Here is a 67,481-nt window from a genome sequence, read left to right on the forward strand (position 1 = left end):
CAAACTGTCATGATGACCAACTTAACGTGTATAAAACTTTGGATCATTCTATAAGGCTTTTCACTTGCAGCGCAGCAGATCCACAATTCAACGTACAACCCAATTTTACTTTGATTTCTTGGCTTATATATTGATCTGAGGAAAAATGGTGGACGCTAATCATCCAAAAGTAGTGTGCGTCACCGGAGCTGCTGGCTTTATCGGCTCCTGGTTGGTCATGACACTCCTCCAACGAGGCTACCATGTTCACGCCACCGTTCGAGATCCTGGTACCATTTTATTTTACCCTACCTATTCACTCTCACAATATAATTAAATTTAGCCCCCATGACCAACTCAACTGGTCACAATGATGAAATTTAACAATCATTATTGTGTGAATTATGGTCCACACAGTTATATAGACATACTATCAAATAATGTAGATTTAGTATGAAAATAATGTATTTTTAGTATATTAAAAATGTATATTGTATTCAGGGAATGTACATTATTTGTGTACTGAATGTACATTATATCGTATAATGTACATTCAATACACAAATAATGTACATTTAACATATTACAAATGTACTTTTTATTATGGTCCATACAATACTATGTGGACCATGGTTCACACAATAATTTGCCAAGTTTGAGAGCAAAGATCGGAGATGGAGTCTCATCAGTGGCAATGTGGGTAACTTCTCAGAAGCTTTGTGCAGCTGGAGCTTGGGGCACTTGGGGTTGGAAAAAATATATATAATTAAATCTAGCTTAAAACAAAACGTGCATAGTTTTCTCAATTTAATTTAATTTTCAAGCAAGGATCATATATATGTCTCGTTTAAATGTAGGGAACACAAAAAAGGTGAAACATCTGCTTGAACTACCGAAAGCCGACACGAATTTGACAGTATGGAAGGGAGTAATGGAGGAAGAAGGAAGCTTTGATGAAGCCATTGCAGGGTGTGAAGGTGTGTTTCATGTGGCCACCCCTATGGATTTCGATTCCAAGGATCCCGAGGTAACTAAGTAGTTTTCTTGATTTGAGCGGATCAGCTATGAGTAAATTAAGCTGACTTTTCAGAACTAAATCATAGTAGTTTTATTTGTGGCTTTTGGCCATCCACTTGATAAATTAAATTGTTAGATATATTATAACATATATGTGTGTGTAAATTGTGGTAGAATGAAGTGATAAAACCAACCATCAATGGAGTGCTCAACATTATAAACTCTTGCGTGAAAGCCAAAACCGTGAAGAGGCTGGTTTTCACTTCCTCTGCCGGGACTCTTAACGTCCAACCACAACAAAAGCCTATGTACGATGAGAGCTGCTGGAGTGATCTGGATTTCATATATGTCAAGAAAATGACTGGATGGGTGAGAGTTAGTTTAATCTTCTCTTCTTTTTCCTTTGCTTTTTATTGTATAGCAAGGACACCCGCAACAACTATCTTAGAATATGTGTGTAATTGGTAAATTCTGCTTTGTGACTTAATAACTGGCAAATGACTACAATGATGTAAACCAACCTAATTAGCAAAGAACTACAGAGAAATCTCGCCGCTTTGTGCCTCCATAGCGGGTAAAAGACCACAATGAGATAAATTAACATAGCTAGCAAAGGACCACAAGGAAATCTTACCTTGTAACCCTATAGTTAGCAAAAGACCACAAAGGACCACAAAAAAGGTAAATCAAAGTCGATAAGCCGCTCTCACTCTGAGTCGAACTTGGAAGTTTGTGATTACCAAACTAACATTTTGACTGACTTAGTTGTGGTTGCTTCTTCTTCTCTGGAAAGGGTATGGACTGAGAATTATACTGTTATTCTTGCACTGATCTGCAGATGTATTTTGCATCCAAAATACTGGCAGAGAAGGAAGCATGGAAAGTAACAAAAGAGAAGAAAATTGATTTCATAAGCATCATACCACCACTAGTGGTTGGCCCATTCATCACCCCAACATTCCCACCCAGCCTCATCACTGCACTCTCACTAATTACTGGTATTTTCTCAAATTAATTAAACCTGCAAAAATTACCACATACAAGAGATCTGTTTTTCTTCCCTGAATTGAAACTATATATATTTACTTTGTGATATATATAATATATAGGGAACCAAGCTCACTACTCCATCATTAAGCAAGGGCAGTATGTGCATCTGGATGATCTCTGCGAAGCTCACATATTCTTGTATGAACATCCCAAAGCAGAAGGAAGATTCATCTGCTCTTCTCACCATACAACCATCCACGGTTTAGCGGAGATGATCAGACAGAATTGGCCTGAATACTACATCCCTTCTCAGTAAGCTACACATATAACATACTAATTCTATCTACTGCTACTCAGAGGTGTCAAAAGGACGAGCTTGAACCTCCCGACCCCCATTAGTCTGTTTATTTTTTGGACTAAATCGGTATGGCCTAATTAAAGTTTGCACCAGACTTGGCCCGGTCAAAAATAATAAGATCTAAAATCGGGCCTGATCTATAGTCTTAATTTTTTAAAAAAAAATACTAAAAATTATATACTCAACTTTACAAGTTTACATATTTATTTTTAACTATTTAATTTAAGAATTATAACAAGAAAATAAGAAATCACGGAATAATATAATAATATTAGTAATAATAAGTTAATAATTTGCAACTACTAACTATTTTTTTTATTTTTTTTTTCAATTTGGAGCAAATAGAATTTTACAACTTTAAAATATTTTAAGGTAGTAATTACTAATTAATATGCTATTAGACACTTAGCTAACTAAATAGTAAATGCATAACAATTTAAAAGTCATATAACCAGTCTCACAATTTCTAATGTGAAATTACTCCTTTAGAGTATATATGTATGTTATATCTTTTAATAAATATACAAGGTCAATGGACCGAATCAGTCTATATGTTAAAAAAAAAAAAAAAATAGTCTAGCCATGTCCGTAGTATAAACCAAATAGACTAGCCCTATCCATTATAGCAAATGAGCTGATTGAGCCAAGCCGATCCAAATTGATCAGACTTGGACTTAATTTTAATTTCAGCTAGCCTGCTTGTTTGACACCTCTACTAATAATCAACCACAATCCCCAATCAAGCTAGGTGGCTTGTAATATAAGAATGCCATTTGTTGGTTATTTTGATAGGTTTAAGGGTATTCAAAAGGACTTGCCTGTGGTTTATTTTTCATCCAAGAAGTTGCAAGATATGGGGTTCCAGTTCAAGTACTCTCTAGAGGACATGTACAGAGGAGCTATAGAGACCTTGAGGAAGAAAGGGTTACTTCCCTATTCTACTAAAGAAGCTGCTGCAATTCATGAAGAAGAGCAAGAGACAGTGCCCTTAAAAGTCCAAGAACCTACTAAGCAAGAGGCCACAACAGTGCCCTTAAAACCTGCTGCCATTGAACAAAAGCAAGAGACTGTGCCCTTAAAATTGGAAGAACCCACTGCCATTGAACAAAAGCAAAAGGTAGTGCCCTTAAAAGCTTGAGCACCTCCTGCTGTTGAACAAGAGAAGCACATTGATACACTCATGGTGCAATGTTGTTGTAGTTGCTATTATTGAAAATGACTAAGGGATGAATAATATATTGAATTTGTTTGGAGACGTTCTGTTCTCTTATCTTTCTCTTCGATCTCTAGAGTTAGATTGTCACTCGAACCAGACTTATGTCTTCTTTTTTTTTTTTTCTTCTTTTTTTTTTAATAACTTTTTGAAGTGTAACTTTAAGGGAAGAAAAACATTTCGATGGCACAGGTACACATTCCCTTATTAAAATTGGAAAATAATCAAAACACTAAATTGGCTCAACATTATACAGAATAAGCTAAGAACACCTATGCCATAGTCGTCTAATTAAGGCAAATTCAAGGAGCTTGGGTATTATATTCTTGGTGCAGAAAAAAAAAATCATTACAATTATTTTCATGGAACTAGCTCAATTGATTTGACCGATCACCTTAAAGTCTTGATCAATCAAAAGAGATAAAGATTCCTTGTGCGCAAACTGTATTGATAGAAGTGATAACCTGAGAACTGACAAGTAGTGCCACTAGTGATTTACTTCTTCCAACAACTTTTGGACACAGGCTATTAGGATTTAGAATTGGTTTAGCATAACTGCATATATAAGCTAGATACCTAATGTAATAAAAAATTCATCTTCATCTTTTTTTTTTTTTTAAAGGTAGTATAAGAATCACACTACATGATAGTGGCAAAAAAAAATCATCTTAATATGTCTTTACATAGCTACTTTTTCAACCAAATGAAGCACAAAGAGCTAATATCGACTCCATTGAGGCTCGAACCCACCACCGCCTCCCATGTAGGGTGCAACTGGGTGCCACTAGACCACAAGGTATTAAATAATGTTTGTGTTATTTTATTTGGGAGTTTCAAGCAATGTCTTAATTCGGGGGGTTTTTAATATCTTATAGGTTAATTTTTTGTGAACTATATGTTAATATGTTTAATCAAACTGTAATTAGGTCACTAAATAAAATTTAAAAAAAAAATTACAATTGAGTCCCTAAACAACGTAAGTTAATGCAATTACACCTAAAATGACTTGTTTATCGCTGATGTGTCGGTTCGCGGCTACAAAGACAAAAGGGGACCCTTTTGTTTTCGTGACAAAATCATTATACTCAGAGGACCCAGATGTCATTAACTCGTCAATATAAATAGGATTCAGTTTTTAAAAAAAGGAATATCGCAAGGATAAACACAACCTTAGAGCATTCTATTTTTGCCGAGGTTTACCAAGTGAGAGAAAGAAGGGATAAGAAGGAAAGGGAAAAAGAAAACAGAGAGGAAAAAAAAAAAGCATTAAAAAATAGTAAACGCAATATTAGTGCTATCATGAATTTCATTTCTCCTATAAATATTGTAATTGGGTAGAATGATTTAAGATGTTGAAAATTTTTGTTTTCACCCATGTACCCAATCAAACTCCAATAAAACTTTTTCCCAACCTCTCTTAATAAAATCTAAATAGTGTTCGCCTTATTTTTGTTGATAACAATATAGTTTGAGTGCTCAACTATATTGTTATTTATAAAAAAAAAAAAAAAAAGCTTCACGTGAATATATTACGTTCATGTACACAGTTTTAAAGGTAAAAAAAAAAATTACTCCGTACTTATTTGAGTTAAATTAAAGAAACTTACAATAATAATCTAACTCTCTTCACCAAACTGGGGGTTGAACACGTGTGTATCCACCCCAAGCCTGGCCTACAGAAGAGGGTTTATGAAAAATAAAAAGGTCATTTCAAGCTCATCTCTTTCACTTCAAAAACAAGCATGCAACACCTTTAGCTCGATCTAAGCCATCTAATTAATTAAGCATTATACTTAGAATGTCGGGCGGCGATCATGCCCCTACTCTTCCGGCACCCAAAGTTTGCGTCACCGGAGCTGCTGGATACGTCGGCTCCTGGCTCGTCATGAAGCTCCTCCAAAGAGGTTACGTCGTCCATGCAACCGTTAGAGACCCCGGTACGAACGTTCCTACTTATTCTAAACAAATTACTATTTGTCAACTCTAATCTTTTTATAGAATTAGATCGTAGAAATGAGAGTTTAATGGATAAGTGCATTGCACGCACACAACATGTATGTTGAAACGTAGGGAACACGAAAAAGGTGAAACACTTACTAGAACTGCCGAAAGCGGAGGGGAACTTGAGGCTGTGGAAGGGGGTGTTGGAGGAAGAAGGAAGCTTTGACGACGCCATTGCAGGGTGTGAAGGTGTGTTTCATGTGGCCGCCACCCCTGTGGATGTCGTGTCCGATGACCCTCAGGTAAGCAACTTCATTCCCGGCCCCATGCATTGCATGCACGCACAAGTTTCATTATATTAGTACCAAATAACAATCTTCTCAAGACAAGTTGGTCGGACTGTTAACTTGATAACCACCAGGTCACAAGTTGACTTATTGACCTTCTTGATTTGAGTTAGTTAGCTATAGGTCTTCTTGGTTTGAATTAAGCAACCTGGTTTACCTCCTTATGATCCTATACGGACTAGGATCACAAGGTAAGATTTACCCAGTAGGGATTGTGGTTTTCCTATTGGATTTATAGGTGTGTATATATATGGCAGAATGAGATAATCAGGCCGGCAGTTAAGGGGGTCCTGAGCATCATAAACTCCTGTGCAAAAGCAAAAACTGTGAAGAGGCTGGTTTTCACTTCCTCTGCTGTAACTCTCCTCGTCCAAGAAAACCCAAAGCCCGTCTACGACGAAAGCAGCTGGAGTGACTTGGATCTCATATATGCCAAGAAAATGCCTGGATGGGTTTGCTCTTAGCTTCTTTCATTTTCTCCTGGTTTTTCATATTTCTCATAACATATTAACATCAGCTTCTTCTTGCTTCCTCTGATCTGCAGATGTATTTTGCATCCAAGACACAGGCAGAGAAGGAAGCATGGAAAGCAGCTAAAGAAAAGCAAATTGACTTCATCAGTATCATACCACCACTAGTCATTGGCTCATCCATCGTGCCAACAGTACCACTCAGCTCCATTATCGCACTCTCACCAGTAACAGGTATTCTCATGAATACTTGTTCTTTCTGCAAATTATAACTCAAGAAATCTGTTTAATAATTACTTTGTCTGGTCTCTATAGGGAACGAAGCTCACTACTTTGTCATTAAGCAAGGGCAATATGTGCATCTGGATGATCTCTGCGAGGCTCAAATATTCTTATTTGAGCATCGCAAAGCAGAGGGAAGATTCATCTGCTCTTCTCATGATGCTACCATTCACGATTTAGCAAAGATGATCAGACAGAATTGGCCAGAATACTATGTCCCCTCTGAGTAAGCCAGACACAGTATATAATTATACTCACAACTCATAGCTTGCTGGTTATAAGGTAGTTTTTTTGGCTGGGATTTTTGACAGGTTTAAGGGTATTGAAAAGGACCTGCCGGTTGTGTCTTTGTCATCCAAGAAGTTACTAGACATTGGATTTCAGTTCAAGTACACACTGGAGGACATGTACAGAGAAGCTATAGAGACCTTGCGGAACAAGTGTGTGCTTCCATATTCTATTAAACCTCCTCCCAAAGAACAAGAATGGGAGAATGGCAAAACCTTAGAAGCTTGAGTATCATTGGTCCTCTCAAAATGTTGTATTACATTTATAAAACTGGAAGAATAAGTGGGATGCTTGTCCTGAATAATTTTAATGAAGCGGTCTACCCAGTTTCTAGTTCCCTGGAAATTCATACAATTTGCACCCTTTTACTAAGAATTTCTTCTATAGCAGTGTTACAGGACCATCATGTTGGCAAATTAACTACACAATATTCGGTCTCACGTTCAAACGCTAATGATTAAATACACAAAGTAAACTTACAGGAGTTGCCATACAACAACAGCTAGATTAAAGCCTCAACTACCGCTCCTCTGAGGTGAACTTGTTCCAGGCATCCTAAAAGATGTACCAAGACAGAAGTTACTACAAAATACTTCAAAGAAGAAAAATTTGATGCTTTTTGCACCATGTCACATGAAACTGTTACTTAGTAATATCTATAAGGGAAGCTGCGTGTTTGGTCCTTAATGGTAGAGTTATAGTCAAATCAGTCCCCTGCAGTGACCAAATCAAGTCCTGGTCTCACAAAAGATGGTATAAAGATTATAAAAATGGCACTGCTAAACTCTTTCAAGATTCATTGAAGTAAGATACATAATAGAAGTTATAGATGAATATATGAATTACTCTACACATCGTGCCACTTTGCTACAAATGAGAGACTCATTTGGCCACTCTAGTTTCTAATAGTCTCTTAACAATTCTTGACAGAGAGGAACTACCTGTGCAACTTTTTGTGAGAACTAGGGACTTGATTTGATCACTACATTTACCAAGGACAGAATTTGGCTATTTCTCAACCACTAATGGACCAAAAACTCACTTTCCCCAACTTATTAAGCTCACTAGCTAATCTTTTTAGACTAAAAGGGATCTACCATACCATCATCACGTTGGAGAAGAAAAGTAAAGATAAATCTGAAACACACCTTTAAAAGATCAAAGACCTTCTCGCATATATATTTTTGCTGAATACTTGCACCGCGTTGTTGTAATTTGTCAGGGTGCACACAGAGGGTGGCTTTCCTAAAAGCTTTCTTAACAGCTGCAGAAGTTATTACTTCCGTTAATGGAATGGGATGCCAACTGCTTTCAGGTCCAAGAATCTGCCAACAAGACCATCAAGTTTATAGTTGTCTCAGGCATGGTACTGATAAGGAAGGCACCTAGATAATCACCTAAACTAGAAAAGAAAAGTTTGTGGATATTGCTTATTCACACCAAAAAGATATAGTCATGCATCACTTCCACTTTGGTCTTCACTACCATTAATGATCAAATAAACATATCCCTCTATTTGTGAAGGAAAAAAAAAGAAGAAGAAGAAGCAGGTTGCTAGGAATTCTTCAGTACAAGATTCCATCAAGATAACATAAAAATGTAAAGCCACAAATACACTAAAACATGCATTGTATAAGGATATCATACATATTGTAATGTTGAAAGCAATGCACGCAGATTCCCTTCTTTACCACTTGACCATCTCTTAACTTCAGCATCAAGAGTTTCTGCCAATCTCTGCAAAGTGCAAACATATCATCGCATCAGACCATATGCAATAGATAGGTAAATATGTAAACTACAATTAGGATTGATGCATACATTCCTCTCCACTCGCTCTCTTTGAGCAAGAAGATCACGCATGTTTTTCTCAGCTAGAGCTTTGGCCTGAAATGGCACCACACAGATATAGAGAAGACTGTAGAGAGAAAACTCAATAACTATGGTCAAAGAGAAAGAAATCTCATACTGCACGCTCAGCTGTCCTCTGATATCTCTCTAGGCGAGCTTTACATCGTTGAGGTGATTCACCTTCAATGCCTACAAATAAATGCCTTCTGCCAGTTAAGACCAATACAAGGGAATAAAGAATAATGCAAACTTCATATACATACCTGCATTAGCTGAAGAATATGAATATCTCAACTTTGATTTCCCGTGGTTCTTGTGCTCCAGCAGATCCTGTCATTATCCCTTGATTAATACTATAGCTTGTAAATTAGTATCCAAATAAGGAACAAAAAGAGAGAAAAAAGGGTACTCACTGTGGAGAACGAATCCTGTCCCATTAGTGTATTGTCAGAACTAGTATGAAATCTATGAGAAGATAATGTATCTACTCGTTCTCGTGTATCATGGGCAGTCTTCTCAGCTGTTGCCTTCTCAGAAGCACGCTGCTGAGCCTCTGCAGTTGCTCTCTCTACTACAGCAGGTTCTGCTCTGAGCCCAACCTCAGTAGACGCTTTTACTAATTTTTTCACATTTGCAGTTCCTCTTTGCCACATTTCTGATGCAGCCCTTTCTATTTTCCCATTGGCTTCAGCATACGACTTTTCAAGAGTGTTGAGAGATACAGCCATCAGGTCCTTTTCTCTTTCTCTTTCTCTCTCCCTCTCAGCTTCTATCTTTCTGAGATACTCATTCTTCGGTTCTTTTTCCTTTTTCAATATTTCAAATTTTTGCTCTACAACATTCCTACACTCATTTGAGCTCATCTCTTTTCTTCCTCTGCAATAGTTTGTGCTTCTTTTGTCTATTCTTGATAAGATTTCTCCATCTTCTTGAACAACTGACAAAGCATCTCTAATTTTCTCTTGATTTTCAGCCCCATCCCTAACCAGTTGATGCCGAGCAAACTTTTCATTATCAACTTCCTTGTAAATGGTGAACTGCAATGCTGCAACATTGATCCTATTCTGCCCTTCATGAATTATTGTTTGTAAGTTTTCAGAATGACAAGCCATTTCAGAGGCAATCTTTTCCCTTTTAAATGATGAATTTTCCATGCCATTGACAACATCTTTTGCGTTTTTAAAATGTGCATCCAAACAAGGTGGCTTTCTGGCAACTTCTCTTACAACTTTACTTTTTCCATATTGCATGTTCTCTTCCTTATCTGTGAATGAGTTGAGTCTTTCTCTAGCCAGCAAGTTATTGGCTCCAATTTCTGATTCCAGTTCAGCATTGTAACCTTCAATTATTTTCACCTCATTTTTATCACATGAAAATGTGGCTTGAGTTGTTTCCAGATTTTTAAAAATTTTCTCCACCTTCTCATGCATTAGGGGAACATGTACAGTTTCATCATTTGATACGCATGCCCTATCAAGTGCTTCACCACTCTCGCAGTCTATAGTTATCTGCTCATTATAGCTGGCGTTTTCATCCAATTCTTCTAGCTTACAACCATCTACAATTATGCCCTCAATTTCTTCAAGCTCATCAGAGTATTCAGATATGTTTTCAGATTCTGACTCTGAAGCTAAGGAAAATCTTTCCTCTTCTTGTACTTGCTTTGGAATCTTTGTGATTCTAACCTCACTCTCACCTCCTTTACTTTCCTCTTTTTCATGATTCACATTCTGTTCTTCAGGTTCCTCATTCTTGACTGTGAAGTGCTTGTAAGTTTGGTCCCACTTAAACATATCTTGCATCTCCTTATCCTCATCCTCTCTTTTACAAGCCAAATCTTGATCTCTCTTATTCTGTACATGTTCAAGATCCATCACAATATCGTCGATATTATTTTCATTTCCCTGTTTACTTTTCTTATCAATCTTGTCAAGCCAAATAGACTCTTTTAGTTGATTTTCCTTCATGTTGCTTTTAAGAGCTCCTCTTTCTTCCTCCTTTTCTTCTCCTTCAGGGGTCTCATCAAACATACCATTTGTAACATCCTCTGTAGAAATGTTATCAGAATGTCCCTTACAGCTTTGCAGACCTTGCTTCTTTTTCTCCATTGATTCCTTCGCACGTTGACATTTTTCTTGTGCTCTTGCTATTGCATCTTTTAAAGCTGCAGTAGGTGAACTTGTATCTACCTCCTCACCAAAAGAAGGTGGTGAAGTTTCACCAGATATTCGTTCAAAAGCATAATCTGCAGAACCTTTGGAACTTGAATTTGGTCTATCAGATTGGTCACTTTTTATACCAAAGGCTGACAGCGGTCTCGAGGATGGTGGTAATTGAGAAGGTTTAGTTCTCAAGTTAATGTCAGTCAGAGTAAAAAACTTATCAGAACTAAACAAACCCTGATTATCTTCAGAACAAGCCAAAGGATCAAATTCATCAGACAGCAGCTCACTTGGAGATGGACTCCTATGATCACAAGACACAAGAAAATGTGGTATTATCAAAATTCAAAGTTGAGCCAAATATTGCCATTCTTATTACATACAACTTTTTATTAGACATAATTTTACAAACCTTTCAAAGTGCACACTGCAATAGAAATTTACAGAGAAATGTAACTAAAACAAAAACTTTAAATACTCATAAAGCATCCTTAATGAGCCTGTAACACCATCCCTACAACATTATAGCATAGAAGAAACAAACAAAACTTCCATCCTTCACCATAATCCTGTTATCCGAATCATACTAACTCATTGTCTCAGTAATATTGGACATGGTTATTAATATTAAATCCGAAATGAGAAAAAAATAAGAAAATTAGCTAAAGAATTATTTGTTTCCTCTTTCTGTTAAGAGTTTGGTTTACAGTTTACAACGAGGAAGCAAAAAAAGTGGAGAGATCATACCAGGCCTCATCAGAAGAATCATAACCATCACTCGACTGTCGCAGCAAATCCTCATATGAAACAGCAAAATCTACAGCCCTGAAGCCTCCGAAAATCTCAGAGTAGTCGAACCGCGAGGGCCGGAGATCGAAAGGAAACTCCACCTCGCCATTGCCGGCCACCGGAAGATCCAGAATCGGAATGCAGTAAGGTCGGGAGGAGTGGAAGCCTCCGAAAACTTCAGTGTAGTCCTCGAGGCGTGGAGAACGTGTAGGCACGTTGAGCTTCGTCCGGCCTCCAAAAACGTCGTCATCGTACGCTGACTTGCTAGCTGTCGCCGTGAAGCCATTTGCATTATGGTAACTCCTCTTCGAATAAGAGTGTGAGAGGTTTTCCATGGAAATCAACCTCTCTCTCTCTCTCCCTCTCTCCCTCTTCTTCTGCTGAAGTGTGCTTGCTGCTGATCACTTTTCGCGGAAAAAAGGAGAAAGACTGGAGAGGGTATGATGGGAATAATACAATAAAGGCAATTTCTTTATTTTTATCGGAATTCGAAAATACAATACTGAAATTTTGTAATTATATTGAGCACACTTGTGTTTACCTGCCAATAAACAATGGCCACGTGTCCAACAATATAAAAATAAAGAGAAAAAGTAGGAGTTTGAAATTATAGCATTCCGCAAATTTAGTCTAAAGAGCTTGCCCCTGGGTCCGTCACTCCGTTCTGTTGACTGTTGTTTTCTTTTCTTTTTATAAAGAAAACTTGATGTTTTCAAAAAAAAAAAAAAAAAAAAAAAAANTATTTTCACCTCATTTTTATCACATGAAAATGTGGCTTGAGTTGTTTCCAGATTTTTAAAAATTTTCTCCACCTTCTCATGCATTAGGGGAACATGTACAGTTTCATCATTTGATACGCATGCCCTATCAAGTGCTTCACCACTCTCGCAGTCTATAGTTATCTGCTCATTATAGCTGGCGTTTTCATCCAATTCTTCTAGCTTACAACCATCTACAATTATGCCCTCAATTTCTTCAAGCTCATCAGAGTATTCAGATATGTTTTCAGATTCTGACTCTGAAGCTAAGGAAAATCTTTCCTCTTCTTGTACTTGCTTTGGAATCTTTGTGATTCTAACCTCACTCTCACCTCCTTTACTTTCCTCTTTTTCATGATTCACATTCTGTTCTTCAGGTTCCTCATTCTTGACTGTGAAGTGCTTGTAAGTTTGGTCCCACTTAAACATATCTTGCATCTCCTTATCCTCATCCTCTCTTTTACAAGCCAAATCTTGATCTCTCTTATTCTGTACATGTTCAAGATCCATCACAATATCGTCGATATTATTTTCATTTCCCTGTTTACTTTTCTTATCAATCTTGTCAAGCCAAATAGACTCTTTTAGTTGATTTTCCTTCATGTTGCTTTTAAGAGCTCCTCTTTCTTCCTCCTTTTCTTCTCCTTCAGGGGTCTCATCAAACATACCATTTGTAACATCCTCTGTAGAAATGTTATCAGAATGTCCCTTACAGCTTTGCAGACCTTGCTTCTTTTTCTCCATTGATTCCTTCGCACGTTGACATTTTTCTTGTGCTCTTGCTATTGCATCTTTTAAAGCTGCAGTAGGTGAACTTGTATCTACCTCCTCACCAAAAGAAGGTGGTGAAGTTTCACCAGATATTCGTTCAAAAGCATAATCTGCAGAACCTTTGGAACTTGAATTTGGTCTATCAGATTGGTCACTTTTTATACCAAAGGCTGACAGCGGTCTCGAGGATGGTGGTAATTGAGAAGGTTTAGTTCTCAAGTTAATGTCAGTCAGAGTAAAAAACTTATCAGAACTAAACAAACCCTGATTATCTTCAGAACAAGCCAAAGGATCAAATTCATCAGACAGCAGCTCACTTGGAGATGGACTCCTATGATCACAAGACACAAGAAAATGTGGTATTATCAAAATTCAAAGTTGAGCCAAATATTGCCATTCTTATTACATACAACTTTTTATTAGACATAATTTTACAAACCTTTCAAAGTGCACACTGCAATAGAAATTTACAGAGAAATGTAACTAAAACAAAAACTTTAAATACTCATAAAGCATCCTTAATGAGCCTGTAACACCATCCCTACAACATTATAGCATAGAAGAAACAAACAAAACTTCCATCCTTCACCATAATCCTGTTATCCGAATCATACTAACTCATTGTCTCAGTAATATTGGACATGGTTATTAATATTAAATCCGAAATGAGAAAAAAATAAGAAAATTAGCTAAAGAATTATTTGTTTCCTCTTTCTGTTAAGAGTTTGGTTTACAGTTTACAACGAGGAAGCAAAAAAAGTGGAGAGATCATACCAGGCCTCATCAGAAGAATCATAACCATCACTCGACTGTCGCAGCAAATCCTCATATGAAACAGCAAAATCTACAGCCCTGAAGCCTCCGAAAATCTCAGAGTAGTCGAACCGCGAGGGCCGGAGATCGAAAGGAAACTCCACCTCGCCATTGCCGGCCACCGGAAGATCCAGAATCGGAATGCAGTAAGGTCGGGAGGAGTGGAAGCCTCCGAAAACTTCAGTGTAGTCCTCGAGGCGTGGAGAACGTGTAGGCACGTTGAGCTTCGTCCGGCCTCCAAAAACGTCGTCATCGTACGCTGACTTGCTAGCTGTCGCCGTGAAGCCATTTGCATTATGGTAACTCCTCTTCGAATAAGAGTGTGAGAGGTTTTCCATGGAAATCAACCTCTCTCTCTCTCTCCCTCTCTCCCTCTTCTTCTGCTGAAGTGTGCTTGCTGCTGATCACTTTTCGCGGAAAAAAGGAGAAAGACTGGAGAGGGTATGATGGGAATAATACAATAAAGGCAATTTCTTTATTTTTATCGGAATTCGAAAATACAATACTGAAATTTTGTAATTATATTGAGCACACTTGTGTTTACCTGCCAATAAACAATGGCCACGTGTCCAACAATATAAAAATAAAGAGAAAAAGTAGGAGTTTGAAATTATAGCATTCCGCAAATTTAGTCTAAAGAGCTTGCCCCTGGGTCCGTCACTCCGTTCTGTTGACTGTTGTTTTCTTTTCTTTTTATAAAGAAAACTTGATGTTTTCAAAAAAAAAAAAAAAAAAAAGAAAACTTGATGTCATTAAAGTGATACGTACTAAATAAATTCTATTTTGTCAAGTCTGTGCTCAATTGAAACCTCTGTAATTGTTCTTGAGAAAGAAAAAACATTAAACAGATATTAGTTTTAAAAAAGGTATATTGAATAAATACTACCGTGTAATAAAATCAATAGTACTAAAAAAATACTTTATTTCTGTGTTTACACTCGGCTTTCTTTCTTTTTTATTTTATCAATAAAATTTATTTATCCCTATTAAACCCACAAAAAAATACTAACTAACTAAACTTAGCACAATTATAATTATGAATTCCAAGAACATGGCGGATTGGTGGTTTGGAAGACAGATAAAGAGACTGAGCTATAAGAATAAGAGAAGAATGTTGTGCCTGTTCTTATTTTGAAAGCATAACACTCGAAGCCTGTTTACATTGTGGCGCTTAAAAAAAGAATAAAACAAAAAATGGCGTCTGTGGTTAAGCAGAGGAGTACAACACAAGACATGCAAAACCTGCATACTGGGATCAATCTTTGACAACTGTCTGTCCCAAAAATTATTGGATATGAAACAAAGGCATTTCATTTCCTTTGTTAAACCTCAAAATCCGGGAGGCGGGAGCTACTCAACCTGAAACTAACTCAAACTTAAGTAGCCTTTGGTGCCTTATCGGGTAGAATATTATCTGGCAGGATGAGCTCTTGGGGTGTTTCACGAACCACGCCCAGCATCGAGTCGTAATCTTCATCCTTACGAGCAAATTTCTTCCGGAGTACCTTCTCAAATTCGATCTCGTCAAAGCTCTTTGCATTTTCAGTGGCATGAACCTGTGCTAAATTGGAGTAATTGGCGGCCGACTGGGAGATGAAGGCTATTTCTTCCTCTGTGAGCTTCCTTAGGAACTTTGCTGGATTTCCACCCCAGACCTGTGTTTATTAAGCACAGACACGAGCAATTCAACAACACTCCTATATCTAACCATCTTGTTGATAAAACTCAAGATATCCTATTGCATTCACTAGAAGCTCTGGTACCACGAATTTAAAGAAACAACTTATTTGATACTGTTAATGAAATGTTGGTAAATGATGCTACAAGTGCCTTGAGCAATGCTATGATGCTAAACAAGTCAGAAAAGTTGACAATTTAATACTAGAAGGGTACAAACCTCTCCACATGGAATGCGTGTATTCTGTCTCACAAGGGCACCAGCAGCAACCATGGCATTTTTCTCAACAACCACCCCGTCAAGCAATGTTGCACCCATACCAACAAACGCCTCGTCTTCAACAGTACACCCATGCAGGACCGCACTATGACCTTTACAATTCAATGTCAAAAGTTATTCTTCGTTATCAGCAATATATATAATACATAGGAAACAAGTATATTTGATTTATTACTGACCAACAGTAACATTGTTGCCAATGACCGTTGACAAAACCTTTCCAGCAAGATTGGATTTGGCTACATGAACAAGAGAATTGTCCTGGATATTGGTTCCTGCTCCTATACTTATACTGTTCACATCACCTGCAGCAAACATTCAAATTTATACAAAAATAGGTAAATGAAACAATGGAGAGAAAATATAAAAAGATGCAAGTTGGAGGGTAATATTTGTACATGCAGATACATCTTGAGAGCTTAACATGAATATGTGATAAATCTGAAACAAAAAAAGGATTGTCATTAGCAGTCATGAGTTACATGACTGAGGTCACTTGGGAAACACATGCTCTATAATTCCAATTTTTATTCATGCTCTGTTCTTCTCATCCCACTAAAATTACAGGTCACAATAAGCCATTTCACTGAAAACACTTTCCTAAGACTGCATTACATTATCTATAAGCTGTAAATCTGACAAGAATACAGAACTAACCTTTAAACCATATGATCAATTAATCATTCTAGTATGTACTTTACAAGCACCATTATCATCCTATTGCACAGTTAAACAATTAAAAAGATACTAGAGAGATCTTTATTTAATACTAGTTTGTTTCAACACAGGTTCCTGCCTACATCTATTGCTCTACCACTGATCGTCTAGTAAACAAAATAATCATGCTTTCCATTTTTGTAGTTCCCTTCTATTTTTCCTTTTTGAATCTATGATAAGTCATACCCACTGTTTTGAGTTTTCATGTATCCACAACCACCAAAAAGTGAATGTCCATCTAAAATAACCTTTCCTTTTCCTTTTTCTGTTGACAAAGATTCATATATCATAGTATAGGGATATAGCTAATTTTTTAAAACTACCTGATGCCATGTTACAAGAACAATGATGAGATAGCTTGGGACTCTTTTAGTGATTTACTAAAAACAAAAAGCATCATGCATCTCAAGAAGGAAGTAGAAAAGATAAATTGGCAGTTGACATCTACTGCTAACAACATGAAATCTCTTCTAGATAAACTAAATGCAGACGATTGTTGAATGCTGGTTTTTAAATAATTTGTAAATCATACCTCGCAGAACACATCCATACCAGATAGAGGAATTGCGCCCAACTTGAACATCCCCAATGATAGAAGCACTTGGGGCAACAAATGCTTCTCTATGAACAGCAGGAGCTTTGTCAAACAAGTTCATAAGAGTTCTATGCCTAGACACTGGGACCCCAAAAAAAAATAAAACTAAGTTAAAAAGAGTCAACAATTAAATCTTCTGCTTTTAGGTAGAGAAGGGGATAGTAGGGGATGGGAGGAGAATTACAGCAAGGACCAAGGAAACCCCAGCCCAAAGTTCACATATTTTCATTACTAATCCAATGCACTTATCAAAAATCAATCTAATATCATCATTTCCTTTCAAAAATCAATCAAAAGCAACAAAAATATTCAAAACCAGCAGTCGGTGACAAACATTAGAACATCAAACACATCATACGGTCAGGCAAATGAGCACACATTGTATATACACCCGCTAACATAAGGTAATGAATGCCACTAATCAAACAGATAAACCCTAACTTTCCACTTCCCTAGAACAATCAGGAAGCCATATAATCCTATTAATTTTGACACGCTAAATCAGAAAAAACACGAATAATTTGAGGATCGGGAGTGGCGTACGTTGTTCATGGAAGTAGTAGTTGCCCTGGAGGCGGCAGCCCAGGCGATCGAGGGCTTGACCCGTTTCGCGGATCCAGAATCCGACGGTGTAGATTGCTCTCCCAAGCGAACCCATCTTCTTCCTCTAGTACTCCGTTCCAGAATTGCTCCGAAATGTAATGATTTTGGGGGGAGAAGAGAGTGTGGATACCACAAGGTGTGAGAGAAAATGCGGTGAGCTGAACTGGAATAGTACCGAGTGAACTCGCTCTGCTGGCTCAGCTTTTCTTTGTATTTGACAGTGCTACGTGCCCATGTTACCGTAAATTGAGTAATTTTTATTAGTTAATTTATGATAAAATTAATTAATCCCATGTATGATTAATTATCTAAATCTAAAAACTTTGTGTAAATGTAAGTTTTATTCTCGACATTGTGGTCTAGTGATACCTGATTACACTCCCATATAAATGGATGTGTTAAATTGTATCAGAGTCAGTATATCATGCATTACACATTTTATTAATAGATTTGTCGCTTTCAAAAAAATTAATAGATTTATCTTCACTTAATTAAGTAACATATTTACCTATTATTATAAGTGTTATTAATACATTTCACCTTTCATTGATTTCCGCATATTATTGTGTGAACCATTAATGCAATATACATTTTTATGTACTATCGGCGGGCGTTTTGTGAACTTGTAGCAAGTGCACACTCCTATTGGGCGCATAAACAACTACTATTTTTTTCATTTTCTTCTGCTCTCTCCTCTTTCCACTCTCCAATTTAGGAAGCAAAAAACTTGACTATTGGGAATGCTCTTATATAAATAATCATAATAATTATTTAAACTTGGGACACTAATATTGTGTCATTTTCACACATTGTGCACACAAGCATGATACATAATTCATCTTAATAAAGACAAACATGGTTCATACGTGAAGTTCAGACAGGGCATGAAATTCAGAACTCATAAAGACCCTATCAGCTTTCCATAGAATTATGAACCAGCTGTTCATCGAATAATTCGTTTCGTGCTTCGACAAGGCAATGCAGCTCACTGCCTCAAGCTTTCCACAATATACGAAGCATACAGATCCCTGCAATCACAAAACAGAATCCCAGTCAGGAATGCCAGCTCTGTTGTTTAGGCGTTTTGGGGTGCTCGGGGTCGTCTTACATGGAGTACTTGATAGCATCGACTGCAGAATCTGCAGGCAGGAAGTCTTCAACTGCAACGGATTTGTTCTCGTTCTTTTTGTCTATTGGTTGATCCATAGTAAGGAAGGCGGGCAATGAATAATATATGCAGGGAATTGAATATACATATCATAAGCAGAAATTAGTAACGAGTGGATACAGTCTTCAAAGAAGCGGCGAATCTCAGCAAGGCGGTGTGGAGGAAGTTCTTTGATGTCCTGGTAATGACGAAACTCGGGATCATCAGCACACACTGCTATTATCTTGTCATCCCTTTCGCCCTGTAAAGGTTTCTCGTTGGCAATCCAAATTTTAGCAGAAAGGATATAGTTGAAGATTGTTCACAAAGTGAATGGTTATGCTTATAGAATCACCAATAGCTACTAAACTTTTCTGCAATTGCTCTGATTCTTGGTGAATATTGCTTGCTTATTAATCATTACGAGAAATCATAGGCTTAGACAGATACCGGTTTTCATGAATCGAAACAAAATGTTTGAGGAACAGCAATCCTCAAACATTGGCCTAATCAAGAAAGTGCTTGATGACTTAAATGAGAAAACGACCTGATCAATCATAGGCATGAGTCCAATAGCACGAGCACGAAGAAATGTACCAGGCAGGACAGGTTCCTAGGAGGAGGGACGAGTTAGTAGTTAAAACTTAAAACTTAAAAACGCAAAAAAAGGCGAATTCGTTTTAAAAAATATACAATACCTGCATCAGTATCAAGACGTCCATTGGATCACTATCTTCGCAAATGGTTCTCGGGATGAAACCATAGTTATGAGGATAAACAACCGAGGAGTAAAGAATCCGATCAACCTACAGACAGAAGTTGTTCATCAGGCAATAGCAGTGGGAGATTGCGTTAAATCGAGGGGGAAAAAGTGGATAAAAGATGAGAACAAAACCGCACTTTTATGAGGCCACTTGCTTTGTCAAGTTCATACTTAACTTTGCTCCCTTTTCCAATTTCAACCACCTGCCTCACAAATAACGAGTTTAGCCCCGGCAATACATTTGCAGCATACCGTAATGTTCTTTCTCAGCAATGCATTATCTCCATCCAACGAGTACTACCCTTCCTGTGAACTACCTATTGTAGTATTGTGTATCTTGTAATGACTTGTTGTGCATTTGCAGATAACTGATTATGCATTATGCATTTCAAAACTATTATCCAAAAGATTACTACTGACTTTGTTACAATGCAATATTTGTTCATAACTACTTTCTCAACCGACTGAAGCACAAAGAGTCAATATCGCCTCCACTGAGGCTCGAACCCACCCCTTTCCATATGGGAGTGCAATCGGGTGCCACTAGACCACAAGGTCTTGGCTACGATTGCACATCTAGTAATGCCTGATTGTGCAATTCGCAGTTCTCATGTGATCCTGCCCCCGATCTTAGTAATAGAATATATTATATATAATGTATGTTTTGCATAAGCACTTACACAGTTGAACACAGCTGGTGCACCAGGCCCTGCAAGCATCAACCATGAATTATGAACTATGAAACACACAGATATACTGAAACAAAGAACAGTCAAGACTCCAAATGACAATGCCATATACTGAAACAGTAGAAACTATTACCAATCTCTAAGTCATGCCAGGGGTGGGCAGCCACAGTTCTTCTTGACATAGAGGAGAGAATCCTCTCATTGAGAACAGTATGAGAGTTTCTTCCACTGCCTTGGGAATGGATCTCAGCCATTTTCAACTCAAGAAGCTTCATCAACACAACAACAACATAAGCAAAGAGCTAGCTAGGAACCAAAATCATTACCATCAACATACATACAAACAAATAATGCAACTTAAGCCAAGTTAGTCAGGTTATTGACCTGGTAACCACAAGGTTACAAGATTACAAGTTGACTCCCAAGTCCCAATAGGAGCGTCCAATGGACACCTTGGTTTGAGCCGATCAACTATGGGCAAAATAAGTTAGTTTACCTCGTATTCTCTGCTAATCAGCTATGAACAACCTAAACTAGCTTATATTTCTATACAAGATAGGGTCACAAAGCAGGGTTTACAGTGCCTAACCCTCAAGTGGTGGTCACTTATAATAATAATAATAATAATAATAATAATGGTCACATGATCAATACATAGAGAAAAGAGTTCATATCAACAAACACTACAAATATTTCGCAAAAACCCAAAAGCAAGAGTGAAAAATGGCATCTCAGGAAGAAGATTATTTCAGTAAAATTTGAAGAATTAAAGGAGTATCCATGAAATTGCTGGAAAGCTGAACATGGAAGGAAGCATATTAAAGAAGCTAACAAGAAACCATTAATGGAGTAATTGAAGGGGAAAAAAAGCTTACTGAAAAATCAGAGTTTTGCGTTCCGATTGGCGTTGTGAGGTGGTGGTGGAGAGCTCTCTGCTGCCACCTCTTTGCTTTGCTTTGCTTTGCTTTTTTTGGGAGTGTATAGTGATGACGAACGAATATTATGGTGTTTGTCCCTTCACATTTTTGGACTGAAGTTAATTCGAGCCGTTGGATTGTCAGCATACTTTGGATCCACGGTGATCATGTTGCCACGGCATACATAATTTTGTTAGAAAAGTAAACTGCCACTTATTTTGCTTGCTAAAATGAGATTCTGGGAATTAAAAAGAATATTCCAAAGCATCGTCTTGAATCTTGATTAATGTTTTTTTGATTAATGTTGTTTAATCATTGCATGTTCTTATTCGCGCCAAACATTTTAGCAGCCTGAAAATTACTTATATTTGTTTCGGAGAAATCAATATTTATTTCCATCAATTATTTCTCAACTTACGATGTAATCCTTAATTTCAATTTCAACCAATTTTATTGTTTAAAATTTCTTCAATTAAATCATTTCCAGGACCAAATTGCAGGAGGTGCCCAATTTGGACAGAGGCTATTGAAAGGTGAGTATAACTAATTAATTTATTGTCTAATTTATGACACATTTTGTCTCATCCTAACAATTCCATTGTAATATCTAAACATTTCAATAGCAAAATACGTTATTCCTTTGAACATATTGTCTTTTCTTTCATTTTTTTTTTATCTATCCTTAATTTCTTATTCGTTTAATTAATTCGAACACTCAGGTCAATTTTCTCCATCAGGATTCAATGAAAGCGCATTCTAAATTAGATGTTATAAATATAGGAAGGTGTTATTATTAGACCAAAACCTCAAACCTTTGAAAAGCTCCTATTGAACACCAATGGATTTATATGTTATGCAATTCCACATACATTTTCCCTCAAATATGCTCTGCCACATCTCAACAAGGAAAAGAAGGGAAGAAACATCTTAAGATGGATGTGTACTTAGAATCTGTATTCAATCTGATCTGATGCTGCATTCTGGATTCTTTTTAACATCAATCAGACAACAGCAACTCTCACAGGAGAAATGGGGTGGAGCTGATGAAGGCATCCAGCCATTATTTCCCTGCACTGCATCTTTCCTCTATGTACTATTGGGCATATTGACTCCCACAGCTTTTTCTGTATATGCTCATAAATTTGGCCACAAATTCTGCAATGGTAAGCAAAATGAGTTACCTTGTCAGCTCAGAACTCAACAATATGATCATGTTTTGTTGTACATTAGGTAAATCCCGTATTGTGTTCCTAGCCAGCAAAGACCACAAGGAGGTAAACCAGCTAGTCTAGGTTATTCATAGCTAAACCTTGTGGTTCGCAAGTCAACAGACTGACCAACTTGACTGGGGTTGTCTCCTAGGGTGTGTATTGGGTAAACCGCGCCTTGTGACCCTAACCGACAAAGGACCACAATGAGGTAAACCAACCCAAGTTGCCCTTAGCTGACCGGCTCAAACCAAGAAAGCCAATAGGTCACTCCCACTTGTAACATTATGTTTGCCAAGTCAACAACCTAACCAACTTGGCTAGGGTTGCCCACCCTGGTAAATCCCGCCTTTTGACCCTAGTCGGCAAAGAACCACCAGAAGGTAAACCAGCCTAGGTTGTCCATAGCTGACTGGCTCAAATTAAGAAGGCTAATAGGCTTATCCACAGGGAGTCGAACCTGTAACCTTAGGGTTACCAAGTCAACATTTTGACCAACTTGGCTGGGATTGTCACGCAACATGATCATGTTAGAGTATGGGGGATGATGCCTGAACATGCAAGCAACTAAATCAGTTTACCTTCTAATTTCAGTAAAGCACTTGTTCCGGTTGGCAGTCGTTTCTCCTGCAGATAGACATGGGGTTTATTCCTTCGTTAAAGGGGGTGAGGGTGGGGGTGGGGCAGGGGGCACATATTAAGTTAGAGGAAGGCTTACATAATATGCATTCCAGTAATAAACTTGTCTTCTCAAACTAGGATCAATCCTTCTTAGAAATTGTTCAACTAGCTTCTGCAGGATTATGGAGTCACTTAGAAAACAACTCTTAGATTCATTTAGAACCATTTTTCAAAGTTAAATTTAGTTTACCAGCAGAATCAACTTTGGGTGCACAAACTCCAGCAAAAGTTTTTGGAGCTTTCCCCGAATGCTAAACACTCTGATGGAACACAAAAATCTACCTTTAATCTTGATGTTTACTCGAAGCTACTCAAGAATGTGATATGAAAAGACACCCCGATCTAGTATTACAGCCCTTGCCCGTTAACTATTGCTGTTATGATTCATAAGTTCTAGCAAAACGATCCATAAATAAAATCTCTACAGAGACGAGACGTTCTCATTGTGATGAATGATTCCTGATCTAGACTAATAGATAAGTAAATGCACACCAAATTCCTCCTTTTTTCACAACATTACAAGGACAAGAGTAAAAAAAAGACATTTTACCTTTTAGGTGAAGGATCGGCAAGAATTTCTGCAGCCATTTCTAGTACGGCCAATTCCCATCCCAGTGGAATTGGTTGGTCCTCGGTGAAAGGATAACTGTAAGGCGGGTTATCTCATCAGTAAGGCAAATAAGTGTAATGAACATAACCTTTCAAACATTACTATATATGCTTACTTGTGTGCATTGCAGGCTTCAAGAGCCATAATTGCTTGGCTCAGGTTTTGCTTTGATTTGGCCGCTATCTTAGCAGCAAAGCTCATGGGTAGTTCAAGACCTTCTTTTCTCGCAATCTGAATCAGAACTTCCATGACCTAACCAGTACAAAGAAAAAAAAAACATAATAACTGATATTCCTAGTGTTGATGCAAAAACAAATTCAATACTAACTAAATCTATCGAATCCTACGGGCAATTGAACTGGCATGCTTACTTCATGAGTCACGGGAGCTTCAACCTTAACAACTTTACAGCTGTTCTTTACTGATTCAACAATGGTCGTGTCATCTTCACAGCATAGAACAAGCTTGCAAGAGTCCGAATAACAATCCATGATCCATTTTATTAAGTGCTGTATGTTCTCCGTGGCCTTATCCACATCATAAAGAACAAGTACTGTGATTTAAAACGAGAAAATAAAATTATTAGCTCTAGAAAAAAGCGGTGCTATCTTTGATAGGCTACTAATATCCATCCATGGATGTAAAGTGTAAACCTTTATAATCTGCCTTCATGTTAGCCTTGCTGATCTCCGGGATAGCTGCATATTCAGTGCTAATATTCTTGACTAAAGCCATTAACGCATATCTAGAATTACGCTCCAAATGAACATTGAGCTCAACGTGGTGAGGACTCGAGGTTACAGGAACAACTACTTGCACTGGCTTATTAGTTTCCTATAAGCAATGGCATAAAAGGCGGTAATTTAAGAATTAATTCAGTTGGTATATCTCTATTCAGCATAACCTTTATGATAATTATAAACAACAAATCAATTTGGAAGCCTTTTGCCAAATTAAGCAAAAAATCAATTCCCAGTTTTCAATCGCCAAGCTAAGTGCAGAGTTAACAAAGAAGACGGGTAAACAAAACTAAAAACGTATGAATTGAATACACTAACTACTGATTTGCAAGGGGTGCGGGGGAGAAAAAAGTTCGAGATTTATACAGTTTTCAGACAGGAAAAAGTAAAAAAGTGAATTGAAGCATTTGATTTCTGGGTACCTGAACGTAGAAGTATCTCACATCGTGTGATATCTGCAGGAAATAAAAGGAGAGAGGGAGTGTGTCAAGTAAAGCACCCGAGACTCTACCTTCAATGTCAGATAAGAGAACATACATACATTGCTAATGGAATCCCCGTAGACTTCGTGTAGAAGAGCCATCGCTAATGTTTTCTTCCCAGAACCTGGAGGTCCCTTGAGCAAGATGTGCGATAACGTTTCATCAGCTGCCTAAAACAAGAAAATAAGATAATGAAATGAGTGGAACATAATACTAGACTACTAGACCGAGTAACCAATGAATCAAAGAAAACCTATGATGATACACTTACTAGTCGTTTAAGTAGCAAAGCTTCTTGTTTGTGGCAACTAAATCCATCCAACGAAACAGGTCGATGTTTATCAGCCCAAAACTGTCTCAGGCTCTCAACTACAGACGCCTTCTCGATAAACAAAGCTTCATCAGCTGGTCTCCTTCGCTCTGGAGACTCTCTACTTGATCTCCTGCAATATCCCCTCTTGATACACGAAAACAATCCTTCTGCCCGTTGACTCTTTTGTCTATTCGCTGCGAACTTTTTCTCACTCATGGTCGTACTCCCACTTAGATTACTACTCTGCCTACTCACACCAGAGCTCAAATTCGAATTACTTGACGAAATCCGCCTTCCAGAACCTGTTCTGTCTAGGGAATCAAGATTCCCGTTATCAGTGAACACAACAGGCCTTGCACCATATCTGCTGTCAACGGGGCTGGCAAAACCAGTCTTGGGGAAGGTAATCTTCTGCATTGTGAAAGCTGCATACTCGCGAGAAAAGAAAATATCGCCCGGGGAGATTGAACCCGTGCTGTCAAACATAGGATTGTTCCCGGCAGGAGTTGTCGAAATCGTGGCATTTCCTACCATTTCATTGATTTCTCCAACAGAAGGTCTGTTCTTGGTGGGAGTTTCCCTTAAGGTCCTTGGCAATGGGGAGGGTGTTGCTGTTATCCTCTCCATTTTTCTTATTCTCTCCCCCTTGTGATCATACTTGTGGTATGAATATGATCCTCTAGGAGCCGAATTAGTCCTACGACTCAAATTCGATTTCTCATTTGCCCTACCAAACTCATTAACTTTGATTTGATTATTCTGATGCTTTCTATATGGGCTTAAAACAGTTCCATTTTCAAGAAAATCATTCCCTCTATTATTCCTTCTCCTTTGTTCAGATTTTGAAAAGAATTCACTATCAAGAACATTACCCTCCCCCCCTGCCCACCTCCTATTCTCAGATTTAGAAAAAGGGCTAACATTTCTATTAGAGCTACGGTGAAGGGTATTATGGGGATTATGAACATCACCGTCAACGGCGGCGCGTGGTCTATACGGCGACTTGCTAGGCCTTCTCCGAGGAGGGCTAGTCAGTACAGGAGCTTTAATGGGGGAAGCCGCCGTTTCACGGCGGAGAATCACCGCGTGCCGGTGGCTGAGATTGAAAGCTTTTTCAGCTTCAAAACTGCTGGTATCCTCGCCGTTTTTTATCGTTTCCCGCGCCGGACTTTCCGGCCAATCCGTTTCCGCATCGGACGGCTCGTAACCGCTTCTTCTTTGCCTCATCGCAGACGAAATCTGGGCCTGCGTTTGCTTACTATACCGCGGCATATTCACATCCTCCATTTTTTTTTCGACCCTCAACTACTGACTGCGAGTTTTGCTCAAGAAATTCTCAAACCAGCCTGAGAAATTCGACCCTCGAGTACTGGTTATGAGTTTTTCTGAAGAAATTCTCAAATCAGCATGAGAAATTCGACCCTCGAGTACTGATTGCGAGTTTTTGTTGAAGAAATTCTCGAACCAGCCTGAGAAATGCAGCCGGTGATGATAATTATACGGAAAGGCCAGAAATTTATGGCTAATTGGGAGGTGTTGGCAATGGGGACAAGAAGGATATGATGAGAACTATGGCATCGAGCAAGGTGGCGGATTTGGGAGCGGCGATTTTGTCGAAGCGATGCCATCGATGAAGACGACGAGAGTGTTTGGCTTGGAGTGGTATGTATTAGCACTTTAGCAGCAATATCCAGTTGTGTTCAGAGAGAGTTAGGAAACACGACAATCGACAGCTACGTTGGTATACTAAGAAGTTGTTGGCAGTGACTTCCATGGGAATCGTCGAGGAGAAAGCGCGCCAATTATTCTGGCGGTTTGGCAGTTGGCTCAACTCCAGCCGCAGCCGAATGAATTTCACTAAAATAGGCAAATAATTGAAATTTAAAAATCAGAGCATCTAGTTGAGTTTTTTTTTGTTTTTTATGTGCCAAAGTAGGTGAGATAAGAGGGAAAATGAAAAAAAAAAAAAAAAAAAAAAACTGTTAATTTTAACCAAAATAATAATAATAATAAAAATAATTAAAAGTTTTAACACATCACAGGGTAAGTGCAGTGCACGCGCCTATGTAAACATTTGCTATGCGCGAAACGCGCACAGCAGGCAAATTATGCTGTGGACCCAGGTCCACCTTGCAAGGTGGACTTGGGTCCAAAACTACGTCGTTTTTGTCTTTTTTTTTTTTTTAAGTAAACATATTGTTGAATATAGAATTGTCCAAAAATGTGTGAATGTAGAGGTTTCAAAGTGTGAATGTAGAGTATAGAAATCGTGAATGTAGATTTATGATTGTGTGAATGTAGAGTTGCCCAGAAATGTGTGAATGTGGAGGTTTCAAATTGTGAATATGGAGTATAGAAATCGTGAATGTAGAGTTATGCATGTGTGAATCTGTAATAGAGTTAAGAAGTTCTAACAACTTGTAGCCCTGTAATGTATGAATGTGGAGTTCTCAAGTTGTGAATGTGGAGTATATGGCCTTTGAATATAGAGTTTTGAATGTGTGAATGCGGAGTTTACAAATTGTGAATGTAGAGTATAGTGTATGTGAATGTAGAGTATAGTGTATGTGAATGTAGAGTATAGTTACTAAACATATAATCCTGTAATGTGTGAATGTGGAGTTTACAAATTGTGAATGTAGAGTATAGTATATGTGAATGTAGAGTATAGTGTATGTGAATGTAGACCCAGGTCCACCTTGCAACCTGGGTCCACGGCATAACAACCCCGCACAGCAGCGGCTCGTCTCCCTTTTCTTCTCTCTTTTTGGGTCCACAAAAGACCATTGACTTGCAGGAGGAACAAATTAATTCTCTCTATTTCTTCTCTTTCCTCCATATTACTTTGCACTATTCTAAAAATCATAAAAAAAATTTCATTGATATGGATGATCTAATGGGCATCCAGACATCCTCAATGGTGGGATTTCGAGGAGTTTTTGACAAACAAAACAAAGTTGAATTAAAAAAAAAAAAGGAAATTAACGCGCCTATTGGAAGCGGGTTGTTCTTCACGCAACGACTGTAAGCGAGCGAAGCTCCTCCCACTAGTTGGGCCTCACAAGCTGACAAAAACCACAAATTAGCAAGAGGGTCTTGGGCAATCTCTCTCTTCCGTCTCTATTTCATGCTGTTTGTCTCAAAATCCTGAATAATCTACTATTGTGTATGCCGGCCATCCTCAATTGTGTGACGTTTTTGAGGAGATTTTACATGTGTGACTATGAAAGAGAAAGGGGGGGGATTTAAAAAAAAAAATCAAAATGCGAAAATTGCAACTCTCATTATCACTGGCGGACCCCACCTTCTCTGAAAACCCTTCAAACTTGTAGGGAGATCTCACGCTCTCTCTCTCTCCCCTCACCTTCTCTCCCCATGTTGGCAAATTCACTATAAAAAAAATGGTGTAAAAATTACTAATGGGGAAGACCCCATTAGTTGATTTTTCACAGTTTTTTAGAATGACAATGCTGAGTTGGAAGAGAGAATGAGAAGAAAGATAAAATTTGGGATTCTCCTGCAAAACAAGGGTTTTTATCATAATGGTGGGACCATCAAAATTTAAGAAGATCCAATGCTGGCATGCTGCTCACGTGCGCTGCCAAACAAGTTGCCCAATTGAGTGCGTAAATTTGCATGTTTTACTTTTTTCTTGTCTTTTCATTTCTCATATTTTGTTTTGCTTTTTTTTTTTCTCCATGTTTCCTTCTCCTTCCATCTTCTCTTTCATAATCACATGTATAAAATTTCCTCAAAAACCTCAACTATTGATGATAGTCTTAGTGTGAATGAAGGTTATACCTTTTATTTATGTTTGGTATCTCAATAATTAAATTCATCATTTTAATAATAATTGATTGACTGCATCTGCATTATAAATAATTGAGAGACTAAATCTAAATAACGGTCATAATTGAGTGAGCAAACATGTTGTTTTTTCTTATAAAATTTAAGTATATTTATACTACAAAGTACAAATATAAGGTTTATTAATTATATAATTAAAATGAAAACTATTATAGATCTTAACAACATTTAAATATTTGTGTACTTTCTAATTGTGATTGGTTGATTAGAAAGAAAAAAAGAAAAGTATTCCATAGCATTAATACCAATTAGGTAATTAGTCACGTCAAAGAGTCTTAAAAATGAAGTAAAAATATTGAATAAACTAATTAAGAGTCTTAAATGCTCGTTTACTTTTCATTTCGAGTTATTTATAAATGGAAAAGTATCAAGTGCAACATTAGAAAGTATACTTTTATGTCTAACTCCATGATATGATTATTTAAATAAATCAAATAATATCAACATTATTTGAAATGTATCAAGACCTAATTATGTATAAATTCATGATATAATTATTTAAATAAATCAAATAATATCAATATCATTCGAAATGTATCAATATCCAATTATATCTAAATTCATGATAATCCATAAACTACACAAAAGAAGTAATTGTACTTGGAAAACCCTTTCGACAACTCAACCAAGAGAGTGTGGTCAATAACCAAACTTATGACCTTCAAGTATACAAACCATAATTCATTCACTCGTCCACCCCTTTCGGATAACTCTTGTTTCATTTTATTTACGGGAAACCTCATAACTGATATCTAAATGTGTGCTTTAACTGAAATACGCTTTTATAAATTTAGGTGGTAAAAGATCACAAGAAAGTAAATCAGCTTAAATTGAAAAAACCTAATAGAGAACTCTCGAGTTAATACCCGATTTGGTTCATCGACTATTAGAATTTCACCACTTTGTTCATCGACTTACAAACTTGATCAATTTTATCTGGCAAAAGGGTCAAATAGGTCCATGTACTACCATTGATTGTTCATCTAGCACCATGAACTAAAATATGGTCCATCTAGGCCATTATACTCTTAATAATTTTTCATCTAGCATTTTTAGCATATTTCTAACAAGTTACCCATCTAATTTGATGACATGGAAAAATAAAATTAGAAAAAATGATGACATGTTATTTATGTTGATGTTTTGGATGATTTTACCCTATTTCATTAATGAAGAAAATGATTTCTTGCAATGAAATATGGTACAAATCAAAGTTGTTATATAATGTTTTAACTACAGTGTACTGCACTACTGTGTATGTATAGTAGGGTATTCAAAATTGTTCGGCAATGAAATTCCATGAAAATCGATATATGAAAATTAAATATAATAACTTAAGATATTGTATTGGGTAAATTTTATTATTTTTTAAAAAATAATTTAATTTTCATATATCGATTTTAATGGAATCTCATTGTTGAACGACATTGAATAGCCCGCTATACATACACAGTACACTGTAGTTGAAACTTTATATAGCAACTTTGATTTCTACCCTATTTCATTGCAAGAAATCATCCAAAAATACAATATCTTAAGTTATTCAATTATCCAAAATCCAAAAATATTAATTTATTTTTAAAATAAAATAAAATTTACCCAATACAATATCTTAAGTTATTATAAAAATAATTTAATTTTCATATATCGATTTTCATGAAATCTCATTGCTGAACGATAGTGAATACCCCGCTATATACACACTGTAGTTAAAACTTGAACTAATTAATATCATTTTTGGTCCCATGACTTTTGAGGTCTTATCACTTTTGGTGTACAACTTTAAATTTTTTCAATTTTGGTACCTAACTTTGTTATTTTTATCAGTTTTGGTCCTTCTTGCCAAATTGATGGTAAAATGTTGCAGAATTTTATATTTTAAGGACAAAATCATTATCCTAATGAAAGATCTTCAATATCTAAACAAAATAAAAATCATATTAAGAGAAAAATAAGGATTTGTCAATCATCGATGCTATAAATCTCATAGATTTCTATCTAGTTTCTGTCTGTCTTCCCCATTATTTGCGCCGATAAAACTCTTATAAATATGATTTTACAGTGATTTTGTTTAGATAATGATGACGTTTCATTGAGATGACGATTTTACCCTTAAAATATAAAATTCGACAACATTTCACCGTAAATTTGGCCGGAAGACCAAAACTGATAAAAAAATATAAAATTAGGGACCAAAATTGAAAAAATTTAAAGTTGTACACCAAAATTGATAAAACTCAAAAGTCGTGGGACCAAAAGTGATATTAATTCTTAAAACTTTATATAGCAATTTTGATTTCTACCCTTTTTCATTGCAAGAAATTTTTTTTTTCATTAATGAAATAGGGTAGAAATCATCCAAAACATCCACATAAATAACATGTCATCATTTTTTCTAATTTTATTTTTCCATGTCATCAAATTAGATGGGTAACTTGTTAGAAATAGGCTAAAAATGCTAGATGAAAAATTATTAAGAGTATAATGGCCTAGATGGACCATATTTTAGTTCATGGTGCTAGATGAACAATCAATGGTAGTACATGGGCCTATTTGACCCTTTTGCCATTTTATCTCTAACTATGTAATTCTACCAAAAATAATCCTGTTTAGAACCATTTTGATTAACAATTACATAGTTGGAAATGAAATTGAGCAAATTTAAAAATTGAAAACTAACATAGTGAAATCTTAATAGTCCATGGACCAAATCGAGTATTAACTCAAGTTAAAACACGTGAACGTTGAAGTCCAAAGCGGCGTGCTGACTGCTTTCCTGCCAACTAACCTTGTGCTGACTAACTTCAATTGGTTACTTCTCTTCTCTCTCGAAACACACCCCACTCCACTCATAGCCAGCCGCCCCAATGCCGATAATGGAAGAGCAATCGCCGATCAACTCAACCTCCTCTCCGCCAGATTCATACGCCGCCGTCGTTCTCGGCGGCACTTTCGACCGCTTACACGACGGCCACCGCCTCTTCCTCAAGGTCCTTCCTTCAACACAATCTCAAATTTGCACATAATTTTTAATTTCCCTTTGTTCTCTGTTACCGAATATCTTTTGTCTTATAGGCTGCGGCTGAGGTTTCCCGGGAACGAGTCGTAGTTGGTGTTTGCGCTGGCCCAATGTTGACCAAGAAGAAGGTATATTATTTTCTTTCTAAATTTTAACTATTTTGTGTTTAGTTTAGTAATGGGCAAGGGCTAAGATTTGTTTATTGAAAATGCGAATAAAGATTTCAGCTTTATGTTTCTTTCATCAATGTGATCGCATATTATTCACTTTAGCAATTTGCATATCAAAGGTGATCTGCTTATTGGATGATTGAGTTAATTCAATCACAGAGATGATTTGCAATCTTCGACCTTAGTTCTTTTACTTGCCCACAAAAGGCGAATTCCCTGATCAATAAATCACATGACTCAGTAGCTCATTAGGTGGGGAGGACTAGTGTTGGTGTCCACAAGGAGCCCACCACATTCAAGGTAGCTCCCAATGATGGCTAGGGCTTGTTATGGTGTCCTTGCCCACAATCTACTACCTAGGAATCAACTGAACTGCCCATGCGGGCATCTTAATTCTTTTACTTATTCTAGGGGGTGGATGTAAGGGGAGCTTACAAAAGGGATAGAAGGTTTGGAAGAAAAGCATAGTGTGGTTATGTTTTGTGATATTTAGTTTTAAAATTTGCAGTGGAAATGTAGCAATGACTATTGATACTTAAGATTGTAGCAAATGGTTTAGGTTGGCAGGTTTTGTTTTAAGCAAAATTTATAGTCTTCTATCATTACTCTGATTGTGGTCTTTTGATCTTCTCTCTTCCTTCTATTTGAGATGTCAATGCAATGAAAATTAATGACTGTTTTCCTTCTGCAGTATGCTGATCTAATAGAGCCAATTGAGCAAAGAATGCAAAATGTTGAAGATTTCATTAAGGTACTAATAATTATACTAATGACAATTTATGACTCTCTCTTTGGTGTTTTGCACAAATGGCTGAGGAGAGGCGCCTCCTAACTAAAGGTTAGGAGTTTTGAGTTGAATTCCGTTCCCCCTCGGGTGTACCAAAAAAGTGTTTTGTTCTTTGGCGTTTTAAACTGGTGCAGCAATGTCTCTTAGTCGTCAAATCTTTATTTAGAAAATGCTTTCTGCTTTAGGAATATCTACTTTGCCGGAAGAAAGTAGGTGGGTTTAAGTGGCATGCCATAAGCTTCTGCTGTTCTTTGGCCTCTTCTAACCTGATAATAATCTACTAAATGTAAAATGTGTTGTGTTTATAGAAAAAGATTAGTAGGGTACATAGTGTACAAGTCCCAAAAATGACACAAATGAGTGCCTACCTAAACCATCAATCACTTGTCTATTGACCATGTTAATGACTGACCAAGCTAGTTGTTTGGGAATGGTACGGGGAGATTTCCCTCTTCAATTAACTGATAGTGATATGCGCCTCCGAATATTTTGTCTAGAGCATCAAGGCAGAGCTGGTTGTGCAAGCAGAGCCGATTGTCGATCCTTATGGTCCTTCAATCATTGATGAGAATTTGGAGGCTATTGTAGTCAGGTTCTTAGATTTTCCTGTTTGTACCCTATTTTTCCTACCTTTTCTATCCTTTCATGTTATCTTTCTTCTCCCGCTCTTAATTTATCTAGTCCTTCACAAGTTCAATTTCTTTAAAATATGGCAATTTTGTTATAGCAAGGAGACATTGCCCGGTGGATTATCTGTCAATAAGAAGAGGGCTGAGAGAGGCCTTTCACAACTAAAGGTCTGATCTTTGGCTAACGATAAACCTTTCTAGATAGAAACATCATTATCTTGTGTCATTCTGTTTGCTACTTATCTTTTGAACTATGAAGTCTCACTATTGAGTTTATTATGCAGATTGAAGTTGTAGATCTACTCTCTGAAGAATTGACCGGAGACAAACTGAGTTCCACTGCTTTGAGAGAGCTAGAAGCCAAGAAGCTCACGAACACTCGCCCAGAAGGTTAGATATAATTTCATACGACTAATGATTTACTTATCTTGTGTCCTTCTCGTGGATTAACTGAAATATCATATAAAGGCTCTTCCTTGAGGAACCCGTTCAGGTTAAAGTAGGTTAAAACAGCAGAAATCCTCCCGTGCATTTGGCTTTTTTCCTAACTGGAGAATAGTTAAGGCGGGGAGAAGAGAATTCAGCTTAAGATTTAGTAACACATCGAATTAGTGTACTATGATGTTCCTTAATTGCTTAACGAGTTGAGCTTGTATACGACATGAACATAAAGTTTCTATCTCGTCATTTGCTTTATCTCTTGGAACATTCGTCCCCGTGCAGGTGGTATGAACTTGTGACATCATTCCATGGAAGATAGAACTGTAGATATCATTACAATAAACTTGTTTTCCAGAAACTACATTCGATCAATCATCTCGAGGCAAATTGTGCATCTTCGCTCTTACCTGAAAGCTTCTTTGCTTGGAGGACAACACAGAACACAGTATCATGTATGTGAAATGAGAAATGGAGAAATGTGAACAATCAAATTTTTCTGAAATTTTATTACATTTTTCTTGTTAAACAATATATCGTGTGGTATATATATATATATATATGTCTCAAACATGTATGATACAGAATAATCCCCGTCGTTTAGTATCATCAGCACGGTGGAAGATCCGCCGGCGGAGGTAGAATGTTGTGATCAGAACCCGGTCCGTCTTCTACTACAAACGCTGTCTTCAGCCCCCACCCTGTATGAAGCTCCAAATGGCAGTGGAAAAACCACACCCCTGAAGAAATGTTCAAAAGATAAGTCAAGAATGAAGGATTTCAAGACTAGCTAAGTTGATCAGGTTATTGGTTTGATAATCACAAGATTTTAAATTCGACTCTTAATGTGAGTAGTCTATTGACTTTCTTAGTTTGAACTCATTAGCTATGTTCAACCTAGGCTGAATGGCTGATTTAAGTTCTTGTAGTCCTTTGTCAACTAGGATCATAAGGAGGGGTTTATCCTGTGCACATCCAGGTTACTGGCAAGTTTGACACCCAATGAAAGTTGTCCATTGGCGTTTTTGATTTAAGTCGATCAACTATAGACAAATTAGGCCGATTTATCTTTGTGATTCTTTGCTGGTTAGGGTTATAAGGCGGGATTTATCCAGTGCACACTTTCGAATAGTGATTACGAGTTTCCTTCGTTACTCAAAAAAGAATGAAGGATTTCACATGGAGTAATATGAAAAAAATGGTGTTTTCTAGTACCTGGATTATCAGCTCTGAATCGAATAGCAGCCCAACCACCGGTAGGAACACCAACGGTGTTTCTTTCTGGAGGATCAACGAGGTTGTAATTTGCAGGATCCTTAGCGGGATCGAAATTCCCAACACCTGTTCCAACTACAAAGAAGTTGTAGCCATGGAGATGGAAAGGGTGCGATTCAACTGACAGGAGGTTGGTGTCTTGTATAACTAACTCAACAGAAGAGTTGAAGGCAATCTTGCTGAGCCTTGTCCCTCGAACCGTCCGGAGATTCGCGGTGAGCGGCGCGCCGGTGTAGTTAAACGGAGTCGGAGGCTTGTCCGGGAAATCTAAAGTGTACACATCGTTCATGTCGAAGTAATGAGCTTGGAGAAGGGCGGTTTCCGGCATCACAAAGGAAATGTTGTTCAAGGAAGCCACCAATTTTGTACCTGTTAAGTATATATAATATATAAACATAAACGTGCAATCCAATTATCAGATTAAGTTTTTAGTGATCGGCTCAGTTTGGTAGTTTAGTAAGTAGTATTTGACAAAAAAAGACTAAAGTTCGAAATTCAGCAGGTAATGTGGGGATTAAAGTTTAGTTAAGATGGATCACATGCTTCAATTACCATTCAAGCAGGTCGGACAAGGATTAACCCCCAAACCGATTGTGAAGAACATATGCCTGTCGACGTTCAGGGGAACGTTGGCTGGAAAATTGGGAGTGTTAAGGCTTCTAAGCTTGGCGTTATAGCTCATGGCGAAATTGGTGTCGTTGGGAGCCGGGAGAAGAGGGAGTGTCGGTAAGATTGTGTCCGGGATGCCTTTGTATTGGAATATGGCAGTGGCTGTTTTATTGTCCACCGGAATCGGAACGTCCATAAATGGCCTGGCGGCCATGAAATATCTGCCGGGGATCTGGTTAGTGCGAACCAGAACGGTGGTTGTCTGTCCCGGCGCGATTAGTATGGCGTTCGTCGAGAACGGCTTCGTGTAGACTGCGTCGATTTCTACCACGGTCATGCTGTGACCGGAAAGCCCAAAAAATAGCTCGTCGTTGAGCGCAGCGTTGATGATTCTGAGCATATATAGTTTTCCTTGTTCAACCTCCATTGCAAATGTATCTGTCCAAACACACAAACAACGTTAATACATGAACCAGTTCATCCTTGGCATAAATTTACTCTTTTTTTTTTTTTTTGGATTGAAACCAGCAACTACTATTCTACAGTATGCATTAGGTAACGGACCTCATAACTCTAATCAGCAAATAAATGTGTAATGAGCTAAACGAATCATAGTTGACTGTTTCAGAAAAAAAAAATGACTTCTTTTATAGTATTGGTTACATACGTTTCTCAGAACATGGAAACAGAGGTCCCGGTTTTCCATTGATGGTGTGAGCATCGGACATGTTTGGGGGCAAACCCAATTGGTTGCCTTGATTCTCCACAGCTTCAACGTCTGCATTCCACCATTCTCCTGCAACGTATCAAACCTAAATTCGGTAAGGAAGGTCTAGGTAACGTGACAGGAAAATATTAAAGTAAGAACACATGTCATTCATATGAGAATTGAGACAGAATTAATTAAAATATTAAGAAGCACACAGAAGATATACTGAGGAATAAGAAAGGCAAAAGAACTTTACCGAGTACAATTACTTCCTCTCTATCGGGTTGAGGGAAAGGGAAGGGGGTTCCTTGTTGTGGCATGATCACAATTGCACCATACACCGTTGCCCTTAGCCATAGAATGTGTGCATGCCACCACAATGTCCCTCTTTGGCCCGTCACATTGAAATCATACACATAACTATTCCCGGTTTTGATCGGACATTGCGTTATATAAGCCGGTCCATCAGCCCAACCGTTACGATACTGTTTCAGTCCATGCCTGCAACCATTAACATACCAACATTAATTACTTATTACTGTACATCAGTTTTCTAACAATCATATATCCATGGCTAGCTGTGCATTTTACCAGTGAATGGAAATGTTGTATTGTGCATGGTTAGTAACATTGATACGAACTCTGTCTCCTTCTCTGGCATAAATGGTAGGCCCTGGAAACATCCCATTAACAGTCACAATAGGTTTTGCATGGCACAGCCTACTCACATTACTCTCTTGAATCTGCAAATAAACCAAAAGTTAGGGAAACCTACATTCACTACCTGATAATGTATATTGGAAAAACATTGCATTGTGACCTTAACCGGCAACAGACCAGTAAATTGCCTTTTGACCTTAACCGGCAACAGACCAGTAAACCGGCTAAGTTGCTTATAGCTAATCAGCTCAAATCAAGAAGTTCAATATGCTGCTCCTATTGATCAGAGTCGAACTTGTAGGCTATAGCCTTGTGGCTACACAGCTAACTGCCTGACCAACTTGATAAAGCGATTCCATATCATGAATAGCATATGATCAAGCAATATAATTCAACTCACATCAAACTGGTAGGTCTTAATGGCAGCTTCAGCTGCAGAAAGACAAACAACAAGACACAGAAACGCGACGAACACGTCCCTTCTGATACTTTTCACCATTTTTGACAGATATGAATATGCAAATGAAGCTGATAATGATGGGACTTGAAGAAGTCAGGATAATGTGTATATATAGATGGAAGGGTCGCTGTTGCTAGCAGGCAGAGTGTGATTATCAGTCTGTTAAGGGGGTAGAAGAGAGGGTGTAATGTACTGTATGAATATATAACAGATTATTGATGATTAGGTAGACAGAAAAGAAAAGGATTATCAGAGTATGCCAAATTAAAGCTTGAAAGCAAGACATTATATATATAAATTTTTAAAGGGATTCACTGACGTAGAGGCTTAGCAAATCCACCATGTACTCAAGCTTGTCAAGGATTGAAGAAGAAGATGGTGAAGATTAGATCATATATATTATACAAAAATTAATGGAGGGGATGAGAGATATGTACAACCAAACAGATCACATCAGCTCTTGCCGCCACCAGGATCTTTACCTTAAAGAAAAAGAAATTATGTGGTTTTTTAACCCTATTATTATTGTTGACACCATTTACATTATTGGCGACAAGCTAATCAGTGTATGTTGTAATATTTTCCTATGATATACGTGAATAGTAACTAAGTACATAGTCCGTAAGGGTAATTATTTAGCTGCATGGAATAACTAACTGGAAAATTCACACAACTGATTTTGTAACTATAACGTTCTAATTAAGTTTAACTTCATGTCAAATCAGAATTGTCTATTAGCTTTCTTGATTTGAGTCTATCAGCTATTAATAACATAAGCTGATTTGCCTCATTATAGTCCTTTGTTGGTTAGGGTAGATATGCAAATAATAACTAAGTACATACATCGTCGACGTCCATAATATATGGTAATTATTTAATTGCCTGGAATAACATAATAGGTAACCCTAGTCAAATTAGTTGGAGAGTTGGTTTGTTAACCACAAGGTTAACAAGCTCGACTCCATTTTAGAGTGATCTGCTATTAACTAGAATCACAAAGTAAACTTCACATAATGCAGACATCCAATAGCAGGTGTGAGTTTCCCTGTAAATTAAGGGAATAACGTAACGGATCAAGAATATGCATATGTGTGATGCAATTAATATAAGATTATATTATAAGTGTGGCATTTTTGAGTTCGTTGTGATTTTTGAAACATCTTCAACCTAATCCGTGGGCCGGACATGGTTAGTCTTACTTTTAAGCTTTTGTTGCTTCTCAATCTTCCCTCCAACGTCGTCGTCTTGCTCAGAGAAGCCTTTCACCTTAATTCATATTCTCCCTCTGTCCCATTTTACCTGTCCTATTTACTATCCATTGGTCAAACCAACTCTCTCTTCTTTTGCTTATTTTCTTTAGTAATTTTTATTATTTTTAAATTTAATTTTTTGTGTTTAATAGTACTTTTAATGTAGTTTCTAAATATATAAATTTTATATATTAATGATAAACTTAATAATATAAAAAATTAGATTAAAAATTACTTCAGTCAAGCCTCGTTAAACGAACCAGACAACCATTTTGGGATGGAGGTAGTATATATCAAACAATTAACTAAAAAAAATATTTTGATGACAAAATATTGTCAACCACTGCTTAACGGTTTCTATTTTGGAGTACAATAAATTCCAAAATAGTAGATAAAATATGATATATTGGGCAGTTCTTATATCGTGGACCGCGGTCCACAATACATTATGGACCGCGGTCCCAAAACGACGTCGTTTCAATAAGTGGGAGACGGAGCCCGTAATTGACACTACAGTTCATCTCAAAAGATACTGATGCCTTACATTTGTTTTGATATTATCGAATGAAACTGTAGTTCTATCGAAATGTAACTGTAGTTGTGTTGAAATGTAACTGCAGTGTATATGAAAAGATACTGAATAACAGTTTCACATTTGTGTTTTTATATTATCGAATGAAACTGTAGTTATATCAAAATGTAACTGTAGTTGTGTTGAAATGTAACTGCAGTTGTGTTGAAATGTAACTGAAGTTGTGTTGAAATGTAACTGCAGTATATATGAAATGAAAGTGAGTGGCGCGAATTCATCTGTCTGTTTTCATTAATCAAAACGACGTCGTTTTGGGACCGCAGTCCACAATGCATTGTGGACCACGGTCCACGATATAATTTGCGATATTGGGTGCATGCAAGTGAAACATTACATTGCAGCCAATATAATAAAAAGTTAAATATAAACAAATTATAATGTTGAAAATAATAAGTATTCACTAGGGGCACGACTGCACAACTTGAAATGAAATATAATAATAGGCGTGTTAACAAACAGTAGGTGAGGTATTAGGTAATACGTTTATATGGGAAGACCTTAGAATTGACAGGATTACCAACGTTAATAGACTAAACTAGGTATGGTATGATAGTAGGATGACCCTTCACAACGTTGACGATTCCACTAAACGACAAATTATACCATAGACCAGGTTCTACCTTACATTGCAGACCCGGTCCAAAAATAACCTTCAAATAAATTCTATATCTATAGTTGTCATATTCTGTACTTGCAGTTGAACGTTTATGTACCTGTAGCTATCATATTATGTATCAGCAATTATCAAGTTATTTGTTTACATGGATAGAAATTGTTAATTATAAGTACAAAATCTGTTGATGGAAAGTACAAAATTTTTGTATCAGTGTTGACAATGTAATATGAACCCTGGTCCATGGTATAACAATCGTAAATAATGCACTGCGATTTTTTTTTCTTTTTTGGGCTGCGTTTGTATTGTATATTAATGAGTTAACTTATTAAGAACTTGAATATAGACAATATATTAACATATCAACCTATTAAAGATCCAGGACACAAGTTAAATTTGAACCTATCATTTTGTACGTATCCGATGTTGTATGTGTAAAAAAAAAAGTGAGGTCTATTTGATTATAGCTTTGCAATAAATTGTGTAAAATAAATTATAACACTATTATGTTTTAATTTGATAAAAAAATGTAATTCAATAATTAAATCAAGCTATTGATAAGAACCCTGCACATACATAACCTTAGAATTGACTGGACTACCAACGTTTGTTTGTTTTTTTTTTTTTTTGGATTACCAACTTTAATAGGCCAAGACATATAAAACTATATATTTTTTTTAGATACGGTATGAGTGTCGGATGACCCTTCACAACATTGATGATTTCACCAAAGTTTTAATATTATGATTGTTTTTGTTTGATTTTAATATATTTAGATGGTTTGAATATAATGAGTTTAAGAATTCTTTATAAATTTTTAGGAGACCTAAATAATATAAGTTTACTCATACAAATCGATACAATCACATCTTAAAAAAAAAGGTTTTTTTTTTTTTTTTGGGGGGGTAATGCCACTGCTATACCATCATGTAATCAAATTTGTGTTCAAAATTTTTATATATATGAGAAAAATATTTTGTTTAAATTTCACATACATTACATAATATGTGATGTAAGTGTAGGAATATTTTACGAAGTACAAGCATTAAAAAAAGTCGGGTAAAACTAAATATTACTATAAAGACCACATACGACAGTTCAACCAAGGTGTTGGGAAAAACACATTTCTTTAGGTTTTTATTTTTCTTCTTCTTTTTTCTTAAAATAAAGAAGTTATTTTTCTGATGGGCCTTGATTTGCATATGAAATGTGTTTCTAGGCTAACTAGATGAACATTTTGACTAGTTTATGGTAAAAGCCCAATAAGAATCATAGGCCTGGATTCAAATTTCATAGTAATTAAAAAACTCAAAAAATAAATAAATCATTGATTTGGTCCTTCAATTATTTTGCAACTGTCAATTTAGTTCATAATTTTTAATTTGATCAAATTGACGCTCCAATTATTTTAAATTTTGTCAATTAAGTTCTCTAGTCACTATTCTGTCAGTCGGTCGTTAGTTACCAAAATAGTGACTATGAAATTTAATTGACGAAATTTAAAATAATTAAAGCGTAAATTCAACTAAATTAAAAATTAGAGATTAAATTAACAATTACAGGACCAAAACAATAATTTTCCCAAAAAATAATAATAATTGCAAGTCGGCATTGCCCTTAAGACCAAATGGACTGGGGCGCACATAGTTAATGGCTCTGTTTGGCAAAGCTTATTTAGGAGCTTATAGCTTATTTTAAGCTACTAATAAGCTATAAACTCTGTTTGGTAATGTTCCTAAAATAAGCTAGTAGCTTAAAATAAGAGCTTATTTTTGAACGCTATCTAAGGTAGCGTTTCAAAATAAGTTAATAGCTTCCTAACTTTTTTTTCCATCTTTAACCTTATTATTTTAAAGAAATAACATCATTTACCCTTTCCAATTAAAACTTTTTTGACTTTTTCTCTTCAATATGTTTGGTTGTAATTTCAATTTAACATTTGTGTTTGAACATTGATTTTTGTATGAACTAATTTTATGAATTATAAACATTTTGTTTTACTTTATATGATTTCAAATATATGTTATTACTTTATATTTTATTAAAATATATTGATTTCATTATTTTGTATTTTAATATATAAACAAACCTATTTAAATTGTACGAAGATGTCCTTTTTAGTCTTTTTACATTTATCAGCTTATCAAAAAGCTAATTTTACCAAACACTTTTAATTATAACAGCTAGCTTAACAGCTCTTCAGATTTCAGCTTCGAGCTTATAGCTTTTCAGTTTTCAGCTACCTTTTCAGCTAGGTTTGCCAAACATAGCCAATATATATGTGGTCGGCAAGTCCGCATGGTTCTAAGTTGTTATACCATTAAATAGGAATATTCATATTATTAATCAACAAAAATAAAATGCGATAGAAATTTAATAATTATACAAAAATGTGAAAAATTAATAATTATGAATTAAACGTTAAAGAAATATAATAGTTTATTAAAAGTGAAAATAGCTGTATGAAAATATATGGAGCTGGAAATGATTGGGAATAATTATATGGGAATGGATAACCCTAGCTATGCAACCTTATCCCTGTCGAAGATGATACTATGATAATAATGCATGCATTGCACCGTTGCACGTACGTACTCGTAGCCACCCATGCCTTGAGAAATTTATAAAAGAAAAATACTTAACTCCATGCTAAGCTAACACTTTTTATTTATTTATTTATTTATAGTAACGAGAAAAATTTATAGTTATTATTTAAAAGTGTATAATAAGTAATTTGTAAATTATATTTTTTTGAAAACAATTTGTAAATTATATAATTACATTAAAAATATCATATTTAACAGAGTCTATTAAAAAGATGTTAATAAAAACGTGACATTTTAATACGAGAATTATTCTACGTGTTCCCGACCACTCTTAGCTTACTATGTATATAAGTGGTGGTCAAAGCATTTATGGATATGGGACAACCTGATACAACTGCACATGGATGTTCACTCATGTGCCTGTTCACATTCTAGATAGGCCCATCCCCATCCAATACAATTCAAATAATATTCCAAGATTTCTATCCAACAGTTCATTACTACTGGACTAGCTAGCATGCATGTACATTATATAGTTGTGTTTTTAAAAAAAAATCATTTTTTAGAGTTAGTTTAAGTTCGAGATTAAATTTAAAGTTGCAAAAATACAATAATATAATAATTAAGATAATAATGAGGAGTTTATATTTATATGTTTATATATTTAGATAAAAATTAAATATAAATACTTAATAAAAATATCAATCGTATATATTTTATAAAAAAATTCTCGTACAACTAACTATAAAAATCTCCAATGTACGTTATTCAACACAACTTTTTTCTTCTTGTTGTTATTGTTGCTGTCACTATTATTATTTGGACACAAAGGGAGAAAAAAGAATATCAATCAAGTTACAAAAACTGTACAGTAGATTGTCAAAAGCAATTGATATGTCTAGTGGGTTCTAGTTACATATAAACGCAACCAATTAAACATGACCACTTTTAAAACTATCCAATCAACACAAATGTTAACTTTTCTATGAATATGTCTCATCATACATCTCCAATTCCTCCAATAATATGAAAATGTCTTATCGTATATTACTTGTTATTTTGTTTACAAATTTCGAATATAAAATTGTAGTTAGAAGATATCAAACTTTCTTACAAGATAATTACTTGTACTAGCTTGTATGTGGTGACATAGTTGCAATTATTTATGTAGGCAAGCATATTGTCATTTTATTATACTATTCATCTATCACGTATAATATAATGAAGAATGTAGGGATGCTTGCAAGTTTCTGGTTCGTGCTAGGAAGGAAACGGAAGTCGAAAGGATTTAACTATTGAGCTTGCACGGATAGATTAATTGGTATTTAAGTGATGAATTGAGGATGAAAACTTAGGATCAAGTATTGACAGTCACAGAGTAAGAGTTTCACCTAATGTAGTGAATTCTCTAATTTTTTCTTAATGTTATTAACTACCTACATGGATAGGATGCGAGTATAAAGGTTTCTTGAGTCCTATAGCTGCCCAATTATTCACCAACCAACACATTCTTCTTGGATCACCCATCATATCTAGGGCTCAGCTTAGATGCATACATGTTGGAAAGTTTCCCTTATCATTTAATAAGAGGTTGATGCTTGATTTATAAGTTTTTTTTTTTAAAAAAAAAATCACATAAAGCTTTCAAACAAACTATATCTAGATTCTAGATTTGGACAATTATTAGATACTCCTAGCAATTGTCATGATTATTTAGATATGGAACAGGCAGTTATGGTGATCGTCATAGTTGTTTAGACTTTGAAAAGATAGCCATGGTACGTAGTTAGGGGTTGTCCATATCGAATGTCATGGTTGTGTGACAACTATCCAGACTTTCATTTTATTTTACAAATTTTTAATGATCCGTCAAAGAAAAAATATGTAAAATTAGTGTATGTGCAAGTGTGCAACCTCCGTTATGTAGGCAAAGTATGTTGTGTCATGATCAAATATATGCTTATAATTACTACTATGACAAAAGTAATAGCTAGCTAGTAGCAAATGCACAAACTTGCTTGTGATCAGCTATATAATGTCAATTGTTAAGATCAACGCTTAAAATTTCACCAAAAATTATAACGTACTAGTAGCAAAATAACAACTTTAAGATCTTCCTCTTATGAGAACAAGACTTGCCGTGAGAAATGTGTGTGGACAAATGTTAGTCATTAATGATCTAGTCTCTAACGGTTGGAGAACAAAGAAAACTAAAAGGAACAAAATGATGGGGGATTAATTTCATAAATATACGTACAAACTTTATGAAATTGACCTACCATTTTTTCTCTTATTTTCTAGCCGTTGGTCATCCTACATAGACGACTTAAATTAGTTCACATTTATCACAAAAAAACCTAGTCCTCATTTGATATATATATATATATATATATATATATATTCTTGTATGAATTATTGAGTATGTAGGAATGGAAAAAGGTGGGTTGTTCATTATCATTTGTACCATCATGGCTAACTTAACATGACAGGGAGGGAGTGAAGGCAGACCCTTTATGTTTGTTCCATTTTAATCCAACAAAAGAGCAACTGACCGTTCTTAAGTTCAATTTCTTTCATTTGGCTTATAAAGCTTTTAGGTTCGTTACTTATACATCTCAAAGTTTAATTAAATTAGGCTTTATGCCTATCCAAAACTCATTAGACGACGATTTGATATAATTTAATTTCTTCAGCTAAAATTCAGTTAAGATTATACGCGATTCAAAAGTTTTATATATATACTAAACTAATAATTAATAAGTTGATGTTTAAAAAAATTTATTTCAATATTAAAAATTGTACTAAACTACTAGTTTGATGGTTGAGTAGGGATAGAAATTCTCCGTCCCTAAATATATTCCTCTGTAGGAACGGGAATGGAAATTTGGAAATTCTTCATCCCTAAATATTCCTTTGTAGGGACAAAAATAGGAAACATGTCTATTCCCAAACGGAGGTGAAGAGTGGGGCGGAGTCACAACTCACAAAGACAGAAAAAAGAAAAGTGTATACTCCTCTACCTGCTCCGTTACCATTCTAAATGCGAAAAACAAAAATTCAACTTCATCAATAGATTTGGTTTTCATATTATTAATAAACTTGGATGGGTAAAAAGAAGATGTATCCAACCCAAAGTCATGATTGTGTCATGTTAGCATGCATATCATGATTGTTATGCACCACCTCTTTTTCTTCCTCATTCATTGTTATCATAATAATATGTACCCTAATTTTGGTAATGGTAGGTGATTATTACGTAGTATCATGCATGCATGTCCAGCCAGCTACTTGCATCAATTTTTTTTAAAAAAGAAAATAAACAAAATTATTAAAAAGTAGAATCACATGTTGCAGAGACAAAAGTCAGAATAATACTAATAATCTTATATAGAAAAACTGCAAAATTGAAGTCCTCTATCATTTATGTTGAGTATAAAATAATAAAATATATTACAGAAAATAACAGCTTCATCCCTCAAAAAAAAAAAAAAAAACAGCTTCATCCCTCAAATATAGAATCACTATTTTTCATTTTTCAATTGTCTATAAAGTTATGCAATATAATTTTCAACTCAATTCTAATAAAACTCAATGACAAACAAGTTATTTTACAAATAATTGATAGATTAAAAGTGGCAAGTATGATTAAGTGACACGTACAAGATTAGAGCTGTTAAAATAGGAGTCAACCCGGTCTATACGGGTTGGTCCGAGCTGTTTTACACGAGTTGAGAAAATTTTAACTCAATCCGATCCGTATTGAACGAACGGAATGAGGACCGTTTATAACTGAAATTGTAATACTTGCGCATTAAATTGTTTACGACTTGACCCATATCACAAACCTGTCTGCGAGATGATTTCATACAATTTTTGTTATGATTTTTTATTTTTGGTTAATGAATATTACCAGTAGTAAAAAGTAAAAATGTCGGATTCCTTTAAAATTACTCATTGTTGCGGCTCACGTCTTTCTATTTATAATAAGTGCGTGTCCATTTTAAATTTCTAATATTGTGAGGAAAATTAGAAATCACGCTTCCCTCACCTTTTGTGGGTCCCATTAGCCTTTACATCAAGTGATGCACTGGATGCCCTAGTTATTTGCCACGTCAATAACCTGCTTTTTTTTGCCATAAATAATACTGCCAAATATTTTCCATCAAATTTTTATTAAACTAATACAAATGAAATGTTTTTAATATATATATAATAATAAGTTAATTTAAATTTAATAGATCGCTCTTAATAAGAGTCGAACTTGTAATTTGTGGTTGGCAAATCACCTAACTTGGTTGGGGTTGTCAGAAATAAATCACATTATTTATTTATAGATAATGTCATGATTATAAGTGATTTTAAGACAGAATAATATTTTATAAAATATAATTATCGAAAATTCAAAAATTTATGGTTAGAATATTAAATTTAAAAAAAAAAAAAAAAAAAAAAAACTGGAGTTGTCTTGAAGTCTTGCTAAATTTTTGTTTGGTGCCATTAGAGATAGACAGAGAGGGTGGCTTTGTTTATCTTTCAGCTCGTGGCGTGACCTCTGCTTTCACCTTTATTCCAGACGGCGAAGGAGGACACGGCGGTGTTGGTGGCGGCGGCGCCGGTAAGTTCCGGCAATGTGAAATCCGACCACCAAGAGATTAATGTGAAGCCGGGTGAAGTAATCAAGTCAGTGGGGGAGGACACGGTCTGTAATGGCCGTGTTTCTTTGTTCGATCTATTTTGTTTTCTCACCGATCTCTGCATCTTCTTAGCTCAGGTTCACCTTCTTCTCCTTCATCTATCTCTAGCTTTCTGGGTTGGTGTTATTTCCAGGTGTAAAGTTCGAATTTTTATTGCTTAATGTTTTCTTTGGTGCCTTATAAGTGACAAAGTTGATTATCCCACAATTTTGATTTCATGGTTTTTTATGTTTTTTTTTTTTGAGTGTTTCACACTTTCCCTAATATTGAATGTTTAGCTTCTGGATATGTCTGATTTGAACAATGTTGCTTCTGATTTTGGTAAAAGATCAGACTTTTACTTATTTTACACTTGTTAAAGTAAAATTTGAAAGTTGAATACCCCTGTCAAACTTGTGCCCCATTTGACCCACTTCAAACTTTGAATTCTAGGTCAGATGTTGCTTTCAAAGCCTGGGAATGGTGTGGTTAGTCTTAGACTGATGAAAATAAAACCAAGAATTGTTTTTGGGAGAAACATTCATCTGGCTTTTGGAATGCAGGAGAAAAGATTGGGGGGTGCTTTTGATTTCTTGATTTAGTAGTATAGGTTAGGTTTTTCGTTTAGGTGGTAAGGTTTTGAATTTTGATTGCCTGATTGGTATGATTAGTCGGGATGTCGTTCAAGAGCATTGTGCGCGAGCTGAGGGAGATGAAAGACGGGATAGGGAGCATGTCGAGGAGAGGGTTGGAAGGGAGGCAATGGCGGAGTAGGACGACGCTGTCACATATAGCTCCCGATTTGGCTCATTGTGATCCAATTGAGCAGGGGCGGTGGGCGAATCTACCGCCTGAATTGCTGTTGGATATAATTCAGAGAGTTGAGGAGAGCGAGACATCATGGCCTGCACGGACTGTGGTTCTGTTTTGTGCCTCGGTTTGTAAATCGTGGAGGGAGATCACTAAGGCCATTGTCAAGACCCCTGAGGAATGCGGGAGGCTAACCTTTCCCATTTCACTGAAGCAGGTAACTATGGTTCAACTGCTTTTTTGTTAATCTGATTGTCAATGGAATTTGAAACTGAAAAGTTAAGTTCCTATCTATCTTCCATCAGCCAGGACCTCGAGATCCTCCAATCCAGTGCTTTATCAAAAGGGATAGAGCTACTTCAATTTATCGCCTCTACCTTGGTTTGACTCCATGTAAGCCATGTTCTGAGACTTTTATTTCTCTGCTATGTTACTTTTTAATCATACCAATGCATTCTGCTTAGATGTTGGTCGAGATTTGGGCTATATGAGGACCTTAGTCGACAAGAATGGTTTTTTGCCATCTCTAGTCAATATGGCGATTACTGATAATGTATATGGCTGTTTTTTTCACATTCTTATGTTATTTGTAATGTACACCGCTAAAGTGCTAATCATATCAACATTTGTTCAGCTGAGGACGAGAGTGACAAATTGTTGCTGGCAGCAAAAAAGACGAGAAGGGCAACGAGCACGGACTTTGTGATATCGTTGGTTGCAGGTGATTTTTCACGAGCCAGCCAAACATATGTCGGGAAACTGAGGCAAGTATTCCTGTCTACATCCATCGCTCTCTCACGTAGTAGCCTTTAGCATTGTCTATTTCTTCGGTTCTTATGCTCTATAATTTGGCTGTCACCAGGTCTAACTTCCTTCGAACCAAGTTCACCGTATACGATAGCCAACCGCCAAATGATGCTGCAGTTGAGCAAAACAGCCAACTGAGTCGAAGATTCCACACTAAGCAAGTGTCTCCGAGATTATCCGCGTGTAATTACAGTGTCGCGAGTATTTGCTATGAACTCAATGTGCTACGCACGAGAGGGCCAAGGAGAATGCGGTGCATCATGCAAACAATTCCTTTCTCGTCGATTCAGGAGGGGGGCACAGCTCCCACGCCAACATCATTCCCGCAAAGCTTTGATAGAACATCGTCATCCTTAACAGCTTCAAAAGATAAGAAGCCAGCCACAGATTTTCCTGGTTCTCTAGAATCAGCCCCGCCTTCTCAAGAGCCACTTGCCCTAAAAAACAAGGCCCCGAGATGGCACGAACAGTTGCAGTGCTGGTGCCTAAATTTTAAAGGCCGGGTCACAGTGGCTTCGGTTAAAAACTTCCAACTCGTGGCTGCAGTTGACCCGTCCCACAACGTTCCCGCTGCAGAACAAGAGAAAGTGATCCTGCAGTTCGGGAAAATTGGGAAGGATATCTTCACCATGGACTATCGCTATCCTCTTTCCGCCTTCCAGGCTTTTGCAATCTGCTTGAGCAGCTATGACACGAAACTAGCCTGCGAGTGAATGATCTTAATGTGGATCGTAAACCCTGATCATCTTTCGTTTTTGTTGCTGGTAACAGTAGAGTTCTGTTTATTCCCCTACAAAAGATGCCACTGCCCATTAATTATTGCTGAGAATAATGCTGCTTAGTAAGTAGCTTCTTCAGTGTTAGTTGCTCAGATCAAAGGAACTGCTCTTTTACTTCCCTGTTTATTGTTGAAATTGAGGAATTGAGGCACAAGCTCAATATATGAAAACCAAAAGACAAAGATGTATATTGAGAATAATACTGATATTTTGTTGTATACATTCTAACAGCTGGCACAAGAGAGTCGAACTCGAAATCTTGTAATTACCGAGCCAACTATATGACCAATTTAGTTTATTTTAAAACCGAATTAACTGAATAAACACTGTTCTATTTTTTAAGAAATTGCCTCAAATTTAGACAAAATTCAAATCATAGTCACAAATGTGAACTGAATCTCATTGTTGGACCACATTATGGTAGAATACCACTCTCTGTATTAAATATCCTAACAAGCCCCATCCATTTGATCATTTAAGAGAAGAAAAAGAAATGATTGCAGGGTCTAGGTTCATAGACTTTAATCTGCAGGATATGAATGTCCCTCCCAATTGAGAGATAATAGGACAAAATTGCAACTTGCAACATTAAAGGGTTGACAGAGCTCTCACTGCAACACACACACAAAAGTGACAAAACATGCATAATCAATGAGCATATTGTAGGTATTTAGGGCAAGGCGGCCAGTTGAATTACATTCCACAATTTATCTCCTATGTCAATCTCTAGAGTAGGAGCAGTGAGGGGTCTGAAGTTTAGAATTCAAATTTTATAAAATGAGAATGTGGGATATGTCAGTCAGTTGAAACACATCTTGCAATTTACTTCTTCCACCAGTCTTCAAAGTAAAAGTAGTAAGAAGTCTAAGTTTTAGGGTTCAACATGCAATGTGACTGTTCTCGAGATAACTCAAATTCAAATTAGTTAGAATCTAGCGTTATCACGAGTATCCTCGACAACAGCTCGAATTCAAATTAGTTAAAATCTAATATAATCACGAGTCTACAACCATCGACGAGATATGCCAAAAGCCTTAGAACAAAATATATACCATAAAAAGAACAAAAAATTCAAAATAGATTGTCATCATATACAAAACAGACTTCATTGATCTACAGCATATATAATGAAGCACCCAACTCAAGAATCTGCAAACTCTCATCCATTTGCAGATCACTATACTAAATGGGATTTTTCCACCTAATACTTCCAAACCTATACCCCATCTACACTCCTAATTCATATACACAAATTTTACTTCACTAATAGCAATATCTTCTCATCTACCACAAAATAACATAATAAGCAAATCCCACTTCATATTATGCAGAACTGTACATTGCTATGCAGAGATCCCAGCATCTACGTAAGCCGAGCAGCTACGCCTTAGTTAGCGCCATTAGCTTCGGCTTTAGATGCAAATCTTGCTCCTAGGTGTTAATCCTGACGATAGTTAGTATCTTGTCCTAGAATAAGATGGAGAGGATCCGGTTCCTACCTTCTCCTTTTTGCAGCGGAAGAAGTACCTTTGAACAATTTCCCGAGAATTCCCGTTGGCTTGGTTGATGGTTTTCTCTCGGTAGAGTCGTTGCCATTGGCAGTGGCAGTGTATTGAGTGGCATTGGGGTCGGGTTGGGAAGGTTCTCCAATGCTGTGGCATTCGTCTCTCAAGATCCGCAGCATTTCTGAAGCCATTGCCTTTCCTTTGCTATTCCCGTTGAGAGATATATGCACGAGGTCGGGGATAACCCCCTCGGCCATAACTAGGTCACAGTATTGAGATCTTTGAGAGCACAACGAAAGAAGAACAGCCACCGCGTGCTCTTGGTCCTCGAGATTGTCACTATCCAGTAGCTTTGCCACAGAAGCAACGCACCCGTCGGTCTCAGCGACAGAAATTCTGGCGTCTTGGTTGTTGCACAAGTTTTTCAAGATGGCTAAGGAATATCTCGCGAGAGAGGCATCGTTGAAGAACGGAATCAGTCTCGGGATCAGCTCGGAAGGTACGAATAAAAGCCTGATGTTGTCGTTCCCAGACAAGTTGCAGAGGATTCTGATGGATGGCTCCAACAAATCTAGGTTTTCGGAATTGAGCATGTCGAGGATGAGGTTGAGGGCACCAGATTCCGCAATTTTGTATTGACAGAAGCTCTGACACGACAGCTCCTCCAAGATGGCGAGAGCTTCTGTAGAAGCCTTCGTCGTAAGAAACAATACCAACAATTCGTATGCATTGTCATCCAAGAACCGGGCTGCATTGCTACTGCAAAAAGCAAGCAAAAGTTACTTAGTATCCCGAAACATCTTACATATTGGTCAACACATTCCCTCTACCTAATATTTATCGTTTTTAAAACCCTAGCTTTGTGTGTTACTAGGAGGAATGAATCATATAATTTAAACGAGATTACTTGGGAGGTAAAGAGCGAGAGACTACCTGCATTTCTTGAGGAATGTTAGCAACAACTGACACCCCAATATCTGGGCGTTCTCGTCTGGTATATCATGTGCAGAACTCAAAAATCTCATTAGCGGTTGAACATAGTTCTCAGATGAGGTCTGCTTGGGAGCTCGATTGCTATGTTGCAAACTATTCCTAACTTTTTCAACCAAGTTGCATTGAGATTCCCAGGAAAGTGATTCCAGACTGTACAAAGACTCCATGTCCATTTCATTCATGCTCGAACTGGTCCGAGATTTACGAGAATTCCCATTAGGGTTTGTTGACAACAAACTCGGGTAACTTGTGATCTTGGGATTTGAGTCTGAGGATCCAAGTGACAAATTGCTGAAATCTAACGGAAGCCTCAGATCGTTCATAGAACTTCCGAGGCTAGCGATTGAAACGGATGAAAGCTCCCATGGGTGAGGTACTGCAGCCTGCATATTCGGGTCAGAAGGAGCAACTCCGCTCTCTGCACACCACCTCGATATTAGGTCCTTCATCGAGTTATTTGGGGTTAACGAAATGTGAGTCAACCTCGTCCCGCTCTTTGGACATGTACTATTGCCTTCATTAAACCACCTCTGGATCCACATTCTCTCGTAGGTTTCCCCGGAAGCAATTACAACGGGATCATACATTAATCTTGACGATATAGGACATCTGAATTCATTTGGAGGCGAATCAGCATCTCCAGCTCCACGTTTAACGGGCGATTCAACCTCAGTTGATGGACCATCTGAGCCAGCAGATGGAAAAGGATCGTCAAGCTGTACCGAGCTATTCTCCGATTTCTCTTTCAGAATTTTGTTCCCGTACTTGTTAAGAAGATTTAGGAAGAACAACAAAATCTTCTTCTTTGACTGATTACCTTCAACAACTTTATCCTGCAGCATTTTATTGATAGATCTTTTCTCTATCACAAGAGCTTTAGGCGTGGAAATATTAAGCCTTAGCATCGCAACTTGAATGGCCTCGGGTGCACTCTCTCCCACTAGACAAGATGTCGATGCATAGTCATGAAGTAATTCTTTCACAATCTTCCCGGCCTCTTCTTCCGATGGATCCAATCTAAATTTCGCTCCTCTAAGATCAACAACTAACTGAGAAATCTGCAGACAGTAATTAATTAACTTTAGTTGATTCAAATAGACTTTAATCCAAATCTAGTCGGGTTAGTATAACGGAAAATTAATGGTGCTTTAAACTAAAATTTTCTGGTTGGCTAACTGAACAGGGTAGAACGATAGGATAAAAACCCTTAAAAATGAAAATTTTTAATTTCTTTCACCTCTGCAGCCAGCATAACGGGGACCATATGTTGCATCTCGCCTAAGCTTCGCTCCAGTAACTTCATTGACTTTTTACATCTTGCGAGTATAACATCACACGTTAGAGCCTGCAAATACAATAGAAAATACCATACGGTTATAAAAAGATGGAATACGAAAGCCAAATAAACTAAACTGATCAACTTATACATTTTCCAAAAGCACTCAGAAGGGCATTAGACCTTAATAAAGCGAGATTAGTGACACTTTCTGAAAATGTTCCAAGATACATACAAAGCATAGCTTAACAGACGATCTAAACTCGCCTCTTGAAAACTATAAAGACATCATCCTTTTCAACAAAATGTCACATGATACGTACCAAATAGATCTTACTGGATTCACTGCATTGCTGAAGTATTAACTTGGCCTTGTCAATCGCTTGGTTCAATAAGCAAAGTGCCTCCAATCCCGATGTGCATCGAGGTCGAGATGCTTCTATTTCGGGAAGTATTTCCGAGGCTCTAGTCACAAACTTGATCAATTCCGAACACATTAGAAGATGCACCTACAGTCATTTTAGCCACAGAGATAATATTAGACAAATCTAACATAGCGCCATATGACTAAGTGCAAACAACTTAACAAGACTCGAGAAAGACCAAATCCCGATCTCACAGGCAGACCGGATTAAAGTGAAACATGGACTAATTTCTTCATAAGTAGAGACAACCAAGATTTCAACAGAGAACACATCAATTCTATACCTTAATCAACCGAGGAGACGGGAGTGCTTCTGCACCTTCAGTGGGATCACTCCCCATAAAGAAGGATTATCAGTGACACAGATGAATGGTTAAACTGTCAGAAGCATAAAAATTGGTAAGTTTTCCTTGTTTAAATGACAATTAAACAGTAATCACTAATAAAACAATATTAAAAAACATTAAGAACACAAACCCCACATCTAATCTGTCTTACATAGCAATATAAAGACAAAATATCACCACTTTAGTCATCTAATCTGTTTTACATAGCCTACTTTTCTTCTAAAACACCAATCAATTTTGTATTCAAATAATAAATAACCATGCCAAGATTCCAAGAACTACTTAATCAGGCAGAAAGAAAACTTATTCAACCAAGAATTTCACTGTAAATTACAAGCACAGTCCAAGCAAATGATCAGAAATTCTTACCTGCAAACAGAAGAATCAGAAAGATGATGGATTCCAGGCAAAATTTCAAACTTGCAGCAGTAAAACCTAGTTCAAACTCAAGAAAAGCTGCAGTCTTTCTTAGTTTCTTGCACAGAGAAGAAAACCCCAGTCTTTTAAGAAGCCCAAAAATGAAAGATCCCACTTGTCTTCCCAAGCGGATAAGCCTAGAGATTTTGGGTCACCACATAAGAACCCACGAACTAGGAACAGCACATGAATTCACCATTAAAGCAACCACCTAACTCACATAGGAAAATCCAAAAGAATACCATTCAAGGCCCCAACAACACCTCAGAGGCACAGAGGAGAGAGAGAAAGAGAGAGAAACTTGTGAAGTTGAAGTATAGTGGACTTTACGTAAAATAGCGGGTAAACTGATAACCACTCCTACCCAGGGATAGAAAGATTAGAAGTACAGAGAGGAAATAAAGAAGAAAAGGGTATATAGGGAGGATTGAGGAAACATCCAAAAGCCGCAGACACTCTTGAATGCTTTTGTGGAAAAATAATCATTTCCCAAGTCAAATTTCAGAACCAAAAGATCCCCATAGCCCATTCCCTAACAACGTAACCATGATCATCAATGCTCTACAACTTCATAAAAAAAAAATTTTACTCCTTTCATTTCATTTATTGTGTTTGATTTTTTTTTAGTACTATTAACTCTGTTACTCTGTACAATATGATATTGAAGCACAAAAAGTCAATGCTTTCATTGGGATTTGATTAAATTATTTATAATTTGACTTTTCATAATATTAAATTTAATATTAGTATATAAAATTTATATATATTTACAACTACATCAAAATACTATTAAACATGAAAAAAATTAATTTTAAAATTAATGAGAAAAATATTTTGAAATAAATAAAAATGATGAATTGATTTGACCAATAAATAATAAGTATGATAAGTAAAATTGAACAAAATGATTAATATTTAATTTAATATTTATATATAAATTGTAATTATTTAAAAAAAAACATAAAAATAGTATACAACAAAATGTCGATTTAAAAATTATAACAAAACACTTTTAAAAATAGAGAAAAAAATTGTTTTGATTAAAGATTAATTGACACGACAACTAAATTTGGATAAAAGAAATATAATTTTGTAAAATTTGGTCATCAAGTTTAAAGTCAACCAATTTGATTACCCGAAAATTAAAAATATGTCTTTTTAATCTTTTCTTAACACATTTTTAATGGTGTACAGATTAAAAATAATATATTTTCAATAGTCGGAGAACTAAATGTAGTTAATTATGTATTTGATAACTAAAAATTAAAAATACAAATAATCACATACCTGAAATTAAATCTATAATTTTTTTTAACTACTATTGACTTTATTACAAGGTAGTATACATTAATCTTGTGATATTCCCTCATTGAGAGCCACAAAAGTGCTAGTTAAGTACAAAGTGCTTCACAACCTATAAATTATTTAGTTGTTATAAACTTTTCTTTTGTGTGTATGTTTTGTTTGTTAGTTTATATAAAGGAAAACAATTTCATTTTAAAATTAAAATTAACATTTTTTATATTTAATTTTAATCACTTGTAGTTTAAAAATAAATTATATTTGTTCAACTATTACCTACACATTTTCGATTGATTCTATTGCACAAGAACTTTCTAATCTGGTATGTTTCTATTGTGTAATTTGCAGTCTATTATACATGGATAGAGTTTATCGAATATGCATCTTCACAGCCCATGGTCTCACGTAGTAATCATAAGTTCTCTTTTCATCCAATAATAATAATAAATAAATAAATATAATAAACCAAAGTTGTGTGTCAATATATATATATATATATATATATATATATATATATATATGTATGTATGTATGTATATTTTATTTATTTATAAAGGTTTGGAACAATCAAGAAAGACATTTGGATGGCAATTGGAGAAGAATCGAAGAAAGTGGAATCAGTCAATTTTATTTATTTATTTGTTTTTTTTTTGTTTTTTTTGTTTTTGTGGGAGTCTCTTTCTTTATTATTTATTTGTTTATTTATCTCTATTTCTTTTCTTCTTCATGGGGTTATTGATTTTGAATTTTGATGATTGGATAAAACCTTTATATATGGGACCATAAAAAAAAAAAGAAGAAACCCTGATGTGAAATGTCTGGACCACATATGATGTCAAAAATCCCATCCAAATACATAACCACCACTTCAATGACATTATTATTATTATTAAAAATATACCACTTAATAATAATTCCTTAAAAAAAAAACTGAAAGTATATTTTTAGTGGGTGACAAATTTACTTTCAAGATGGAAAAGAATTTGATATTGTTTTGACAAAGTAGAATAGATGAGACATTTGTGTTTGAAGTTGATGGGTTACATAGCAAGTTTATTGGTACAATAATATGATGATGGACTATAGTTAGGTGTTTCATGGTCTTTGATGTCAGGTAGCTAGTGATCAAAATTAGGCATCGTCAGATAATAGGTCAATTTCGTTGCCACTAGTATAGACATTGCATCAGCATCTAACATATGTCACAACCAACTTGAACCACCAGTCTCTAGCATATTTCTTCCAGTTTGCAGAGGGATTTGAAATCTATTTTCCCTTATGCACTTCCCAACTAAGCAGAGTCTTTCAAACTCACTTTGTATTAAATGCATTTTAATACAACTAATAAACACATAATTGGTATCTTATCTCAACCATCTTAACTAGTACTTTCATTTCACAGTAAATGTCAATTCTATTGTTACAAACTCACCTGCACTTCTGTTAACTTACAATTATAATTTCTTTTATTTTTAATTGGTTTATCCACCTAATGAAAATGCCTACCCTTTTTCATTTCTTGAATGAGACATGACCATATGTGTAATGTGTGTGTTTATTGCTTTTGGCAAATTGGCATAGTGAGCCCCAGTGCAAGCTAGATATTAGTTCAGTGATAGTGTGTGCCTTTAATAACTTTGCTGTTGTGTTTGCGACCTCGCAAACCACATGCTTCCACCCTCAAACCGCAAAATCTTTCATACAATTTTGCATTCTTAATTCTTTTGGTTAGCATTTGGTTACGCATATCGCATTTGGTTATTGAGTTATTAGTATTATACATGATAAATTAGTTTGAATGAAAATGTTGATTTTGATGGTTAACAGCATCACCAATAAAAGAAAAAAAAAATGATAGGTATAGGTAATGTGTGCACCATGACATTTTTGTTTTGTTTTATTTTATTGTTTTCTTTCTTTCAATTTGGCATCAAATCGGAGTTATCTGACAAAGACCTACCAACAAAATTTAACCATTCATTTTACTCTAAGAACATTCCTAAAAAAAAAAATTAGACAAATGAGTGAACGTCTCGCGCACCAACCACGCTCATCAGGTACATGCAGTGCATACACCTCCCAATTAGCAACCACATTGATTGACTATTTTTTTCCCTATTTTCTCTCGTTTTCTTTTTTCTACATGGCCTGAAAAATTTTGAACAAAAATTTCAACAGTTGAGACGAGTCTAAATTGTCAAAAAATGAAATTTTTAAAGTTAATTTTATAATTGGTATGTTTTCAAATGTACAAGTAAACGTAATTAATATTTTTTTTTAAAAAGTTAGTAAACATATCATAATAATTTTGTAATCATAAAGATTAATTTTACCATATTGCTAACAGTTTAACAATCAAATACAACAATATATATATAATTAAGAGACTGTTTACCATTTATCTAGAAATATAAGACTAAAATGAGTAATACCAATTATAAAGTATTACTGAAAGGGCAGGGTTGATGCTTATCCACAAACTCAGTCATGTCACCATCAACAAAATATCAAAGCGTAGCATTGTGCTTTTAATTATGTATTAACAATCTGATTAACATTTCAAACAGCTGGTCATAGATTCGAATATTGGAACCTTAAATTTTTTAGATGGGAAAAAAATATTAACTACCCAAAATGTCATTAATTAACAACCTGCTAAATAAGTTTAGTAAACCCTTTTTTAAAAACCATTTTAAATAATACATAAAGTAATAAAAGTGATACCATATATACTTTCCTGTTATTATTCATCTCCTAAACACTAAGGATGTTTAGCAATTAAAAGAATATGGAGTGCCTGATTATTAATTATGTTAACATATAACTGATTGTTTTTATTGGTAAATAATATAATTGTTTCACTCGTTTGTAATATATATATATATATATATATATATATATATATATATATATATATATATATATATATATATATATATATATATATATTTGGTAAATTAATTATGTATTTAACATTTAACATAACTTATAAAAACATGAATGATGAGACTATTTGATAAATTGTCATCATCCCATAATAATAATTGTAATTTTTTAATCTAATTCTTATTGGGTAGGATGGACCTTAAAATTAGAGGTGACTAATAAATTATTTACCTCGTTATGAGGTCAACTAATTAATTTATAAGCCAGAAATAAATATAAAGTTTTATTGTGACAATGATATAAATTTAGAAATATAAAATAACATTTTCAAATTGTAATTACATTGCAACTAAAAAAATGCTTGTAAAATTTACTTTGAATGCAAATATATGACAATAAAATATTAAATGTTCACATAAAAGCTACGGAGTATACTGTAACGAAGTAATAATAGTCCGTGACTCGTGTTAGTCGTTTCTTACGCACTCCATCTGCTTATAAATACGTGTCATCTCGATAAATACCAGAGAAAAATAACTCGTCAAAGGAACGAGAGGAAGACAACTCGCCAAAAATACGAGAGAGAATATAAAAACTACCGAATCAGCAAAATACAGAAAGCAAAAGCACCATAAAAGATGAAAAAATACGGGCAAAAGCAAAAATGGTTGACAACCTAATGCCAAAAATACGGGCAAAAGCAAAAATGGTTGACAACCTAATGCCACAAAACCCAATCTCCAAAGCTGCAAACCTCAAAACCAAAGCACAAACCACAAGCTGACAAACTAAATATGTATTATTTTATTTAATAAGAAGTTGCTGACAAACTAAATATGTATTATTTTATTTAATAAGAAGTTGGAGCTTGACATAGATCTGCAACAAAAAGGAGCCGAAGGAGGGTAAAGAAAAGGCTGTTGCGGAGTTGGGAGGCGGAGATGTAGCGTCTGGTGAGGCGAATGGCGAAAAAGAAGGGGGAAGCACGCTGGTAGGGATGGGGTAAAGGTAGACTGCGGTGGGCGGAGGTGGATGGCGGTGGTTCACATGCAGAGGGAGACGGAAAGTGAAGGAGTGGAGGAGGTAGAACAAAAATTTATATTTAAGATAAGAAGAAAAAAATTTGTAAATAATTGATTTGACCAATAAATAATAGACATAATTGATAAAATATGACATAAGAAGTATTTAAAATGTTACTTATAAATCCGTGCTTTAAAAATTACAAAGTATATTCTAAACTTTGTAAAATTGTAGTGGTTTCGATCCAAATGAAAACATCAGAATTATTTCTTTTACATGTAATCATTTTATCCAACGTACTAATTAAAATTCTAATGAAAATATTTAAACCTTAACACAATATAATCTTATATTTTCATTTGCTAGAAAATAAAAACCGTTGCAATTAGAGTTACCAAAACATGCTTATTTCACCATTTAATGAAATGAGGTAGGGGTCGAGTTTGGAATTTAGAGGCTTGTCAAGTGATGAGCCAACATGCCAAAATTAATAATACTTTGTAATATAAATTAATTGTTTTTGTATTTAAATACGCAAGGGAAATATACGATCAATTTTGACAATACTAGTCACAATCTTACAAAGATAAAAGTATATTTCTTAAATTTTATAAATTTTAACAAATATAATCATTCTTGAATATTTAATTGGTCAACAATAATTATTTTTCCTTAAAAATGACTATTATTTGTCAATGGAGTAAATTTGTTCTGATCAAGAAACAGCGTCGTACCGCGTGGAAACCAACTTGCAATCTAAGTTGCATTCGGGCAGTCAATGCCCACAGAAGTATACAAGATGACATAGTGTTTCCACGATTGGGTCACTTCAACCACCAATCCACCGCACCGTAAAATTCATAAACCTTTAATTAATTTCTTATTACCACTATATGAATGTTATACTATGAGTAAAGTCGTTTCATTTGTGTATTTTACTTCAATTCGTAAACTACATCAGAGATATAAATAAATTACATTAAGAATACTTTATGTTACCAGCCTGGCTGAGGAGACAATGATGATTTTATATTGTACCTGGATGTGCACTAACCCATCTTGTGATTCTAGTTGCCAGAGAATCAATAAAGTAAAGTAGTTTATGGTTGTCTATATTTAATTGGTTTAGACATCTTTTACAAAATGTTAAATTTGAAACATTATAATTACTATCCGACTAACTCAATATATATATACAAAATTTTGATGTAAACACTTGTATTGAGACTCACATGAAAAAAATAATTTATCAATGTTCGTCACATTAGAAAGTAAAATTTCTAGGGAGTAAAATTTAAGAATTAATGTAATAGAACTCTATTGTTATGCCAAAGATTTTGTGGTCTAGTAGCACCGGATTGCACCCTTACATGGGAGGGGTGGGTTCAAGATTCAGTAAAGGCGATATTAACTCTTTGTCTCTTTGTCCTTCATTTGGTTGAGAAAGTAGTTATAAAAATATATTACATTATAACAGGGTGAATTATATATTTTAAAAAAAAAAAAAAAACTCTATTTGTTATCCTTATATATTCGTTGAAGTTGACCACACAATCTTATGTTTTGAATAGTCCGTCGGAATAAGATATAATTCCCGCGGTTTCTTTTACAATTAACACGCGATGAATACTTACTTTTCTGCATTTCGCCATTAATTATTTAATTAAGACGGCGGCGTTAGTTGTTTGTTTTATTTATTAATAATTATCATATAATCAATTTCGGTTGATTTGTAAACAACATAAATAAATAAATTCAAACTTGTTAGTGTGATAATCATTAGTTGTCCGCATGACTAGACTTTTTCAAGTTAGTAATGAGTCATAATTTAAGATACATCTTTGAGAAATATGTTATTGTTGGGGTTCAAACGGTGTCTTAATTCTGGTATTATTTATTAAGATCGAGTGTTTACTACTACGTTAAAGTTATAATTAGTAATGAGACTCAATTTTATTTTCTTATATCGTCACACATTTTTCAAGATGCTCGGTGGTACACATAAACACATACATCAGTTATAATATTTCTTAAAATATTATAGTCTTGTACACATCAGTTACATGCATGTGACCATGCATTCTTAATTTTTAAAACAGTGACTGTGCTTTAAATGAAGGCACGAGGCATAGAAAAAGGAGCAATTGGTAGTTGGGTACGTATTATCAGTTTATCACTTTCTTGGACACCTTTTATGAGATAAACGTTTGCAAAATATTAATTTTCAATATTTAAATAGTGGGGTTATAGGCAAGTTATATGTAGCCATCATTAAATTAATGCTAACAGATTTTTAAAAGGATATTATATCACAATTTAATGATATTTTAATCCATAGAATTTGCTTCACATGGATAATTTTGTTGATAAAATTAATAAACGTACTCCCAGAAATTAAAAGATAGCAATTAAATTTCTTGAAAAATAAAAGTTTTTGAACCATTTGGTTCATTTAAAATAAAATTTTCACTATTTATATGAAAGTCCATAGGTTGCTATAACTGACCGACTCAAATTAAGAATGTCAATAGAATTTGAAACTTTGTGGTTACAAAGCTAATTGTCCAATCAACTTTGTTGGGTATAGTTATACTTACAAAAAATTCCAATATATCTTTGTCATGTTTAAACACATAATTATATTGTCCAAACGCAAATATAATATTTTGTCACTGCCATTGAGAAAAACACATACACTTTAGGATTTACAATGTGATACACACACAGTTGCATCTCTAGTACGTAAAGCTTGCGGCACAATGAGGAACACATGGAAAAACAAAATAAATAAAAGTACGTACTTATGATCTCTAAAAGCTTCTCTTCAATTTTTTTTTTTTTTTTAATTTGGGGAATAGAAAATATCATTAATTCAAATCAAAGTACAAATTACATGTGAGACACGTGATAACCATGCCAGCCTCTCGGTATGTGTCTCCACCAAATTTTCTATAAATACTTTGTAAGACACTTATAGAGGTGACTTTTGGCCAATTCACACCATGTTGCTACTAGTTCGGGAACCTCCAACCATAGCCGTCTCTCTCCCTAGCCCACCACCTTATATCAACAGATTTACACTTATATTCCAATACACCACCAACTATGTATAAGTACAAATACTTGGTGAAATTTACCACATCAAACTCGTTCAAACTAAAAATAATGTCAATAAACAACTTCAAGGAGAATCGAATTTGGAACCAGTGAAATTATTTCACCAAACATTTATTATGTTTAACTTAACCTACCGTATTAGTCTTCTAAATCACTATAACATATAAAAGCTCAGTATAATTTGCCCAAGACTTTTTCCGATGACATTTCTTTGTACCTTGTGCTTTTATGGATGTGCTTTGCAAACAGAATGCCATATTTGCCCTTGCCGATAATCGACCTTCCAATTTCAGGCTGCTTAAATACAACTTTGACACTATTTTCATGGGCCTGCTTTGGATATTATATACGCATGCTATCTAAACATAATTTAGGCTTCAATATTATATTATAGTTATTACAAAAATAGTTTGGGTCTTGTGACACTATAGTGTTTTTACTTTTGTGGTGGGCCAATTCCCAACAAAATGTCTGACACATTATTACAAAAAATAGTTTGGGTCTTGTGACACCATAGTGTTTTTTACTTCTGTGGTGGGCCAATTCCCAAACCAATGTCTGCCACATTACAATTTTTAATAAATAAACATACAAAAGAATATATAGAGCTAAAGGTGAAGTAAATATATTATCATTTCTTCATTACCGTCTTTGTGGGTCCAACTACCCACTATTTTTAAAAAACTCTATATAATTATGTCATTTCGAACGGGTAACGTCGGGCACCAAACACAATATTCCAAAACATATAAATAACATAATATTTAACTGACAATGAAAAGGAACACAATACCGCAAGTTACGGGAAAATATGTTAGGAGAACTTGTCCCATTCTAATGCTTTAATTATTGTAGTCACGGACCTTTCTTTTTTGAAAGTGCTTTTCTGAGTGCACATAAAATGCTGCCTTCCTCCACGAGTTTGAACATCATAACATACCTCAAATTTCCTGAAACCTTCGAATTCTACACCGCTTTGCAACCTGTGAGTTCATAATTATTTATATTCATCTGCTTCATTAGACAAATTAAGTAGACCATCTTGATTTTTTTAAACACTATTAGAGTAATTGCCACTTCCATGGTGTGAAATAGGTTACATAACTTGCTTTTCTCAGTGCAGGAAAACCTTCTTTTCAGCGTAGCTGTAGACAGCGGCATGACTTGCATCCATTCTGATAGGTGAGAATTCTACGCCGCTTCACAACCTGTGAGTCTAAAATTATATCTTATGTTGTAAAAGTTTAGTTCTGTTCTTGGTAAATCATTTTCTTTATGAACTGAATATGTTTGGAAAAAAAAACAGAGAAAGAACCTTTTGTTATATCATTATTATTAATTTAATGTATACTAAAATACATCTTCACATTACAAATGTAATTCTACGCCGCTTCACAACCTGTAAGTCTAAAATTAAATCTTATGTTGTAAAAGTTAAGTTCTGTTCTTGGTAAATCATTTTCTTTGTCAACTGAATATGTTTGGAAAAAAAAATTAGAGAAAGAACCTTTTCCATATCGTTATTATTAATTTAATGTATACTAAAATACATCTTTACATTAGGAATCTACATATACAAATATTTCTGACATATATCTTGCACATGACAAAAATCGTCTATAATCTATAATTGCATATATTACAAAGAACAATACGCGAATATCCAAAAGAGACAGAATGTAAATTCAAACTGACCTTCAAAATATATGATAAAGATAACATCATATATTACAAAGAACAATACGCGAATATCCAAAAGAGACAGAATATAAAATCAAACTGACCTTCAAAATATATGATAAAGACAACATCAAATAACTAGCCAAACCCATCCACGGCAACAGCAAGGTGAATATGAGCTCCAACAAAAAATGAGGGATGAAGAAAACAAAAAAAATTATTCTGTTTACTTCTCTGCCGAACGAAAGAAAGAAGAGAAAAAAAACTGGGTAATTCTTATCCTATTCTCCTCTACTGCCGAATGGAATTAATAACGATGAAAGTTGATGTGGAGATACTATATTAAGTGGAAATGAGAATTCTTATAAAAAAATTGTAAATTAGGAAAAAAGTGCAAAGCTGCCAAAAAAAAATTTGAAACCCACATGCATATGCTGCCTGCCTGCCTCCATAACTTTTTGTTATACATCACTACAATAATAATAAATGTAGGAACCAAACACCAAAATAAATATTTATTGATTTAACTTTTGAATAATCTAATATAATTACAATTTAAAATGATTAACAAAAAAACAACAATGAAAAGTATATAAGTATTTATAAGTATTAGTAAAATCTACTTTACGTATTTTATTTTAATAAATGTTGGAACCCAACACCAAAATAAATATTAATTGATTTAACTTTTGAATAATCTAATTATAATTAAAATTTAAAATGATTAAGATACAAAAACTTAATGACGTATGTTTATTTTATTTATTTTTCGATTCAATTTAATTATATAGTTATAATGAAAATAACTGAAAAAATAATACAAATATTAAATCAATTATAGGTTTATAATTCAAATTACAAAAATTAAAGTATAGGAAAAAAAATCTGCTTTAAAAAAAACGATAAGACAAAAGAAACAAATGTTCAAAATTTATTTTGTTATTGCATAGGATAGTGGATGATGAGCCAGAAATTTTTTTTTCAGCGTATTTTTTAAGAGTTAATTTCAGCAATGGTCCTCCGACTATGTTGATTTTTCAAAATTAGTCCCCGACTTTTAATTTGGACAATTTAGGTCCCTTGACTTTCAAATTCTTTTCAATGTTGGTCCTTTCGTAAAATTTTGGTTAAGTTGAGGTCAAATGAAAGGGTAAAATTGTTCGTTCACCTATTTAGTGTATTGGTACTCGTATTTCTCCTGTCGTATACGCTGTATATATGAATATAATTTCAGTCAAAGTCTCAATCGAAGCCATATAATCTCAGTCAATGTCTCTTCGACTGATATTATATTCATATATATAGCGTATAAGACATAAGAAATATGGGTATACAAGTGAACGAACAATTTTACCCCTTAATTTGGCCTCAATTTAACCAAAATTTGATTAAAGGACCAACGTTGTGGCCTCAATTTAACCAAAATTTGATTAAAGGACCAACGTTGGAAAGAATTTGAAAGTCAAGGGACATTAAAGGACCAACGTTGGAAAGAATTTGAAAGTCAAGGGACCTAAATTGTCCAAATTAAAAGTAAATGACTAATTTTGGAAAATCAACATAGTCGGAGGACCATTTTTGGGATTAACTCTATTTTTTAACCATGTTCATTTGCTGATATTCTTTCAAAAGATAATCTTAATTGGCTTGACCCAAAAAACCTAGACCTAACCAAATAGGCAAATACAACCAAGCCATCCCAATTTAAGACCAATGCAAATAAATCAACCATAACCCCGATCCACATATGAGCACGTCAGCACCCATTTATTCGAAATTATTTACTCCATGCAGCACAATAATCAGGATGTGTAGGATTCAAATTCTAAATTTCAAATTCCAAGTGCACAAATAAAAATGAAGATTTCCCATGAGAATTATTTCCTTCTTGTTCCTTTATTTGTGTTGCAAGTAGGCAACCATCCAAAATTCTAAAGTAAAACAAGGATTGGATTTATCAAATGAAAAATGGAGGTTTATGAATGATTGAACCGGTGTGGAAATAAACAAATGAAAGTGGGATACAAAACATGCATTTACAATTCAAAAAACTCTCCTCCCATGATCTCAAACAATATAATAATAAAAAAAAAGAATATAATATAATATAATTGTTATCTTGGTATTATAATAAATCGTTATTATAGTGATGTAATGGGTACATTTGTAGAATAAAATTCCCATTCATCCATTTCCTACTTTATCTGTACAAAATATCAATTTCTCCTACTAATCCAGGAGAACATGAATAAACTTTTACCCGATCAAATTAGGGGTCGATTTCTCATATTTGATATCACAAAATATACATTTCAAATGCAATATTATTACCAAAAAATAACAATTGGTTACTGCATCTATATTGAC

General features: G+C 35.3%; 10 protein-coding genes across 16 annotated transcripts; 4 read left to right on the top strand and 6 right to left on the bottom strand.

Moving 5' to 3' along the window:
• The first annotated feature begins 59 nt into the window (after nt 1–59).
• On the top strand, nt 60–3,599 carry LOC115997971 (dihydroflavonol 4-reductase-like). The gene is made up of 6 exons (XM_031237395.1): nt 60–269; nt 837–1,006; nt 1,171–1,365; nt 1,835–1,994; nt 2,106–2,298; nt 3,137–3,599. The coding sequence occupies exons 1-6, from the start codon at nt 146–148 to the stop codon at nt 3,480–3,482; spliced, it is 1,188 nt and encodes a 395-aa protein (XP_031093255.1). The 5' UTR covers nt 60–145; the 3' UTR covers nt 3,483–3,599.
• Nucleotides 3,600–5,305: 1,706 nt separating this feature from the next.
• Nucleotides 5,306–7,230, top strand: LOC115999112 (dihydroflavonol 4-reductase-like). The gene is made up of 6 exons (XM_031238881.1): nt 5,306–5,494; nt 5,628–5,800; nt 6,103–6,297; nt 6,390–6,549; nt 6,631–6,823; nt 6,909–7,230. Exons 1-6 carry the CDS (start codon nt 5,356–5,358, stop codon nt 7,111–7,113), a joined length of 1,065 nt encoding a protein of 354 aa, XP_031094741.1. The 5' UTR covers nt 5,306–5,355; the 3' UTR covers nt 7,114–7,230.
• Nucleotides 7,120–14,404, bottom strand: LOC115999111 (auxilin-like protein 1). Of its 2 annotated transcripts, XM_031238880.1 has the most exons (9): nt 13,991–14,404; nt 12,437–13,547; nt 9,150–10,091; nt 9,000–9,066; nt 8,855–8,925; nt 8,707–8,772; nt 8,533–8,622; nt 8,034–8,210; nt 7,120–7,440 (listed from the first exon to the last, which is right to left on the bottom strand). In XM_031238880.1, exons 1-9 carry the CDS (start codon nt 14,365–14,367, stop codon nt 7,405–7,407), a joined length of 2,937 nt encoding a protein of 978 aa, XP_031094740.1. In that variant the 5' UTR covers nt 14,368–14,404; the 3' UTR covers nt 7,120–7,404. The 2 variants fall into 2 exon arrangements, with proteins under 2 accessions (XP_031094740.1, XP_031094739.1); XM_031238879.1 differs by lacking the exons at nt 12,437–13,547; nt 13,991–14,404 and adding an exon at nt 11,646–12,059 and having other exon boundaries at nt 9,150–11,202.
• Nucleotides 14,405–15,124: 720 nt separating this feature from the next.
• On the bottom strand, nt 15,125–18,088 carry LOC115998072 (gamma carbonic anhydrase 1, mitochondrial-like). Its single transcript, XM_031237541.1, has 5 exons — nt 17,842–18,088; nt 17,236–17,379; nt 16,166–16,291; nt 15,927–16,078; nt 15,125–15,684 (listed from the first exon to the last, which is right to left on the bottom strand). Exons 1-5 carry the CDS (start codon nt 17,954–17,956, stop codon nt 15,406–15,408), a joined length of 816 nt encoding a protein of 271 aa, XP_031093401.1. The 5' UTR covers nt 17,957–18,088; the 3' UTR covers nt 15,125–15,405.
• Nucleotides 18,089–18,635: 547 nt separating this feature from the next.
• On the bottom strand, nt 18,636–21,596 carry LOC115999727 (soluble inorganic pyrophosphatase PPA1-like). Its single transcript, XM_031239620.1, has 9 exons — nt 21,376–21,596; nt 20,634–20,769; nt 20,492–20,520; nt 19,949–20,014; nt 19,747–19,854; nt 19,596–19,661; nt 19,190–19,310; nt 19,010–19,091; nt 18,636–18,929 (listed from the first exon to the last, which is right to left on the bottom strand). Exons 1-9 carry the CDS (start codon nt 21,562–21,564, stop codon nt 18,887–18,889), a joined length of 840 nt encoding a protein of 279 aa, XP_031095480.1. The 5' UTR covers nt 21,565–21,596; the 3' UTR covers nt 18,636–18,886.
• Nucleotides 21,597–22,185: 589 nt separating this feature from the next.
• Nucleotides 22,186–27,265, bottom strand: LOC115998677. Of its 3 annotated transcripts, XM_031238302.1 has the most exons (11): nt 25,410–27,264; nt 25,198–25,308; nt 25,079–25,111; nt 24,570–24,750; nt 24,288–24,469; nt 24,032–24,168; nt 23,857–23,952; nt 23,497–23,566; nt 23,344–23,418; nt 23,207–23,252; nt 22,186–22,572 (listed from the first exon to the last, which is right to left on the bottom strand). In XM_031238302.1, the coding sequence occupies exons 1-11, from the start codon at nt 26,736–26,738 to the stop codon at nt 22,511–22,513; spliced, it is 2,322 nt and encodes a 773-aa protein (XP_031094162.1). In that variant the 5' UTR covers nt 26,739–27,264; the 3' UTR covers nt 22,186–22,510. The 3 variants fall into 3 exon arrangements, 2 of the variants coding, with proteins under 2 accessions (XP_031094162.1, XP_031094163.1); XR_004093944.1 differs by lacking the exon at nt 23,497–23,566 and having other exon boundaries at nt 22,547–22,572; nt 25,410–27,265; XM_031238303.1 differs by lacking the exons at nt 23,207–23,252; nt 23,344–23,418; nt 23,497–23,566 and having other exon boundaries at nt 25,410–27,265.
• Nucleotides 27,266–32,119: 4,854 nt separating this feature from the next.
• On the top strand, nt 32,120–35,424 carry LOC115999688 (phosphopantetheine adenylyltransferase-like). Of its 2 annotated transcripts, XR_004094020.1 has the most exons (8): nt 32,120–32,308; nt 32,394–32,465; nt 33,199–33,258; nt 33,792–33,886; nt 34,022–34,091; nt 34,208–34,313; nt 34,647–34,816; nt 34,947–35,424. XR_004094020.1 is itself a non-coding variant. In XM_031239554.1 (7 exons), the coding sequence occupies exons 1-7, from the start codon at nt 32,186–32,188 to the stop codon at nt 34,661–34,663; spliced, it is 543 nt and encodes a 180-aa protein (XP_031095414.1). In that variant the 5' UTR covers nt 32,120–32,185; the 3' UTR covers nt 34,664–35,393. The 2 variants fall into 2 exon arrangements, 1 of the variants encoding a protein (XP_031095414.1); XM_031239554.1 differs by having other exon boundaries at nt 34,647–35,393.
• Nucleotides 34,924–38,253, bottom strand: LOC115999687 (laccase-11-like). Its single transcript, XM_031239553.1, has 7 exons — nt 38,015–38,253; nt 37,546–37,697; nt 37,211–37,455; nt 36,913–37,041; nt 36,189–36,683; nt 35,577–36,005; nt 34,924–35,101 (listed from the first exon to the last, which is right to left on the bottom strand). The coding sequence occupies exons 1-7, from the start codon at nt 38,111–38,113 to the stop codon at nt 34,971–34,973; spliced, it is 1,680 nt and encodes a 559-aa protein (XP_031095413.1). The 5' UTR covers nt 38,114–38,253; the 3' UTR covers nt 34,924–34,970.
• A 9,305-nt stretch (nt 38,254–47,558) lies between these two features.
• LOC116000134 (tubby-like F-box protein 5) lies at nt 47,559–50,421 on the top strand. 2 transcript variants are annotated; one of them, XM_031240163.1, is made up of 5 exons: nt 47,559–47,846; nt 48,202–48,775; nt 48,864–48,951; nt 49,193–49,322; nt 49,421–50,421. In XM_031240163.1, the coding sequence occupies exons 2-5, from the start codon at nt 48,425–48,427 to the stop codon at nt 50,076–50,078; spliced, it is 1,227 nt and encodes a 408-aa protein (XP_031096023.1). In that variant the 5' UTR covers nt 47,559–47,846; nt 48,202–48,424; the 3' UTR covers nt 50,079–50,421. The 2 variants fall into 2 exon arrangements, with proteins under 2 accessions (XP_031096023.1, XP_031096024.1); XM_031240164.1 differs by having other exon boundaries at nt 48,420–48,775.
• A 746-nt stretch (nt 50,422–51,167) lies between these two features.
• LOC115998999 (U-box domain-containing protein 5) lies at nt 51,168–55,497 on the bottom strand. 2 transcript variants are annotated; one of them, XM_031238707.1, is made up of 6 exons: nt 55,059–55,497; nt 54,627–54,720; nt 54,242–54,427; nt 53,880–53,987; nt 52,583–53,700; nt 51,168–52,405 (listed from the first exon to the last, which is right to left on the bottom strand). In XM_031238707.1, the coding sequence occupies exons 2-6, from the start codon at nt 54,681–54,683 to the stop codon at nt 51,640–51,642; spliced, it is 2,235 nt and encodes a 744-aa protein (XP_031094567.1). In that variant the 5' UTR covers nt 54,684–54,720; nt 55,059–55,497; the 3' UTR covers nt 51,168–51,639. The 2 variants fall into 2 exon arrangements, with proteins under 2 accessions (XP_031094567.1, XP_031094566.1); XM_031238706.1 differs by having other exon boundaries at nt 51,168–52,408; nt 55,059–55,496.
• Between the last annotated feature and the right edge of the window lie 11,984 nt (nt 55,498–67,481).

This window comes from Ipomoea triloba, chromosome 12 (genome assembly GCF_003576645.1).
Source record: "Ipomoea triloba cultivar NCNSP0323 chromosome 12, ASM357664v1".
NCBI classification, from domain to species: Eukaryota; Viridiplantae; Streptophyta; class Magnoliopsida; order Solanales; family Convolvulaceae; genus Ipomoea; species Ipomoea triloba.

What these genes read in the sequence shown, in the direction of transcription:
- LOC115999112 (XM_031238881.1), top strand. Translation starts at nt 5,356, where the DNA reads ATGTCGGGCGGCGATCATGCCCCTACTCTTCCGGCACCCAAAGTTTGC. An exon ending in TCGTGTCCGATGACCCTCAG is followed by an intron (nt 5,801 to 6,102) that starts GTAAGCAACTTC and finishes TATATATGGCAG; the next exon opens with AATGAGATAATCAGGCCGGC. An exon ending in CCAAGAAAATGCCTGGATGG is followed by an intron (nt 6,298 to 6,389) that starts GTTTGCTCTTAG and finishes TCTGATCTGCAG; the next exon opens with ATGTATTTTGCATCCAAGAC.
- LOC115998677 (XM_031238302.1), bottom strand. Translation starts at nt 26,738, where the DNA reads ATGGAGGATGTGAATATGCCGCGGTATAGTAAGCAAACGCAGGCCCAG. An exon ending in ACCCAAAGTTGATTCTGCTG is followed by an intron (nt 23,419 to 23,496) that starts GTAAACTAAATT and finishes ATAATCCTGCAG; the next exon opens with AAGCTAGTTGAACAATTTCT. An exon ending in ATTACTGGAATGCATATTAT is followed by an intron (nt 23,253 to 23,343) that starts GTAAGCCTTCCT and finishes GTCTATCTGCAG; the next exon opens with GAGAAACGACTGCCAACCGG.
- LOC115997971 (XM_031237395.1), top strand. Translation starts at nt 146, where the DNA reads ATGGTGGACGCTAATCATCCAAAAGTAGTGTGCGTCACCGGAGCTGCT. An exon ending in TGCACTCTCACTAATTACTG is followed by an intron (nt 1,995 to 2,105) that starts GTATTTTCTCAA and finishes TATAATATATAG; the next exon opens with GGAACCAAGCTCACTACTCC. An exon ending in GAATACTACATCCCTTCTCA is followed by an intron (nt 2,299 to 3,136) that starts GTAAGCTACACA and finishes TTATTTTGATAG; the next exon opens with GTTTAAGGGTATTCAAAAGG.
- LOC115999687 (XM_031239553.1), bottom strand. Translation starts at nt 38,113, where the DNA reads ATGGTGAAAAGTATCAGAAGGGACGTGTTCGTCGCGTTTCTGTGTCTT. An exon ending in TACAACATTTCCATTCACTG is followed by an intron (nt 37,456 to 37,545) that starts GTAAAATGCACA and finishes TAATGGTTGCAG; the next exon opens with GCATGGACTGAAACAGTATC. An exon ending in ATTCAGAGCTGATAATCCAG is followed by an intron (nt 35,102 to 35,576) that starts GTACTAGAAAAC and finishes ACATTTCTTCAG; the next exon opens with GGGTGTGGTTTTTCCACTGC.
- LOC116000134 (XM_031240163.1), top strand. Translation starts at nt 48,425, where the DNA reads ATGTCGTTCAAGAGCATTGTGCGCGAGCTGAGGGAGATGAAAGACGGG. An exon ending in TTCCCATTTCACTGAAGCAG is followed by an intron (nt 48,776 to 48,863) that starts GTAACTATGGTT and finishes ATCTTCCATCAG; the next exon opens with CCAGGACCTCGAGATCCTCC. An exon ending in CTACCTTGGTTTGACTCCAT is followed by an intron (nt 48,952 to 49,192) that starts GTAAGCCATGTT and finishes ACATTTGTTCAG; the next exon opens with CTGAGGACGAGAGTGACAAA.
- LOC115999727 (XM_031239620.1), bottom strand. Translation starts at nt 21,564, where the DNA reads ATGCTGACAATCCAACGGCTCGAATTAACTTCAGTCCAAAAATGTGAA. An exon ending in TCATGCCTATGATTGATCAG is followed by an intron (nt 19,311 to 19,595) that starts GTCGTTTTCTCA and finishes AAACCTTTACAG; the next exon opens with GGCGAAAGGGATGACAAGAT. An exon ending in GATGCTATCAAGTACTCCAT is followed by an intron (nt 18,930 to 19,009) that starts GTAAGACGACCC and finishes TTGTGATTGCAG; the next exon opens with GGATCTGTATGCTTCGTATA.
- LOC115999688 (XM_031239554.1), top strand. Translation starts at nt 32,186, where the DNA reads ATGCCGATAATGGAAGAGCAATCGCCGATCAACTCAACCTCCTCTCCG. An exon ending in GCCACCGCCTCTTCCTCAAG is followed by an intron (nt 32,309 to 32,393) that starts GTCCTTCCTTCA and finishes TTTGTCTTATAG; the next exon opens with GCTGCGGCTGAGGTTTCCCG. An exon ending in GAGGCCTTTCACAACTAAAG is followed by an intron (nt 34,092 to 34,207) that starts GTCTGATCTTTG and finishes TTTATTATGCAG; the next exon opens with ATTGAAGTTGTAGATCTACT.
- LOC115999111 (XM_031238880.1), bottom strand. Translation starts at nt 14,367, where the DNA reads ATGGAAAACCTCTCACACTCTTATTCGAAGAGGAGTTACCATAATGCA. An exon ending in GACAGGATTCGTTCTCCACA is followed by an intron (nt 9,067 to 9,149) that starts GTGAGTACCCTT and finishes GGATAATGACAG; the next exon opens with GATCTGCTGGAGCACAAGAA. An exon ending in AGAGGACAGCTGAGCGTGCA is followed by an intron (nt 8,773 to 8,854) that starts GTATGAGATTTC and finishes GTGCCATTTCAG; the next exon opens with GCCAAAGCTCTAGCTGAGAA.
- LOC115998999 (XM_031238706.1), bottom strand. Translation starts at nt 54,683, where the DNA reads ATGGGGAGTGATCCCACTGAAGGTGCAGAAGCACTCCCGTCTCCTCGG. An exon ending in CGTCTCCTCGGTTGATTAAG is followed by an intron (nt 54,428 to 54,626) that starts GTATAGAATTGA and finishes AAATGACTGTAG; the next exon opens with GTGCATCTTCTAATGTGTTC. An exon ending in CCGTTATGCTGGCTGCAGAG is followed by an intron (nt 53,701 to 53,879) that starts GTGAAAGAAATT and finishes TACTGTCTGCAG; the next exon opens with ATTTCTCAGTTAGTTGTTGA.
- LOC115998072 (XM_031237541.1), bottom strand. Translation starts at nt 17,956, where the DNA reads ATGGGTTCGCTTGGGAGAGCAATCTACACCGTCGGATTCTGGATCCGC. An exon ending in GTATGGATGTGTTCTGCGAG is followed by an intron (nt 16,292 to 17,235) that starts GTATGATTTACA and finishes TGTTTGCTGCAG; the next exon opens with GTGATGTGAACAGTATAAGT. An exon ending in CACGCATTCCATGTGGAGAG is followed by an intron (nt 15,685 to 15,926) that starts GTTTGTACCCTT and finishes TAATAAACACAG; the next exon opens with GTCTGGGGTGGAAATCCAGC.